This window comes from Amblyraja radiata, chromosome 3, assembly GCF_010909765.2.
Source record: "Amblyraja radiata isolate CabotCenter1 chromosome 3, sAmbRad1.1.pri, whole genome shotgun sequence".
Taxonomy (NCBI): domain Eukaryota; kingdom Metazoa; phylum Chordata; class Chondrichthyes; order Rajiformes; family Rajidae; genus Amblyraja; species Amblyraja radiata.
This window is the reverse complement of record NC_045958.1, coordinates 84032275-84104363: the sequence shown is the minus strand read 5'-3', so window position 1 is coordinate 84104363 and position 72089 is coordinate 84032275.

Sequence of the window (72089 nt, the reverse complement as noted above, 5' to 3'; positions counted from 1 at the left end):
ATACCATGTTTAATCAGAAGCAATACATGCATGCAGACAGCTCCAGAGGTCAGGATGAAACCTCTGATGGAACTGAAACAGCAGTTGTGTGAGTTCTACCTCTGTGCAGAATCCTAAGGATAATATTTTCTAATAAACCGCAATGACTCTTCCAAAGTGTAGTTATGCAACCAATCTTAACAGCTACTCCTCATAAAATATGTCCGACATAGTGGTGACAAGTTGTGCCAGTTTTAATGATGTTGCTTGTGGATCAAGTGTTGAAAGGTGACTGGGAACCTTCCTTGTTCTCTGCTGCTAAGTGTCAAGAGATCGTTGATATCTGCCGAAGAAACAGGGTTTCTCCACCTCTCCCATGGGGAGGATGGTCCCTGCTGTGCCTTCCTTGCACTTTCTGTTTTCATATCCTTACAGATGATTTTTTTTTCTAACTGGATGATTGCTCAAATATGACAGAATTAACAGTAGAAAAACAAGTCATTATTTCAAACTAACGAGTCCATCGACGGTTACCACTTTCAACAGGAAATTGGAGCACAAGGTTATCTGCTACTTGAACACTCACTCCTCTTGCATGATTTTAATTTATCAATTAACATCCACACCATAAGGCTTAATAGCAACAAGGAAAGTAAATTTGATTGCAGGAGGATGAAATGTTGCCACAGTAGACACAAGGACTTGCAGATGCTGGAATCTTGAGCAAAAACAGAATGTGCTGGAGTAACTGAGTGGGTCAGGCAGCATCTCAGTTGGATATGGATAGGTGATGTTTTGGATCAGGACCCTTCTTCAGACTGAGTGTAATGGGAGGGGGGGGGGAGAAAGCTGGAAGAAAAGTAGGGTGGGATAAAGCTAGGCAAGAGCTGGATGCATAGAGGTGAAGGGGGTTAATTGGCTGATGGGTTGACAAAGGCCAGATGTGTAAAGGAAACAAAAGACTGTGAGATAAGGAGAGAAGGTGCGTAAATTATGAGGCCAGAGAAAACGATGTAGGAGGAAGGAGATGGGGAGAAAGGGGGAGAACTAGAACGTGGGAGAAATTGGAGTCAATGCAGATAAGAGGCTGTGTATTTTGATGCGATACTCATTTGGCTGTCAGGATCCAAATCAGAAATAAAATAAAATAACTTGGACATGTTGAAGGTACATTAAGAGTCAAGGATCTCAACACCATCTAGTACAAACCTATTTGCTTTGCTAATAGCTCATGCACCACTTCAAACATCATTTCCCTCCAACATGGCTGTCTTGTGGTCACAGTGTGTCCCATTCACAAGATGCAACTTGATCTCAGATTTTGTTAGCTTTCATATCTGCAGTCTCTATCACCCTCAGGGAAAGGGTCAACCGTTATGTGCAAACACCATCCTCTATAGATTCCCTTGTCACCTTTCAAAATTATCCCACCTATTACATCAGTGAAATAGGATAAAATAACAATGTTTATTCAACGTAATGACATGCAACATGACATGCTCCAAGGTCTAACTCAACTGTATATTTTCAATAAATCTCCAATGTACTTAGTTCAGGTCTCCTTTAGTTGAGTACATTCATCGTTAAAGCAACAAGTAAATAAGCTTCCCACTGGTCTGGAACAATTCTTTATTTTATTTAAATTCTTTAAAGGTATCGAGCTGCTACCCATTACCCATTGGCCAATTGCTGCTAATTTCCAAATCACCATGTATCACATTTCCTTAAGGTATGGATCATGTTTGGAACTAATGCTTCACATTGTGTGCTGGTAAAATGCTGCATACTTGGGCTCTGCACCATTTTTACACCCATCGCTTTCTTTGCCATGAAGATCATCAGGAGAAAGAAGGCACAAGCAACTGCATATGCTGGAATCTTGAGCAAAAACACAAAGAGCTGGAGTAACTCAGCAGGTCGTGCAGCATCTTTGGAGGGCATAGAGGGTGATTATTTGGATTGTGACCCTTCTTCAGACTAATTGCAGTAGAGGGGAGATAGCTGAAAGAGAGGTTGGGATGAGAGTGTGCCTGGCAAACAATAGATGGATAACAGGTGAAGGGAAGTTGATCGGCAGATGTGTGAACAAAGGCAAAAGATGAAAATGAGACAAAAAGCTGTGAGACAAGAGGCTGGAAATATGAGGTCAGAGGAAGGAATGTAGATGGAAGGGGACAGGTGGAAGGGAAAAGGGGATAAGGGAGGGAGGACAGGATAGTGGGAGAAATTGATCTGCATCCATGTGAGGTACAGGGAAGAGAGGGGATCAGGGAAAAAGATCAAGGGGATGGTTGTAGGTTACAGTAAAATTGGAGAATTCAATGTCCATACCATTGGGTTGCAAGCTATACAAGCAGAATATGAGATGCTATTCTTCCAGTTTGCATATCACTTCACTGCTGGCAATGGAGAATGCCCTGGACAGTGTTCTCGCCCACATCGAGAACAGCGGATACAGTAGATGAGGTTGGAGGAGCTGCAAGTGAACCTCAGCCTTACTTGAAAGGACTGTCAGGGTCCCTGCATCAAGGGAGAAGGTATATGGTCAGGTGTTGCATCTCCTGCGGTTGCAGGGTACAGTTCCTGGGGAGGGGGTGGTTTGGGTGGGAAGGGATGAGTCTCGGGAATAAAACTTGGTATGGAATCTGGGATGGGAGTGAAATCTGCTGCTAAGATGAGGGATGAATTTGAGAGGAGTGGGTTGGCATCTTTGCAAGAGCCAGGGTGGGAGCGGATGTGGTCCAGATAACAAAAGAAAGGAAAGTATAGGCCAGTTAGTCTGACTTCAGTGGTTGTAAGATTTTAGAGTCCAATATTAAGCCATTGTCTTAAGTGGGGAGAAGATTCAGAAATCGGAGCTGCAAAGGAATTTGGGAGTACTGGTGCAGGATTACCAAAAGGTTAATCTGTAGGTTGAGTCAGTAGTAAGGAAAGCAAATGCAATGTTATTATTTATTTAGTATTCATATTCAGGATACTTGAAACCACATGATAAAGCTGTCCGAAGCCAGCAGTTTTGTTAAGGGGAGATCTTGCCTGAAAAATCTGTTGCAATTTTTTGAAGAAGTAATAACCAGGATGGACAAAGGAGAGTCAGTGGATGTTATTTATATACTGTAGATTTTATGTTTATCTAGATTTTCAGAAGGCCTTTGATATGGTGCCGCACTACTAAACAAGATAGGAGTCCATGGTATTAGAGGCAATGTACAAGCATGGATAGAGCATTGGCTGCCTGGCACAAGGCAAAGCATGAGAATAAAGAAGACCGTTTTTGTGTTGGTGATTAATGGTGTTCAGCAGGGTTTGGTGTTATGTCTGCTACTTTTCACATTATATGTTCATGATTTGGATGATGGAATTGATGGCTTTGTGGCCAGATTTGTGGCTGATACAAAGATAGGTGGAGGGGCAGGTAGCGTTGAGGAAGCAGGGTGTCTGCGGAAGGACTTGGGCAAAAATGTGGTAAATAGAATATAGCATAGCAAAGATAGGCACAAATTGCTGGATAAACTCAACAGGCCAGGCAGTATCTCAGGAGAAAAATGTGATGTTACGGGTTGGGACCTTTCTTCAGACCCAAAATGTTACCCATCCCTTTTCTCTAGAGATGCTGCCTGTTACTCCAGCATTTTATGTCTATCTTCGGTATATACTATCATCTGTAATTTGTTTATCCACAGCAGAGCAAAGTGTATAGTCATGCACTTTGGTAGTTTAGTAATAAAAGCGCAGATTATATTTTAAGTGGAGAGAGGTTTCAGAAATCGGAGCTGCAAAGGAACTTGGAAGTGCTGGTGCAGGATTCCCAAAAGGTTACATTATAGGTTGAGTTAGTAATAAGGAAGGCAAATGCAATGTTAGTATGCATTTTGAGAGGACTAGAATATAAAATCAAGGATATAATGCTGAGGCTTTATAAGGTGGTGGTCAGACCACATTTGGAGTATTGTGAGCAGCTTTTGACCCCATCCTGAGTAAGGATGTATTGGTGTTGTAGAAGTATCAAGGAGAATTATGAGAATGATCCCGAGGATCATCGGGTTGACGTAGGAGGAGTGTTTGATGACTCTGCCCTGTACTCGCTGGAGTTTAGAAAGATGAGGGGAGAATCTCATTGCAATCTATCGAATAATAAAATACCTTTACAATGGAGATAAAGGTAAATTTCTCTAGCCAGAGGATGGTGAATCTGTGGAATTTATTGTCACAGATGGCTGTGAAGGCCAACTCATTGGGTATTTATAAAGCGGAGATTGACATATTCTTGATCAGTAAGGGCATCCAAGGTTGCAGGGAGAAGGCAGAAGAATAGGGTTCAGAGGGAAAAATCAAACAGTCGAGTAACAGAGCAAACTCGTTGTGCCAAATGGCCTAATTCTGCTCCTGCCTTATGATTTGCATTAGAATGGTCTGGTTACCTGGTTTAAGAGATCTTTTTTTTTGCATTCGTGTTTATTGGATATTTATTTGTACATTATTGCATTAATGTGCCTATAAAACTGCAGCCCATCAAAATGTTGTTGTTTCCTTCCCAATGCACATGACAATTATGCACTCTTAACTCTTGAGCACCTTGACTCAAGCAGACAGAGATATGGAGTTGGGAGATGGGATGTGGTAGGTGGTGGGTAGCGAGAAATAAGGAGAGAAAAGAGGATAAAGGATGATAGGACGTGGACACAAAGGATAGAGGAAGGTAAATGGAACCAGATAAGGGAGGAATAATGGGCAGGTGGAACCAGATGAGTGAGGTGATAGGAAGGGTGGGCTCCGACTCTACCTTCTCCCTCCCACCTTAGATTAGATTAGATTAGATTCCTTTGTTGTCATTCAGACCTTTCGGTCTGAACGAAATTATGTTGCCTGCAGTCATACACAGAATCAATAATAACAAAACATACAATAAACACAAATTAAACATCCACCACAGTGAGTTCACCAAGCACATCCTCACTGTGATGGAGGCAAAGTCTTAGTCTCCGTCTCTTCCCTCCTTGTTCTCCCTCTGCGCCGAGGCGACCGATCCAGGCCAAAGTTGCCGCCCTCCAGTCCAGCGGACCTCCGTGGTGATGTCGCCGCCGCCGAAAGCCGGAACGCTTTCAATCTGCTGGTTCAATCTGCTCATTTTATTTTCTTTGTCTGCTTCCACCTATCATCTACTAACCATGGTCTCTGAACTCTGAACTATGGAGGGGAGGAACTATGTTCCTCTCTGACCTTCCTGGCTCCATTTGTCCCTCATCCACACCTTGTCGTAACACCAATTCTTCACCCATTAGGTAGCAGAAGTCTGTTGAGAATTAGTGATTGAGTATATTTGAGGTCGATAGATTTTTGGACTGAAGGGAATCGAGAGATTTGGGTATAGCAAGATAGTGACACTGAGATAATAGGTCAGCCACAATCTATTTGAATGATGGACTGAGTTTGAGGAGCCTAATAATCAATTCCTGCTACTAAACCTTAATCAACTCCTACCTGGATGGTGTTCAAGCTTCGTTACTTCAGAGGTTGTAAATGATAAATTGTTCAGTCAGTGCTAAATTCACGTATCTGTCCATTTTCAGTGAGTTTCACAGCCAATGGGAGTCGCCAAGTGAATATGTTAAGTGGATTATGTCTTCTGTTGTAGAAATATGTCCAATTGTTCATTCGCCTCTCAACTTTCAAAGTGAGATTAGAACATCGCTATCACAGCTAGTGCAGGTGAAGTAAATGTTTCTCCATGGTGATTGTAGCATGTGAGTTTAATAGTAAGATTAAACGAGAACTTACCAGTTTGAAGTTTGATCGTTATTTTATGAGGAGTAACGTTGAGGGATTACGTGAAGAACCCCGCTAGGACGCATGCGCGTCATTCTTCAAAGCAGCGGTGTGAAATCACAGATAACTGTAATGACTAAACATAGTAAGATTAGAGAAGAGATACCAGTTGAGTATCTGATCAAGGGTGGGAGCGGATGGCACGTAATCCCTCAACGTTACTCCTCATAAAATAACGATCAAACTTCAAACTGGTAAGTTCTCGTTTAATCTTACTATTTTACTTCGGAGTCACGTGAGTGACTACGTGAAGATTTTAAAGCTCTGTGATTTCATGCCGTGGAAACGAGTCCATGCATCACATCTGCCTTGATTATGGGGAGAATAGAGTTAACATCATTAGGCATCAATACGATATTGAAACCCAACGATAAATATATTAACACCAAATTATTGCCCCTATTTATGGGGTAAATTATATTACAGAACTTAAATCTGTTTCTGCAAATGTTCCAGGTTCAATGACTGGTTTGTTATAAAATCGTTGGAAAGTTTTCTCCGTTGGCCATCCTGCTGTCTTAAGGATTTGGTCCATAGGAACATCCAACTTCATAGCTGCCGATGTAGCTGCAGCCCTGGTGGAGTGAGATTTTAAAATGCTAGTGTCTACTCCAGCCTTTATTAGGACCTGTTTTAGCCATCTAGAGATGGACTGTCACTGTTTTGAGTGGCTGTTTGTAGCTGATTAACAGTGACATTTCTTTCCCTCTGATGATCTAGTATGCTCCATATATAATAGTAAGTGTGTTACAATACAGAGACGATCATCTGTCGGGTAGGCCCTGAATTCTGTTTTTTAGGCCTGCTGACCCCTGTCTGTTGTGTTTGACTAATTCATTGATGTGAAAAGTTAAGTTTCCAGATGAAATAATCATGTTGTCCAGCCTTAGTTTCTGTAGTGACTGGACCCTTTGTGCCGTGACCAAGGCCATCAGCATGACTGTTTTCATAGTCAGTTTCTGTAGGGACAGAGCTGTAGCTGGAGACCAGTTTCTTAACATGGTCAGTACAATGCTCACATCCCATATTTGGGAGTACCTGGTTCTTGGGGGATTAACATTAAAAATGCCCCTCATGTGTTTGGTTACCAGGGTGTGTCCCAACAGAATGCCGCTCTGTTCCTTGCCACAGGTATGTTGACAGAGCACTTCTGGCGCAGTTGATGGCACTATAACTGAGCCTCTCATCGTAATGGAGGCTTGCCAGGAATTCAAGAACAGACGGGATGTTCATAGATCTGTGGGTGATGTTTAATGTTGTGACAGTACTTCCCATTTCTTGATGACTCCAAGTACTGTTTTTTGGTGGACTGTCTGTGGGCCGCTGAAATAATATCCACTGTTCGGTCCATCAGTCCCAGGTGTAGTAGAGGTGCTTTCAACTCTACAAATTAATAGGTTTATATAATTATGACATGGGTAACTACCCCTTGTTGCGGGAAGAACCAGTAAATTAGGTCTATGATGGATGGTGATGCATGGTTCTAATACCATGTCGGTATCACCGGGACCCATGGTTGAGTAGGCCAATCAGGTATTATCAAAATACCAGACGCGGAGTCTTGCTGTATATTCCTAAATACCCGACTGATGAGGCAGAAAAGGAGGGAATGCATAAATAAACAATCCCCCAATGCAGCGAAAATGCATCTGTTGCCACTGCCCCAGGTTCTGGTTCCCATGAACATAATTCGATAACTGGTGTGAGCCTGGATGCGAATAGGTCGATATCTGGTATTCCATACCGTGCTGTAATTTCAGCAAATACATTTTTATCCAACATCCATTCAGTGTTTTCATTGAATTTGTGTGACCTGTTGTCTGCCCCTAAATTTAGTTTATCTGGTAAGTAGGTAGCTGATATCCAAATATCTCTCTGGATACACTATTGCCAAATTGTGTTGGCCAGATTGTCACATGATGTCGATTTGTTCCGACCCATATGGTTGATATATGCTACCACGGTGGTGTTGTCAATTTGTAGTCTAACATGCTGGTGATATAACCCAGAACAATATGACTTAAGGCCATGGAATGCACTTAACATTCCCAGGTAGTTTATGCCCAGTGTTTGTAATAATGATGCCTCCTGTGTATTCCATCTCCCCCACAGCTGGAGATGGAATTGGTAGCACCCCATCCAAGTGCACTGGCATCAGATTGTAGTTCCATAGACGGGTAGCTGATAATGTTTGGATCGGAACAATGCCTAATGTTATCTTTCCACCATTTTGTTCCATTGTGGCCTCTGTTGGTAGTTTCATTGGTCTGTCAAAATGACCACCATAATTTTTGAGTGCTCGAATTTTTGCCCTCTGTAATTTTTGATAATGTAAAGGTCCGATTTGTGTGGCTGGAAACGCAGCCACTATAATGCCAATTATTCTTGCTACCAGTCTGATGGATGGTTTTGTTTTGCTGCAAACCTCCATTAAGGCTGTAACCTTTTCTTTCAGCAAAGTCACTGACATGTGACTGTGTTAAGGGTGAACCCCAGATGATCCATTGTGTTAAATAACATCTGTGGTCACTTCTAATGGATACTGTATAGCAAGCATCTTTTAAATCGATGCTTGCCATGTAGTAACCTAGGAATCAATTTGTTAGCAGTAACAAGGTTCCCATCTAGTAATGTATATATTGTACGAAGTATTCAAATTAGTCAAATCTATGATGATGCGGCAACCACCATCTAGTTTATGATAAAGATTTTGGACACGAATTCCTGTGATTTGTGTTGGGTTTCTTCCATTACTCCTTTTTTATATGGCCACTGTAGTTCAGCATGCGCTTTTGATTATTCTTTGCCTGTAAGCATGAACATTCGGTTCGGTACATGCTGAACTGGAGGATTATGTTGTGTATAAATTCTATGGTATAACCCTATACTTCTGAAAATATAAGTGTCGGTAGTTAATTTATTCCAAGCATCCAGATAGAATTGTAATCTCCCACCAACCTCATTAGGAACCAGACCCACCTACCTCCATGGTTACTATTGGTAGGTTTGTTACTTTTTCGGCATCCTCCGTGGACGTTGAGGCGCCGGTGTCTGGATCTGTTGTTGGGTCGGTGTTGAGGGTTAGCGCATTCCCCAGGAAGTAGTTTTTAGTCGTTGCTTTAATAAGCCCCAGGGTTACCCACTTCGTCAAGTTCTTTTACCTGTTTTGATAAGTTGCCTCCAAGTAGTATTTTTAGTTGCAGAATAAAGCCAGTGCATCTTGGTGATCTTGTTGCGGGCGAAACCGTAATTCCTGCTGTTAGGACTTTCAGAACTTTCTGTAGTTTCAAGTCCCTTGCTCTGATTGAGGCTCCGACATGTTTTCAAATACTCTGGTTGACACTGGGAACATTCAGTGTTTTGCAGTTCCCTGGTGGTAAGTGTCTTGCTGTGGTGTCCAATTAATGCCTGTTCTTATAGCTGGTTAAATGTCAAGTAGTGAATACTTGCAGCTATTTTAGGTTCCAGGTTTTGGCCAGTTTGGTCGGGTTGAATAAACTGGGACACCATATCGAATAGGTTTTCTTGCACCCCATGTGCACTGGGGGTATGTTCTGCACCCCTCTTTAGGGTCAGCCCATAATTGACCCCCTGTACTCCCCTCGGATGAGGGAGAAACATTGTGCAGCCCTACAAGAGGTACTGCTGAAGGACTTACTAGCTGCCCACTGTGACTAGTCTCCATCTCCCGGAGTCTGTCACTTTAGAGTACCTGCTCCAACAGCCGCTCCAGCTGGCTCCAATGCTCTCGGGCACTGGCCACTCGCTGCTGCTCCAGTTCCTGCAGCCGCTCCAACCGGCACCATGCTCACGGGCACTGGCCGTCGCGGCTGCTCCTGAAGCTGCTTGCTCCTGAAGCTGCTCCTGCTCCAGTTCCTGCAGCCGCTCCAACCGGCTCCAATGCTCACGGGCACTGGACGTCGCGGCTGCTCCTGAAGCCGCTCCTGCAGCCGCTCCAACCGGCTCCAATGCTCACGGGCACTGGCCGTCGCGGCTGCTCCTGAAGCTGCTCCTGCTCCCGTTCCTGCAGCCGCTCCAACCGGCTCCAATGCTCACGGGCACTGGCCGTCGCGGCTGCTTTAGTTCCCCGCTCCCAGCCGCTCCAACCGGCTCCAATGTGCACGGGCACTGGCCGCTCGCGGCTGCTCCTGAAGCCGCTCCAACCAGCCCCAATGCGCACGGGCACTGGCCGCTCGCGGCTTATTCAGAGTCGGACTCATCGGAGTCAACGACTCTGTTAGTTTTTTACTTCGCTCTACCGCCCGGCCGTGGCCGGTGCGGGAGCGAAGTCGGGCACAGCTGCTCCCATTACGGGAGACTGGCGTGCCGTTGGCTGCTGCTGCCGGCTGCCCGCAACTCCGCGGTTCTCCCCCGCCAGTTTTCCCGCAGCCTTCGTGGATCTGGTCCCTGTCTCCACCTGTAAGGTAAGTGGAAGGAACGCAGTCTCCTTACCTGCTGTTCCCGGCTTTCAAATTCTGGAACGCAGATCTGGTCCATGTCTCCACCTGTAAGGTAAGTGGAAGGAACGCAGAGTCTCCTTACCTGCTGTTCCCGGCTTTCAAATTTTGCCGCTAAGCGGAACGTCGTTCCCCCTGCTGTGACTCGTTGCAATGCGTGTAGCGATATGACACGCATGCGTCCTAGCGGGGTTCTTCACGTAGTCACTCACGTGACTCCGAAGTAAAATGCATTTCAATTGCAGCCAGTGCCAATTCTTTCCAAGTCAGCTCCGAAGCTAACAGAACTGAAGTAGTTCAGCTAGCAATTTGCCTCTTCAGTGGATGTTGCTAATATCAATCCAAGAGCGTTGGCCTTCCATATAGTAAACCCTTGGAAAAATATTGGCCCAAATTAAGTCACTGTAGGTGCACTCAAAACCTATGCAGACCAGCTGGCTGGAGAATTTGCAGACATCTTTAACCTCTCCCTACTCCAATCATATTCAAGAACCCATGTTCAATGGTCCATATTTAAGGATTCTGCGACCAATCTAAATGAAAATGCCAATGCTGTTACAGACTTCATTGGAAAGTGCATAGAGGACTGTATGCTAAGGAAGACAATCCAAGTGTTACCCAGCCTGAAAACATAAATGAACCATGATTCCATTCCCAGGTGAAGACCAAGTCTGAGGTGTTCAAGTCAGGTGATCCTAGCCTGTACTCAAAATCCATACAAGCTTATGCAACGCCATCAAAGATGCCAAGAGAAGATTTTGGACCAAGCTTGAGTCTGAGATAACTTCATGGACACGCGTCATTGGTGACAAGGCATGCAAGTCCCAACGGACTATGAAGTGACATCGGACAGTATCACTGGTAAAAATGCATCCCTCTCTGACAAGCTCAATGCATTTTACCCCCATTTTGATCAGAAGGTCAGTGGAATGATGTCACCCACCCCGACAGCCTTGGTTACACCTGAACCCTTGGTCGCCATCTGAGACATTAGACCGGCCTTTCTGAGAGTAAATCACAGTAGTCCAGATGGACTTCCCAGCTGTGTCCTCAGAACCTGTGCAGACCCACTAGCAGGAGCATTTGCAGACATCTTTAACATAGAAACATAAAAACATAGAAAATAGGCACAGGAGTCGGCCATTCAGCCCTTCAAGCCAGCACTGCCATTCAATATGATCATGGTTGATCATCCTAAATCAGTACCCCGTTCCTGCTTTCTCCCCATATCCCTTGATTCAGTTAGTCCTAAGAGCTATATCTAACCCTCTCTAGAAAACCTCCACTGAATTGGCCTCCACTGCAGAGAATTCCACAGATTCACAACTCTCTGGGTGAAAAAAGGTTTTTCCTCATCTCAGTCCTAAATGGCCTACCCCTTATTCTTAATCTCTACCTATTTCATCCTGAGGTTCCCATCAGCTATTAAAAGTCAACTATTAACAGTGTTCATAATTCTCGACAAGGGTGTATTATCAGTCCTTAATAAATTTCCTAAACACTCATGATTGTGGGGCCAAATTCTGCTCTAACTCCATTTACAGGCTTGTAGGTCTACATTACCATTGTGGACTAGATCTCGAACAATCAGAGATGGAGTACAGGAAGCAGCTTGAGATCTTAGTAGTGTGGTGTCAAATCAACAACCTCTCCCTCAATGTCAGCAAAATGAAAAAGCTGGTCATCGAGGTCAGGACACAGGGTGGAGAACATTCCCCACAATGTATCAATGGTATTGAAGTGGAGATGGTCATGAGCCTCCTCAGAGTAAATATCATCAATAAATTGTCTTATTCCAACCACATTGCTTCACATCTAAGTAAACACCCCAATGTCTCTAATTCCTCAGAAGATTCAAAACTGGATGTGCTACTACTCCCTGCAACGACAGCTTCGTCCGCTGGACTGGAGGGTGGCAGCTTCGGCAGCTTCTACCGCCCCGGGCCGCGGAGTTTGAACCAGCCCGTCTGCGGAGCTCGGATGCGGCAGCAAGACTTACCATCACCCGGCGGGGTCCCTACATCGAAAGCTGGATCGCCTAAACGCAGAGGGAGCCTTCCATCTCAGTGAGGAGGTGCCTGGTAGACTCACTGTGGTGGATGTTAAACTGTGTTAAGGGTGTGTTTTGTTATTTTATTCTATGTTATGACTGTAAGGTATACAATTTTGTTCAGACTGAAATGTCTGAATGACAATAAAAGATACTTTACTTACAAGAAGAAACTGAAGCGGGAGGATGCAGTACAGGAAGCCATGCAGTACTGGTCTGAGAAAACAGATGAGATCCTTAGAAACATAGAAACATAGAAATTAGGTGCAGGAGTAGGCCATTCGGCCCTTCGAGCCTGCACCGCCATTCAATATGATCATGGCTGATTATCCAACTCAGTATCCCGTACCTGCCTTCTCTCCTTACCCTCTGATCCCCTTAGCCACAAGGGCCACATCTAACTCCCTCTTAAATATAGCCAATGAACTGGCCTCGACAACCCTCTGTGGCAGAGAGTTCCAGAGATTCACCACTCTCTGTGTGAAAAAAGTTCTTCTCATCTCGGTTTTAAAGGATTTCCCCCTTATCCTTAAGCTGTGACCCCTTGTCCTGGACTTCCCCAACATCGGGAGCAATCTTCCTGCATCTAGCCTGTCCAACCCCTTAAGAATTGTATAAGTTTTTATAAGATCCCCTCTCAATCTCCTAAATTCTAGAGAGTATAAACCAAGTCTATCCAGTCTTTCTTCATAAGACAGTCCTGACATCCCAGGAATCAGTCTGGTGAACCTTCTCTGCACTCCCTCTAGGGCAATAATGTCCTCCCTCAGATTTGGAGACCAAAACTGTACGCAATACTCCAGGTGTGGTCTCACCAAGACCCTGTACAACTGCAGTAGAACCTCCCTGCTCCTATACTCAAATCCTTTTGCTATGAAAGCTAACATACCATTCGCTTTCTTCACTGCCTGCTGCACCTGCATGCCTACTTTCAATGACTGGTGTACCATGACACCCAGGTCTCGCTGCATCTCCCCTTTTCCTAGTCGGCCACCATTTAGATAATAGTCTGCTTTCCTGTTTTTGCCACCAAAATGGATAACCTCACATTTATCCACATTATACTGCATCTGCCAAACATTTGCCCACTCACCCAGCCTATCCAAGTCACCTTGCAGTCTCCTAGCATCCTCCTCACAGCTAACACTGCCCCCCAGCTTAGTGTCATCCGCAAACTTGGAGATATTGCCTTCAATTCCCTCATCCAGATCATTAATATATATTGTAAATAGCTGGGGTCCCAGCACTGAGCCTTGCGGTACCCCACTAGTCACTGCCTGCCATTGTGAAAATGACCCGTTTACTCCTACTCTTTGCTTCCTGTTTGCCAGCCAGTTCTCTATCCACATCAATGCTGAACCCCGAATGCCGTGTGCTTTGCACATGCTTTGATTTGGTGCATATTCAAGAACTCTGCGGCTAACTTAAATGAATATTGCACTTCTGTCAGAGACTTCATCAACAAGTATATAGAGGATTGTGTACCAAAAAATGATACATGTGCTCCCCACATGCATGGGTGAACCGCAATGTCCATTCCCAGGTGAAGTCCAAGTCTGCAGTATTCAAGTCAAATGATCTCAAGCAGTACAAGTAATCTATTTAGGACTTTCACAGAGCCTTAAATATATCAAGACAGTATTCTGGGCCAAGTTCCACCTTCAGAACCATAATCCCATGCAAATTCATCTCCAAACCCCAGACCTAGCAATAAGCACCGTCTTCAGCCTTTGGATCCGGGATCCTTGGCTTTCTGGCCCACAGATAATAATCTGTGAGGATAGGTCCACAATAATTCTCAACACTGGTGCCCCGGAAGGATGTGTTCCTAATCACGTGTTATACGCTGTAAGCACTCATGACTCTGCAGAAAAAATCAGCTCTAACTCAATCTATGTTTGCAGTATCATTACTATGGTGGGCCTGATCACAAACAATGATGAGACAGAGTGCAAGATGGAGATAAAAAATGTATTAACATGGTTAGGACAACAACCTCTCCCTCAATGTCATGCAAGATGAAAGAGCTAGTCATCAACTTGCTTCAAGTATAGTGGAGTACATGCCCCAATAAGCATCAATGGTGCTGAAGTGGAAATGGTTAAGAGCTTCAACATCCTTTATGTTGATAATACGAACAATCTATCTTGGACTAAGAATTGTAAATACAGACCCATTCATCATGCAAACCACCCTCCCTCCTATGCACTCCACACTTCATGCTGCCTCAGGAAAGGAGCCAGCATAATCAAGGACCACTCACACATGGGCATTATCTCTTCTTTCCTTTCTTGTCGGGCTGAAAATACAAAATTTGAAAGCACATACCATCAGATTCAAGAAGTGCTTCTGCCCCACTGTTTTCAGACTCTTGAAAAGACCTCTCATATGCTAACAGTGAATGCCCAAACATTCAATTTACCTAATTTCAGCAGTGGCACTTCTATTTAACTGCACTTTCTTTGCAGCTGTATCACTATATTCTGAACGATGTTTATTTTCTTATTTGCACTACCTAATGCAGTGATCTATGTTACGATTTGCCAGGTTAGCACACAAAACAAAGTTTTCACTGTATCTTAGTGCAGTTGAGAATAATAAACTAATAATAAACTTTCCCTCAGTGTGACCATATTCCCCGCTTCATATAGACTGTACGTTCACGATGTAATTCATCTCCATCTCCAAAGTCAGTGAAAAAAACTACAAGGTGAATCAACCTTTCATAATGATGACAATGCGAAATACTGAGGAGACACAAGAGACTGCAAACTGGAATCTTGAGCAAAAAAACTGAATTCAATGGGTCAGGCAGCATCTGTAGAGGCAAAGGAATTGCTGGCCATTTTGGTTAAAACCCTGTGTTAAAATTCAGAAATTATGCTGCCTGACCTGCTGCGTTTCTCCAGCCACTATGTGTCTTTTTGTTTTGTAACCTATCCATGTACTCAAGAGATGCTGCTTGACCCATTGAGTTACTCCATCACTTTGTGTCTTTTTTTGTACACCAGCATCTGTGGTTCCTTGTGTGTCCTCAGAATTGTTATCAGTGGTTGTGCTGAAATGATTGCTGTTCATGAAAGACTTGGCATAATGCCACATCAAACCTTTAATGCAGCTAATGGAGTTATTTGCATACATAAATTGTCCAGAATCTAAAAATTAGTTCACGCATTGCATGACTTTTTAGCATAATTAGCTAAGCATTAACAAGGTTTTGAGGGCTGTCCTTTTGAGAGTGTGAGCAAAGAAAATGATGGGATACACATCCAGGAAAAAGTTGGGAAGAAAGAACAGCTCTGCTCATGCAAGAATAATATGTATTTGCACAGTATCTTTAATGCAGTAAATCTTCCCCGGACATTTCACAGGTGCATTTTGGAAGAACGCTGAAAAAGGCAGTTCAAGCTGGATACCTTGGTGAAAAAGGTCACTTTTGCAGAGTATTTAAAAACAGTCGAGAGAATAGGACAGATTTATTATTCCAGAGTACAGTGCTAAGGCAAATAAAAGTTGCTGATGCAAAATGAAAAAGATGAAAAAGGACGGATGAAAAATTGAAAATAAAATTGGAGGATCTCAAATATCCTGCAATATTATAAGACTGGAGGGAAATACTGATTTAACTTGGGTTGAGGATGGAGTTGAAAACATGTAGGACATCTTTAAACTTGAGGCATTGTTGGGAAGGGAATCGATGTAGTTCAATGGGCTGTTGTGATTATTGGTGGCAATGCCTCCCTTATTGGAAATGTGCCATCGCAGTGGCACATTTAAAAATGAAAAACTATCTTGGATGCAATGGCACAAAATTGCTAGCAATAAGTAAGATACAGAAATGAAAAAGGGTGTGGTTAAAAAAATATATTTGGCATTCAATAATAAACAGATTCATTTATCATAGCAAGCATTGTCTCAACAACATAAAAAGACAAACTACAAACCTCTTCTAACTCATTGTCTAATTTCATCAGCATATTCTTGGTTTCTTATCTTTATCATTTGTATGCCACTCTTCTTTTTAAATGTTCCTTGGATTATGGGTAAAAAATAAATAAATTAATTAAACATTATGAAATTAAAAGTAAATAATAATCAATTATTGATTGTTAATAGATAGTGACAATTCATCCCAGGATAAACTGTTATTTTTGGCAGTGACCTCCACTATTTAATCATTTTGTGTTTAAGGCTCCCTTTGGATTTATTGGCATTACATTATGCATTGGCTTGAGGTCATTCTTTCTCATAAGGGTGGAGCAAAAAATCATCTTTGAATCTTAACACCAAACATGTGCAAGAGTCTTGGATGGCAGCTGAAATTATTTGGGTCTGAAGAAGGGTTTCAACCCGAATCATCACTAACATTCCTTCCATCCAGAGATGCCGCCTGTCCCAGTGAGTTCCTCCAGCATTTTGTGGAGATCTCCCCTCTCCTTAATTGTGAAATAGCCAATAGCCAATAGGTGCAGTAGTAGGCCATTCGGCCCTTCGAGCCAACACCGCTATTCAATGTGATCATGGCTGATCAACTCCAATCAGTACCGCGTTCCTGCCTTCTCCCCATATCCCCTGACTCCGCTATCTTTAAGAGCCCTATCTAGCTCTCTCTTGAAAATATTCAGAGAACCGACCTCCACCGCCCTCTAAGGCAGAGAATTCCACAGACTCACAACTCTCTGTGAGAAAAAGTGTTTCCTCGCCTCCGTTCTAAATGGCTTACCTCTTATTCTTAAACTGTGGCCCCTGGTTCTGGAATCCCCCAACATCGGGAACATGTTTCCTGCCTCTAGCGTGTCCAAATGCTTAATGATCTCATATGTTTCAATAAGATACCCTCTCATCCTTCTAAACTCCAGAGTATGCAAGCCCAGTCGCTCCATTCTCTCAGCATATGACAGCCCACCATCCCGGGAATTAACCTTGTAAACCTACGCTGTACTCCCTCAATAGCAAGAATGTCCTTCCTCAAATTAGGGGACCAAAACTGCACACAATTCTCCAGGTGTGGTCTCACTAGGGGCCTGTACAACTGCACAGGGACCTTTTTGCTCCTATACTCAACTCCTCTTGTTATGAAGACCAACATGCCATTTGCTTTCTTCACTGCCTGCTGTACCTGCATGCTTACTTTCATTGGCTGATGAACAAGGACTCCCAGATCCTGTTGCACTTCCCCTTTTCCCAACTTGACACCATTTAGATAATAATCTGCTTTCCTGTTTTTGCTACCAAAGTGGATAACCTCACATTTATCCACATTAAACTGCATCTGCCATGCATCTGCCCACTCACCCAACCTGTCCAAGTCACCCTGCATTCTCATAGCATCCTCCTCACAGTTCACACTGCCACCCAGCTTTGTGTCATCTGTAAATTTGCTAATGTTACTTTTTGAATCCCTTCATCTAAATCATTGATGACTCACTCCACTATTTCTGACTTGGGCATCTACATCTTTCTTATAACATGGAGATGGGTTTTTTTTTACCAATGTTTAACATGAGCTCTCTGCTTTTCAGTATCTTTCCCTCTGTAAATAAGCAAGATGTTGTTTTGTTTTTATTGCCTCAAGTAATCTCAGGAATTTGCCATACCTACATGCTTTAACCATCACTTTTCTTATGTTTACCAAAAATTAATTCTGGTAAATAACTACAAGAACCATTACAGGAATATTTCCATGTAACGATTCGGCAGAATGTAAATTGTGCTTTTGAAAGTGAAAATTTCAGGCAAGGCAATTGAAACATTGGTAAATAAAACAAGAGGAAGTACGAAACCAGAACAGAAAAGGCATGTCATTGAAATAAGCAGACGTGACATGTTCTTGGTACATGTACGATGCACTGAGGACGTCTTTCATTAAAACTGAAGTTTCTATGTTGTTGTGACAACAATAATGAGTGATGGTTGTTTTAGATAGAAAATGAATAATATTGCAATTTGTTGTGTAAAACAGGGATGAATACATTTATGAGCAGTCAAAGCCCTTTCTTTATAATTCTGTCCAGTTCTGTGAAATAGATGGGGTTTGTAGGGTAACTGTGCTAATTGCTAAATTCATAACTTCATTTTGTCTTGCAGTAGTGGCCAGAGGTCATCAGTGTAATGTAAGAGACTAAGAGACTAACATTAAGGTTAGAGGGGCAAATTTTAAAGGAGGGGTGAGGGCAAGTTTTATTTTACACAGAGGATGGTGTGTCTGAAGCACACTACCTGGGGCAGTGGTGGGCAGATATGATTGTGCTGTGTTATGAGGCTTTTAGATAAGCACATAGATATGCAAGGAATGGAGGGATATGGATTTTGTGCGGGCAGATGGGATTAGTTTAATTAAGCATCATTTTGGGAACTGGCATTATGAGTTTGTTCCTGTGCTGTAGTGCTCTGTGTTCTATGTTCTAACCACCAGTCAGTTTCCCTCTCTTTGTCCCAGAGTCATTGAGCCAAAATGTAGCAGGCTCAGTCAACAGGCCACTCATTCCAGGATGAGCATTGTTAAATGGGACAGTGAGAATTATAAAGTTTTGAATTGTCACTTCAAATGTTGGAGATAAAAATATTGGGGAAAAAGGAAACGCACCTACCAATTTTTACATCAGTACTAATTCAGGTTTCCTATCTGAACAAAATGTGTTTTATTGTCTTTATAGTTTTCTTTTTATTCGTTATTTCAGGATGTGAATAACTCTACAAAGACCAATATTTGTTTCCCATCATTATTTTGCAAGCATGAGTCTATCATGGTGGGTTTGGTACAATTGAATGATCGGCTGGGCTGCTTCATAGGGTAGCTAAGATTCAAGTGTTCGTTTCGGTAGGTACATTAGATAGTCTGGGTAGAGGTAGCAGACATCTTTCCTTAAGTACCTTAGTGATCCAGACGAGTTGTTACACCAATCTATGGTCAGCATTTGTTCCACAAATAGAAGAACATCAGAGCAGGGGGAAGTCAACAGAACCCTCAAGTCAGCCTTGTCATTCAATGTGATCCTGGCTAATCTATGATGGCCTCATCTTCTTTTCTGTACCAGATCCCCATAAACACCAATTCCTCAGACTTGCAAACATTTATCTACACCCACTGTATCTAATGACCTAGCCATCTAGCCATCTTACACCCAATGTATCTAATGATCTAGCCATCTTCCTCGGTGACATAAATCCTCCAAGATGCTCATTTTATTCCAGACCACTAGATTACAAGGCCAATGACATATACACTGCGTTGTCATCATCTGGACATTGCTTGAGTCAAGAGTGAAAGCGTTCGCTATTTGATGGTGCCAATTAAAGCTAGTTAATGCCAATTTGCTAGGCATTTTCCACTGAATTTATTAGGTTGCTGAGATTCATTATTTCTAAATCGTGACCAGCGATCGCCCATTCACTGGTTCTGTCATACCACTAGATCTGATTTACAGAAGCCAATTAACTTACAATAATGCACATCTTTATAATGTGGGAGGAAACTGGAGCACCCAGAGAAAACCCATGCAGTCACAGGGAGAATGTATGTACTCCGTACAGGCAGCAACCATAGTCAGGATTGGATGCAGGTCTCTGGCACTGTAAATGATTGGACACTCATTGTTACATACACCACTATTTCCCTGATTTATGTCATCTAGTACTACAATAGTGTTTGATTACTCATAACTAACAGCAAACAATGTTTTCTACCCTTTGCTATTTATTCCCTCAAGACAAATTGATTGCAATTCTATATTATGTTGAGCTGAGCCAATACTTACTACTCCAATGAAATCCCTTACACCTCTGTCTGTCCTTTCTACATGCAAGATATCCTTGAACAGTCTGTTCACAGGTTCATTTAACCTGCAAAGATACTTCTTTAATGACACTAATTCATCCAACTTGTTGTCACATCTTGAAGCATTTAGGTAATGTATTTAATTTTGTCATCATCACGAATTACCCACTTTGAACCCTTATGTTGTGTGGATTTCTTTCTGCTGTACATTTATAATGCTCACAACCATGTGTTTCATAAAAGTCTTGACACCATAACTTGCCTACAAAACCTAAGCCAAGATTCAATGCCATAAAATGTGGGGTATGGTGCTGCCAAGGAATTTGCATTCCAATGAGGCTAACTCTCAAATTGATGTAAAGAAAATGCCATCATATTAATTTAGAGAGGAACCAAGTTTTTTATCTTGTGCTATGGCCACTGTTTATTTCTCAAACCATGTCACAAAAACAAATTATCCATTCATTATCACATTGGTGTTTATGGAGCATTTAGAGTGCAGCTTTAGTTGCTTTTCCTGTTACAATAGATTTTATAGCTCCAAAGTGCTTCATCAGGTGTAGAGTTCTTTAGAATATCCTGAGTTTGTGAAATCTATACTATAACAAAAAGTTTCATCTTCAACACTTCCTATCTACATTGTAAATACATTTTAGAAAAAATGCTACCCTATATCGCTATGATTTTTTTCACCATCTTACTCACCGTCCTCCTCTCCTCCAACCGCCCCAAGGTTTTTTCCAATCGGTGAAGTAATAAAAAAGGTATGAATGTTTAAAAAATCATGAGATCAGCAGATTGGTCTTCTCGCCTGTCAGTCACCATGATGAAGGTAACGCTCCTTCGGGGGGCCAGGAGAATAAAGCACCGGAGGCCGGATGTGAGTCAGTCACCCTGGAAGACCGTGAGTGAGAGTTGAGTCCAGAACTGTGAGTCTATGCCGTGAGTAAACAGAACTGTGAGTCTGCACTGTGCTGCTTGAACTGAATTGAATGGTTGATCTGCACTTTGCCGACTGAACTGAATTGAAGGGTTGGTCTGCACTGTGCTGCTTGAACTGAATTGAAGGGTTGGACTGCACTGTGCCGTTTGAACTGAATTGAAGGGTTGATCTGCACTGTGCTGCTTGAACTGAATGTCGCACTCATTCCGGAAGTCCCGCTCAGGGGAGAGGCTGCGCACAACTGCGAGAGTAGATTCAAGACAGTTTTACAGTCATATATATGTTGTGTGTGAGTGTGTGAGTGTGTGAGAGTGTGTGATGGATGGTGTGAGTGTGTGTGTGAGAGATGGTGTGTGTGTGAGTGAGTGACTGAGCTGCCAGCCCACCAGGCCCGAGTGACTGAGCTGCCAGCTCACCAGGCCCGAGTGGAGCTGCCAGCCCACCAGGCCCGAGTGACTGAGCTGCCAGCCCACCAGGCCCGAGTGACTGAGCTGCCAGCCCAACACGCCAGAGTGACTGAGCTGCCAGCCCAACAGGCCAGAGTGACGGAGCTGCCAGCCCGTGTGTGTTTGATGGTGCGTGTGTGTGTTTGAGATGGAGGGTGTGTGTGTGTGAGATGGAGGGTGTGTGTGTGTGTGTGTGTGTGTGTGTGTGTGTGTGTGTGTGTGTGTGTGTGTGTGTGTGTGTGTGTGTGTGTGTGTGTGTGTGTGTGTGTGTGTGTGTGTGTGTGTGTGTGCGCGTGTGTGTGTGTGTGTGTGTGTGATGGAGTGTGTGTGTGCGTGTGTGATGAGGGGTGTGTGTGAGCTCACGAGCTGTGAGTGAGTCAACTGCCAGCCCACCAACCATGAGTGAGTCAACTGCCAGCCTACCAGCCATGAGTGAGTCAACTGCCAGCCCACCAGCCGTGAGTGAGTCAACTGCCAGCCCACCAGCCATGAGTGAGTCAACTGCCAGCCTACCAGCTGTGAGTGAGTAGGCTGCCAGCCCACCAGCCATGAGTGACTGAGCTGCCAGCCCACCAGCCGTGCGTGACTGAGCTGCCTGTCCACCAGGCCCGAGTGACTGAGCTGCCAGCCCACCAGGCCCGAGTGACTGAGCTGCCAGCCCACCAGGACGGAGTGACTGGTGGGTGCCAGCCCAGCTGGCCCGAGTGACTGTGCTGCCAGCCCAAGAATCCATTTGCCCCAAAAATGTCCATTCTAGCCCTCTGGAAATCAGTCCCTTCTGCCCACAACACCCACACTAACGCTCCTGAAAGCCACCACCCCCCCCCCCCCCCCACCCAATGGCCACCAATATTGGAATTAGTGGAGAGGTGAAATATTGCATTGGGGGACCAGCCCTCCCTCCCTTTCCATACCTTTTCTTTCCCTGTTTAATTCTTTATTTCCTTTGTTCCTTTCTTTTACTTTCTATCTTTCTTTCTTTCTTTCCTTTGTTCCTCCATTCATTTTTATTTATCTTTTCCTTTTCTTTGCTTCTATCCTTTCCTAACTTTTCTTTTTTCTTTTTCCTCCTTTCCGTTACAATGACATTCTGTACTTCATTAGCTGCTAAGCTGGTGTTGAGCAGGTCTGCTTCCCCAGTTTTCATTTGACATCTGAATTGAGAAGATTTGGCAAAACACTATTTCCTAAATGGGCATTCTTAATAAAACTCAATAGGGCCCGAGGTATTGAATGATTTCCCAGCAGTAAATTTGTATTAATCTTCCAAGCATACTTTAAATGCATGTAATTGACTGACAGCTCAGGAGAAATGAAATATAGCATCAAAATGTGCACAAGATACTTCAAATGGCCCGAAAATCTGCTGGGACTTTTATTGTTATACTCTTTTGTTTTAAAATTTTGACAACCTGCCAGACACACCTCCCATTCTAAAGTTGAAAGCATTGAAAGCAATATTGCAGCATACAATAAAATATTCATGGCACTTTAAACATAAATTTATGCATCCAGACAGGAAATCGCACAACCAAAGACATCAGCAGAGACACAGTAGTTTCCAATTATAATTAAAGTGAGAGTAAGGAATTACTTGTTTATGGATTGCATTATTAGTCAGCACTTTATTTGTGCTGTGGAACATATTTAATTTTGGCAGTATATTCCAAATAACATTTCAAAATGATCACATCTACTGAACACAGAAAATATAAAGAAGCAGGTTCTAACATAGAAACATAGAAACATAGAAAGTAGGTGCGAGAGTAGACCACCAGGTCCGTCGAGCCCGCACCGCCATTCGCTCATGGCTGAACACTAAACAGACACACTTACCCACAAACAGTAGACACAAGACACAGAACACAAAACACTACCCTCCCCTTTATACCGCTATCACCCCTCTCCACCCCAAGAACCGCGTGATCTCCTGGGGGAGGCAAAAAACCGGATAAAAACCCAGGTCCAATTCGGGGAAAAAATCCGGGAAATTCCTCTCCGACCCCAATCCAGGCGATCGACACTTGTCCAGGAGATCACTCAGGTCTACTATACTAACCATACCTAGGTCCATATCCCTGCCCTCTCCCCGTAGCCCCTTATCCCCTTGGCAGCTAAAAAACCATCTATTTTAGACTTAAATATATTTAACGTTTCTGCTTCCACTGCTCCCTGGGGCAGTGAATTCCATAAATTAACCACCCTCTGGGTGAAGAAGTTCTTCCTCATCTCAGTTTTAAAAGAGCCCCCCCTTATTCTGCAACTATGTCCCCTAGTTCTAGTTTCCCCGATCATTGGGAACATCCTCGGTGCATCCACCCGATCAAGGCCCCTCACGATCTTATATGTTTCAATGAGATCGCCTCTCATTCTTCTAAACTCCAAAGAGTAGAGTTCCAGCCTACTTAACCTTTCCTCATATGTCAATCCCCTCATTGCAGGAATTAATCTTGTAAACCTTCGCTGCACTGCCTCCAGGGCTAGTACATCCTTTCTTAAGTATGGACCCCAGAACTGTACACAGTATTCCAAATGTGGTCTCACTAATACTGTGTACAGCTGCAGCAAGACCTCCGTGTTTTTATACTCAATCCCCCTAGCAATAAAGGCCAAAACTCCATTGGCCTTCCTGATTGCTTGCTGCACCTGCATACTAACTTTTAGTGATTCATGTACTAATGCCCCTAGATCCCTTTGCGTTGCATTACAACGCAGCTCCTCCTCATTTAGAAAATAACTTGCCCTATCATTTTTTTTCCCAAAGTGAATGACTTCACATTTATTAGTATTAAATTTCATCTGCCAAGTTGTTGCCCACTCACCTAGCTTATCTATATCCTTTTGCAGACTCTTCCTATCCTCCTCATCCCCTACTTTTCCTCCCATTTTTGTATCGTCCGCAAATTTTGATATATTACACTTGGTTCCCTCCTCCAAATCATTTATATAAATTGTGAACAACTGGGGTCCCAGCACCGACCCTTGCGGAACCCCGCTAGTTACCGGTTGCCATCCCGAGTATGAACCATTTATCCCCACTCTCTGCTTCCTATTTGTTAGCCAATCCTCTACCCATGCTAATATATTACCCCCAATCCCATAATTTTTTATTTTTAGCAATAGTCTCTTATGTGGCACCTTGTCAAAAGCCTTTTGGAAGTCCAAGTATACCACATCCACCGGTTCCCCTTTATCCACCCGGGTTGTTACTTCCTCAAAGAATTCAAGCAGATTCGTTAAACAGGACTTCCCCTTCACAAAGCCATGCTGGTTCTGTCCGATTAAGTCATGTTTATCCAAGTGCCCCGTTAGTGTTTCTTTAATAATTGTCTCTAACATTTTACCCACCACCGATGTTAAACTAACCGGTCTATAGTTACCCGCCTTCTGTTTACTTCCTTTTTTAAATATAGGTGTTACATTGGCCATTTTCCAATCCACTGGGACCATTCCTGCCTCCAGGGAGTTTTGGAAAATTATCACCAATGCATCCACAATCCCCACCGCTATCTCCCTCAAGACCCTTGGATGTAATCCATCAGGTCCAGGGGATTTATCCTCCTTTAGTCTCATTAATTTCCCTAATACCACCTCCTTGGTGATTTTAATAGTATTTAGCTCCTCCATTCCTACCGCCCCCTGTTTATCCAGCGTTGGAATATTTTTTTACGAATGTAGAGGAATGAAGGGATCAGCGTGCAGATTCACACAATCCAAAAGGTAGCAGTGTTGTGGTTAAGGTAATGGTAAAAAGGACACACAGGGTCCTCAGCTTTTATAATTGGGTATGAAATACAAGAACAGGAAGCTCTGCTAAAACTATACACAGCACCATTAAGGCCACCACTGCGGTATTTGCTAAATTTTTGGTCAACATGCCATGAGATAAATGCAATAGCATCAGATGGATGTGGAAGAGATTTACAATGATTTTGGCAGGGCTGAAGAATTATGGATATGAAGAGAGATTGGCAAGGCTGGGTTTCTTTCTGAACAGGAAGAAGGGCGGAAGAAGTGTGGAATGCAATATTTTGAAAATCTTCAACAGTTCAGAAACAGAAAGGAGCTGAAGAAAAATAATTTCACTCATGAATGTTTGGGCTCTGAATCACACGGCTGGTAGAGTCGGAAACCCTCATTATATTTTGATACATCTGATACCTGGATGAATGCCATACATGTTACAATCTACAAAGTTACTCACCAACCGCTGGGATGTGGTGAAAGAGCTAATAGTTAAATCTAATAGTCAAATCTAAAATTGAGTCGTTCTTCTACAAAACCATGGACTAGTAGAACAAAAGAATGGCTCGGTGCCAAGTCTGAATGACATTGCAAATTATATGGAACACAATAGGTTGTCTTTTCAATAAAGACATTAAGATGACAGCCTGCATAATAACATGTGCTTCTTTTCAAGGCCATAAAGAAGCCACGATTGAACAAAATAGCTGACGCTCCAGAGATAAGTAATAACTTGTTATTGAATTAGCTTGATTATGTTCTTGTGCTCAGATCCTGAATATACAGAGTGCTCTTGGGAAAAGGTTCAGGTACAAGATGCAACTCAACCATTAAATGTGAAATAAACAGTTAACTGCAATGAAGCATCTTGTTCTATAAGAAATTATGTTGTGGATGGATTAGAGTCGAGTGACCTTTCTGAAAGGTATTTATCAAGTGAAGATGACAGAGAAATAAAAGTTAAGAATGGCTCTTCAGATGAGTCTTTTCAACCATATTGGAAGAAGAAGAGTAAGTTACCAGTTAAGAAGTGCAATATTAGGGATGTGAAGAAACAATCTGGACAAAAACGTGGCCGGAAACCAAAGTCAAACATGGAAAGGGAAGATTTCTCCCATCATGTATCAATGTCAGTAGATACAAGGGTTGTTGTGTTGTTTACAGAGGATTTGATGGACTTAAGAAATGCATAAAAGAGCAGCATGAAGAGGTGCGTGAAAGACCTTGCTCCACCCAGGATGTAATAAAGTGTTTCTGATTGATCACTACCTGCAGCGCCATGTAAAGCTGACCCGTACAGAAGAAAGAACATATTTACAGATCAGGAGGAAGCGGTCACAACTTCGGAAAGAAAAAACACATTTGATCAATAATGTTGAAGCATTTTGATCTCTATCGTATGACCAAGCGTCTAGAGAGAGAGAAGCTGAACATTTTGAAACAGATGGACCTCTTGAAAGAGATTATGCATAACCCTATCCAGGAAGACAATGACTCATACCTGGTGGGTAATCAGTGTGATGACAATCAGGATATTGATGAAACATAGAAACATAGAAACATAGAAATTAGGTGCAGGAGTAGGCCATTCGGCCCTTCGAGCCTGCACCGCCATTCAATATGATCATGGCTGATCATCCACTCAGTATCCCGTACCTGCCTTCTCTCCATACCCTCTGATCCCCTTAGCCACAAGGGCCACATCTAACTCCCTCTTAAATATAGCCAATGAACTGGCCTCGACTACCCTCTGTGGCAGGGAGTTCCAGAGATTCACCACTCTCTGTGTGAAAAAAGTTCTTCTCATCTCGGTTTTAAAGGATTTCCCCCTTATCCTTAAGCTGTGACCCCTTGTCCTGGACTTCCCCAACATCGGGAGCAATCTTCCTGCATCTAGCCTGTCCAGCCCCTTAAGAATTTTGTAAGTTTCTATAAGATCCCCTCTCAATCTCCTAAATTCTAGAGAGTATAAACCAAGTCTATCCAGTCTTTCTTCATAAGACAGTCCTGACATCCCAGGAATCAGTCTGGTGAACCTTCTCTGCACCCCCTCTATGGCAATAATGTCCTTCCTCAGATTTGGAGACCAAAACTGTACGCAATACTCCAGGTGTGGTCTCACCAAGACCCTGTACAACTGCAGTAGAACCTCCCTGCTCCTATACTCAAATCCTTTTGCTATGAAAGCTAACATACCATTCGCTTTCTTCACTGCCTGCTGCACCTGCATGCCCACTTTCAATGACTGGTGTACCATGACACCCAGGTCTCGCTGCATCTCCCCTTTTCCTAGTCTGCCACCATTTAGATAATAGTCTGCTTTCCTGTTTTTGCCACCAAAATGGATAACCTCACATTTATGAGGATGGCAATGATGGCGTTTCAGATGAGAAGGACAATTGCCGTTTTGTTCCCAACCCTGACCAGATCGATGCCGATGGTAACAGCAGCGGAGACAAATGCAAGAGTGACTTTGACAACAACATCCCAGATATCTATGACATATGCCCCGAGAACAGCACCATCAGTGAGACTGACCTGAGGAAGTTCCAAACAGGATGATGCAGATCGTTCCTAACTGGGTAGTGCGCAACAAGGGCAGGGAGTTACTGCAGACCGCCAACTCTGACCCTAGCCTTGCTGTCGGATTTGCGTTCAATGCCATCAACTTCAGTGGCACCTTCTACGCCACTACAGACCACAATCTACGGTGGCTTTGTCTTTGGCTTCCAGTACAGCAGCCACTTCTACATGGTGATGTGGAAGAAGGCCACCCAAACCTACTGGGTGGAGAAGCTATTCAAACCCATGGATACGCTAGCATCTAGATCAAGGTGGCGAACACCACCTCGGGCTGAGAGGTGGGAGCACCTGTGCAACAATCTAAGAAGGATCTGGCAACACCCTCGGACAGGTGAGAACTTTAAGGCACAACCCCAATATCGGCTGAAAGGATTACACCGCCTACAGGTGGCACCTGATCCATCGACCCTACACAAGCTTCTTCAGGATGGTTGTCAATGAAGAGAGTGAGAACTGGTTGCCATACCATTGGTTTGATGGACTTTGGGGTACTATTGAACTGGTAGCCATACATTTGGTTTGGTGGACTTTGCGATACTGTGATGCATTATGGCTCTATCATCCTGCTAATGATTGCTCTAATGCTTGCAACCATTGTGTGCACCTACCGAGGACTGTGAATGTTATCATGTTTGATAAAAAGGAGGGGATAAAAGAGCTAATAGTCAAATCTAATAGTCAAATCTAAAATGGAGTCATTCTTCTACAAAAGCATGGACTAGTAGAGCAAAAGAATGGCTCGGTGCCAAGTCTGAATGACATTGCAAATTATATGGAACACAATATGGAGGCCGGGTTGTCTTTTCAATAAAGACATTAAGATGGCAGCCTGCATAACAACATGTTCTTCTTTAAGACCATAAAGAAGCCAAGATTGAAAAAAAAGCTGACGCTCCAGAGATAAGTAATAACTTGTTATTGGATGAGCTTGATTTGGACCCAGCTTTTCATATATTCTGAAAGGCTATAGAATCTTTCAGATGCCATATTCAGACTTGGTAGGACTGTTTTATTGATAAGAACAATGTATAATTGTGCTAACTTTCCTTTGTTCTGTGAGTGGAGCCCGAGAAGCACTGAGCAACATTTGTGCTCATTGTAGATCTTTGCCACTCCTTTCTGACGAATCAATGAAAGATTGACATGGTTTACCTTTAACGTTTGTTTCTATCTGCTTTTTAAGAAACAAACTTTGGCAGTGGGGTTAGTCTAAAGAGCTCTTTTTCCACCAGCAAGTGGATGATGGGCCTAATGATCCCCTTATATTCCTTACATTTAACAATTCTGTGCTCTGAGTTCAAAGAATCAAAACTCTTGGCAATAAAAACAGGACCGACAGTCCACTGGCCTGGCACATTTACTCCAGATGTCATATATGTTAAGGGGAATGGACCTTTGACCCATAACCGGGCAAATATTTTCCTTTTCACTGCCAAGGGATTTATTTATTCTCATGAGGGGAAGAATTATGCGAGGGCACAAACCTATGACAATAGAGAAGATAAATATAGGAACTCAAAATGTAAGGCCCTGGCTTTCGTACGTTTTCATGTTGCTTTCACATCTTATTCATTCCCTTCAAGTGCCATGGTGTCCCTATCATGATCACTATTGTTGAGGTACATGGAAAGAGTTGGAAAACCAATTGTTTCACCAGTGAAGATTTCAAACAAGTGTGTCTCAAGGGTCTACGTACTGAATTGGCAGAAATCTTCAGAAATGAGACTGTGACTTAGGATGAGGATATGGACTGAAGGGATGGGCTGAACTAAAAGATAAGCCATGACAGACCTGAAAGAGAGAACATATTTGTTTGGTTAAATCATCCATTCCTGGCCTTATGCCACAAAAGCAATGATTACCACTCTAAAACTGCAAAACATATGATTACATTCACTGCATGTATTAGATATTCAATGAAAAATGACAGTTTCAAGAATAGAGTCTGAATATTGCACGCAAGCTAAACCATATATAATATCACATACATCATATTTATTTAAAAATAATAAACAAGTGTCATTCTTCATTATATCAAGCCGATTGTGCTGTTGCTCCCTTGGTCTCTTAGAGAAGACTGAAAAAAAACCCCAGAGGATTATCCCAAAGATCAATTGAATCATCGAAGTTAATTGCAGAATCTCAGGACTGGGAGAAAGCCTCCATACAAGAGGAAAGATTTCAGTGCCGTGCATGAAACTCCACCACAAGGGCAGAAATCTCAATCTTCAGTCAATTCTATTCTTTCCATCTGATATCTAGAAACAGCTGAGAGCTAACTGAACACTAGCACTTCTGAACTAGCCATGCCTCCAGCCAAGCTGTTCAAGCATGGCTAGTATACTGGCATCTACCTGATAATAGAGAAAATTCTATTCACAAAAACAGGAATAAATCCAATGTAGCTAATTAAAAATGAACCAATCAGCTCGCTAACCACTGCAAGGTGTCAGCAATGGTGTAATCAAGTATAATGTCCAGTTTGCAGTTCTCCAGGGCTATTTTTGTCACAGAAACACAGAACAGAGCCTTGCCCAAACATGGACTAAAAAGTTGAACTCCAAAGCTAAGGCGAGAATGATTGTGCTCAACCTCACGCCAACACTTCACCAAGTGTAGCATCAAGCAGTCATAGCATAAGTAAAGACATTATACAGCAGGGGGAAAATAATCCAATGGTTGTAGCCACGTGTAGGTAGAAGGAAGATTGTTGATGAAGCAGAACTGAATGGAAAGGATATTATTGATGTAGCAGCTAGACTCGCCTGTTACTGATCAATCATCACAGCCCCAAGATATCAGGCTCAGTCATCTTTAGGTGCTACATCAATCATCTCCTTTCCATTCAATTCTGCGTCATCACCATTCCAACATCATCATTCGCTAGAACAATAATAACTGTGACTTTAAGACCAGGTTGGAGACTTAGGGCGCATGACAATCGATTCACTTCAAAGCTTGAGCAGCTCTGTAATAGTGTACTTTCCACATGTCTGAATGACCAAGAGACCCTGGGACTGTAAGATAATAATGTTTAGGCTACTTGTTCCCTCAAACCAGCCCCGCCATTTAATGAGAGCATAGCGGATCCAAACTTCCTCAAGTTCATTTTCTCACCCTGTCTTCTTAGCTCATGACTCCATAAGCGATTCAAATATATCTCAGGTTTAAATTTATTCAAGAGTACAACCCACAGCTTTTTGAGCAAGGATCTACAAAGACTCACATTCCTCCCTCTTCCGGATGTTAACTGTAAATTAGTATCTTATTTTAGATCATGTCCTCTGTTTCGGGAGTCCCGACAAGAGCAAATACCCTCCCATCATTTACCCTTACTTGCCCCTGAAGTATCATGTGTTTTAATATTACCTCTCATTCTCTAAACTCCAGTGAATACAGGAAAGTCTCTTCATAAGTCAATTCCTCCATTCCCAAGATCATCTCATTGATCCTTCTCTGAACTACCCCCAAATAAATACATCTTTCCTTCAATGAAGGGACCTAAACTGAGTCGGCAAAATGTTGGCAAGTGGAGTCCTGTGGGGAAGTATTTACCCTGCTCTGGCTGTGACCTCACTAGTGCTTTGCATAATTGTAATAAGCCTCCCCTACTTTATAATCTAAATCCGTTGAAATAAAAGGCAGCATTCCTCTGGCATTCCTGATTACCTCTACAGCTGAATGTGACCGTCCTTTTTTTCAAGAGGGACAACTGAATCCCTTTGTCCTGCACTTCTCTGTAATTGTTCTCTGTTTAAATTGTAATGTTTTACCATTCTTCCATACAAAGTGAACACCTTCTAATTTTCCCACAGGACTCCACTTGCCAACATTTTGCCGACTCAGTTAACCTATCAATAATTGAAAAACTGGTCGGGGCCAGCCTGCAACACATACCTTCAAGGTCGGCAGATGAGCGGCAGGTGAAGGAGCGAGTGCGGGGGATTGGCTGCAGAAGTTAGTTAATTAAACAGCAATTAAAAGTAAGGGTTGCTCTAGGGGGAGCGGCCTTGTTGAGATGAAGTGCCTAGGTGGGTAAAGTGTGAGTCTTTGGCTCAAGAGTCGTTGGCGAGGAGGCTGAGGCAAGGAGGCTACACTTGATCGAAATTTGTGATTTATGTCCACTGAAGAAATGGCAGACAAGTTGGTACAGTGTGTTTCCTGCAGGATGTGGGAAGCCAGGGACCACTGGTCCTTCAGGAAACTACACCTGCAGAAATTGTGTCCAGGAGCAGCTCCTGAATGAACGTGTTGGGGAACTGGAGAAGCAGCTGGATGGCCTCAGGGCCATCCGGGAAAATTAGAGTTTCCTGGACAAGACCTACAGTGAGATTGTCACACCAAGGTTACCGGAAGAGCGAAGCTGGGTGACTGTGAGAAAGAGGAATAAATGTGGAGTACAGGAGACTGTACCTAATGAAAACAGGTAACCCTCTTGGGAGCTGTCAGGGCAGATGACGCTTCCAGTCTGAGCTGCGGACAGGTCGATGGCTCCAATCCTGGCGATGATACTCGACCGGCGAGACTGACGTCGGGCAGAGCCGTAATGATGGGTAACTCCATTGTCCGAGCTGCGGAGAGGAGATTCTGTGGCAGCAGGTGAGAATTGAGGATGGTCTGTTGCCTCCCTGGTGCCAGGGTTCAAGATATCTTGGACCGACTTCAGAGCACCCTCGAGAAGGAACGTAAGCAGCAGGAAGTAGTTGTGCATGTGGGCTCAAAAGACATTGGGAAGAAGAGGAAGGAGATTCTGCAACGTGAGCTTAGAGAGTTATGGGCCTGTCCCACTTAGGTGATTTCCCAGGCGACTGCCGGCAATTGTCAAGAGTGGAACACATATACTCACACACAAACACATTGCAGGTGGGGACAAGGCAAGCAGGGGGAGCTCTGTCTGAAATTCACACAGTGCAAAGCCAAGGTGATACAGACACACACTGCAATGAACAGGAAGGTTGGCGCTGTAACTAAGATGGCTAAAGCACAGTGTACAGTAAGTCCTTTAAAAGAGGTGGGGAGAGGGAGGGAGCTGGGGGGGGGGGGGGAAGTGGAGAGAAAAGGGGGGAGAGGAGGGAGCAGGAGTGGAGACACCTTTTAAGAAGCCAGACACCTTTTCAGAAGCAAGACAACTGTTAAGAAGCCAGAGATACACGGCTGTGAAGTTCGGCAGACATTTAACATTACCAGTCGGTTATCCTTGGTTCTGAAAACTACTGCTTACATTTTATTTCCACCAATGTGCCAATAAAATTCACCGGTCAGCACAGGCTACAACCTGCAAGAAACTACGAGAACCTTCGACCTCCTGGCAACCCAACCACGGCACGAGAATTCTCGTTATTCTTCTTGCAGCTTCATTTTATATAATGCGGCCGTGACCAGTTCCCAGAATGCGGGAACTCCTCACGACCATGCAGGCTACTCCACGGGAACCACCCGCGAATATGTGGCGACCATGTGGCGACTGCATAGTCTCCTGCAGTCGCCTAAATATTCGCCTAAGTGGGACAGGTCCATTAGGAAGAAGGCTGAAAAGAAGGACTTCTATGGTGGTTATCTCCTGATTGCTTCCAGTACCTCGTGCTGGTGAGCGGAGGAACAGGGAGATAGGGGATCTGAATGTGTGCCTGAGGGGCTGGTGCAGGGAGCAGGAAGCAGGGATTTAGTCTTATAAACCACTGGGACCTCTTCTCGGGTAGGGGTGACCTGTACAAAAGGGACGGGTTACACTAAATAGTGGGGAGGAGGGATTGACAAATTGGGAGTATAAGTATGTAGTTAAAGGGGAAGAAAATCCAGGAAAAGTTATGAAAGACACCAGAATTAATGGGATGGAAAGTTCAAGAAGGGATAAGAGAGTGTCAGCTGAAAGAGGAACCAATGTGAGAGGAGAGGTGAATACCGGATTAAAAGTGTTATATATGAATGTGCAAAGTATAAGAAATAAAGTAGAAATTAGTGAGTATGATGTTGTGGGAATTACAGAGACATGGCTGCAAGAGGATCAGAGCTGGGAACTGAAGATTCAGCGGTATATCTCCTATCGAAAAGACAGACAGGTGGGTAGAGGGGGTGGGGTGGCCCTGTTGGTAAGGAATGAAATTCAGTCCCTTGTGAGGGGTGACATTGAGTCGGAAGATGTAGAGTCATTGTGGATAGAACTGAGAAATTGTAAGGGTAAAAAGACCCTAATGGAAGTTATCTACAGGCCCCCACACAGTAGCCTGGAGATAGGGTGCAAGTTGCATTAGGAGTTAAAATTAACATGTAACGAAGGTAATGCTATGGTGGTTATGGGAGATTTCAACTTGCACGTGGACTGGAAAAATCAGGTTGGTACTGGACCCCAAGAAAGGGAGTTTGTAGAGTGTTTCCAAGATGGATTCTTAGAGCAGCTTGTACTGGAGCCTACCAGTGAGCTGGCAATTCTGGATTTAGTGTTATGTAATGAACCGGATTTGATAAGGGAACGCAAGGTGAAGGAATACCTTTAAAGGTAAAGGAATACCACAAGGTAAAGGAATCCCACAATATTATGGTAGTGACCATAATATGATGTTTTAATATGCAATTTGAGAGGGAGAAGGTAATATCGGAAGTGTCATATTATAGTAGAACAAAGGAGATTATGGAGGCATGAGGGAGGAGCTGACCAAAGGGACCCAAACAGGGATGATAGTGGAACAGCAATGGCAGGTATTTCCGGAATATGCAGGATCATTTCATTCCAAAGAGGAAGAAAGATTCTAAGGGGAGTAAGAGGCGACTGTGGCTGACAAGGGAAGTCAAACACAGTATAAAAATGAAATAGAAGATATATAACATAGCAAAGATGAGCGGGAAGCCAGAGGATTGGGAAACTTTTAAAGAACAACAGAAAGTAACCAAAAAGGCAATACGGGGAGAAAAGATGAAGTACGAAGGTAAGCTAGCTAAGAATATAAAGGAGGATAGTAAAAGCTTCTTTAGGTATGAGAAGAGGAAACATATAGTTAAGACAAATGTGGTTCCCTTGAAGACAGAAACAGGTGAATTTATTATGGGGAACAAGGAAGTGGCAGGAGAGTTGAACAGGTACTTTGGTTTACAAAGGTAGACAAAAATGTTGGAGAAACTCAGCGGGCGCAGCAGCATCTATGGAGTGAAGGAAATAGGCAACACTTCGGGCCAAAACCCTTCTTCAGACTCAGGTCTTTCATTTGCTCCATAGATGCTGCTGCACCCACTGAGTTTCTCCAGCACTTTTGTCTAACTTCAATTTTCCAGCATCTGCAGTTCCTTCTTAAAGAGGTACTTTGGTTTTGTCTTCATTAAGGAAGACACAAGCAATCTCCCAGATGTACTAGGGGACAGTGAAGGAAATTCACATTAGTCAGGAAATGTGTTGGATAGATTGATGGGACTGAAGGCTGATAAATCCCCAGGGCCTGATGGTCTGCATCCCAGGGTACTCAAGGAGGTGACTAAAAATTGTGGATGCATTGGTGAATATTTTCCAATATTCTATGGATTCTGGATCAGTTCCTGTGGATTGGCAGGTAGCTAATGTTATCCCACTTTTCAAGAAAGGAGGGAGAGAGAAAGCAGGGACTTACAGACCAATCAGCTGGCCATCAGTGGTGGGGAAGGTGCTGGAGTCAATTATCAAAGATGTAATAGCAGCACATTTGGATAGCAGTAACAGGATCAATCCAAGTCAGGATGGATTTACAAAAGGGAAATCATGCCTGCCAAATCTTCTGGAATTTTTTGAGGATGTAACAAGTAAAATGGACAAGGGAGAGCTAGTGGATGTAGTGTACCTGGACTTTCAGAAAGCCTTTGATAAGGTCCCACACAGGAGATTAGTGGGAAAAATTAGAGCACATGGTATTGGGGGTAGGGTATTGACATGGAAACAAAGAATAGGGATTAACGGGTCCCTTTCAGAGTGGCAGGCGGTGACTAGAGGGGTATCGCAAGGCTCGGTGCTGGGAACGCAGCGATTTAGAATACACATTCATGATTTAGATAAAGGAGTTAAAAGTAACATTAGCAAATTTGCAGATGACACAAAGCTGGGTGGCAGTGTGAACTGTGAAGAGGATGCTATGAGGATGCAAGGTTATTTGGACAGGTTGGGTGAGTGGGCAAATGCTTGACAGATGCAGTATAATGTGGATAAATGTGATGTTATCCACTTTGGTGGCAAGAACTGGAAGGCAGATTATTATCTGAATGGTGTCAGGTTTGGAAAATGGGAAGTACAATGAAACCTGGGTCACTGAAAGTAAGCATGTAGGTACAACAAGCAGTGAAGAAAGTTAATGGCATGTTGGCCTTCATAACGAGAGGAGTTGAGTATAGGAGCACAGATGTCCTTCAGCAGTTGTACCACACCTGGAGTATTGTGTGCAGTTTTATTCTCCTAATTTGAGGAAGGACATTCTTGCTATTGACGGAGTGCAGCATAGGTTCATAAGGTTAACTCCCGGGATGGTGGGACTGTCATATGATGAATGAATGGAACGACCTGGCTTGTATTCACTGCGATTTAGAAGGATGAGAGGGATTCTTATAGAAACATATAAAATAATTAAGGGATTGGACACGCTAGATGCAGGAAACTTGTTCCCGATGTTGGGGGAGTCCAGAAACAGGGGGCATCAGTTTAAGAATAAGGGGTAGTCCACTTAGAACTGAGGTGAGGAAAAACTTATTCACACAGAGAGTTGTGAATTTGTGGAAATCTGTGGCCCAGGCAGCAGTGGAGGCCGATTCACTGGATGCATTCAAAAGAAATTTAGATAGAGGACTTAGGGCTAGCGGAATGAAGGGATATGGGGAGAAGGCAGTAACAGGGTACTGATTGTGGATGATCAGCCATGATCACATTGAATGGCAGTTCTGGCTGGTAGGGCCGAATGGCTTACTCCTGCACCTATTGTCTATGTACAGTGGCTTGCAAAAGTATTCATACTCCTTGAACTTTTCCACATTTTGTCACGTTACAACCACAAACGTAAATATATTTTATTGGGATTTTATGTGATAGACCAACACAAAGTGGCGCATAATTGTGAAGTGGAAGGAAAATGATACATGGTTTTCAAATTTTTTTACAAATAAAAAACTGAAAAGTGGGGTGTGCAAAAGTATTCAGCCCCCTTTACTCTGATACCCCTAAATAAAATCCAGTGCAACCAATTGCCTTCAGAAGTCACCTAATTAGTAAATAGAGTCCACTTGTGTGTAATCTAATCTCAGTATAAATACAGCTGTTCTGTGAAGGCCTCAGAGGTTTGTTAGAGAACATTAGTGAACAAACAGCATCATGAAGCCCAAGGAACACACCAGACAGGTCAGGGATAAAGTTGTGGAGAAGTTTAAAGCAGGGTTAGGTTATACAAAAATATCCCAAGCTTTGAACATCTCACGGAGCACTGTTCAATCCATCATCCGAAAATGGAAAGAGTATGGCACAACTGCAAACCTACCAAAACATGGCCGTCCACCTAAACTGACAGGCCGGCAAGGAGAGCATTGATCCGAGAAGCAGCTCTGCAGGAGCTGCAGAGATCCACAGCTCAGGTGGGAGAATCTGTCCACAGGACAACTATTAGTCGTGCACTACACAAATGGGGCCATTATGGAAGAGAGGCAAGAAGAAAGCCATTGTTGAAAAAAAGCCATAAGAAGTCCCGTTTGCAGTTTGCCACAAGCCATGTGGGGGACCCAGCAAACATGTGGAGGAAGGTGCTCTGGTCAGATGAGACCAAAATTGAATTGTGTGGCCTAAATGCAAAACGCTATGTGTGGCGGAAAACTAACACTGCACATCACCCTGAACACACCATCCCCACTGTGAAACATGGTGGTGGCAGCATCATGCTGTGGGGAAGCTTTTCTTCAGCAGGGACAGGGAAGCTGGTCAGAGTTGATGGGAAGATGGATGGAGCCAAATACAGGGCAATCTTGGAAGAAAACCTGTTAGAGTCTGCAAAAGACTTGAGACTGGGGCGGAGGTTCACCTTCCAGCAGGACAACGACCCTAAACATACAGCCAGAGCTACAATGGAATGGTTTAGATCAAAGCATATTCATGTGTTAGAATGGCCCAGTCAAATTCCAGACCTAAATCCAATTGAGAATCTCTGGCAAGACTTGAAAATTGCTGTTCACAGACGCTCTCCATCCAATCTGACTGACCTTGAGCCATGTTGCAAAGAAGAATGGGCAAAAATTTCAGTATCTAGATGTGCAAAGCTGGTAGCTGTAATTGCAACGAAAGGTGGTTCTACAAAGTATTGACTCAGGGGGGCTGAATACTTTTGCACGCCACACTTTTCAGTTTTTTATTTGTAAATTTTTTGAAAACCATGTATCATTTTCCTATCACTTCACAATTATGCACCACTTTATGTTGGTCTATCACATAAAATCCCAATAAAATACATTTCCGTTTGTGGTTGTAACGTGACAAAATGTGGAAAAGTTCAAGTGGTATAAAAACTTTTGCAAGCCACTGTATCTATGTACTATGAACAATTTGTATCCTCCTCACATCTTGCCACCCCCTGAGATTTGTATAATTTGAAGATTTGTCCCAGGTACATTTGCTTCCTTCCTCTGAATTCCCATATATATAGTAAACAGCATGGGTCCCAGTGTTGATTCCTATGGCATCCCACTGGTTATAAGTTGTCAACTTGAAAATGAAACCCTTTTCTTTTAGTTACCTCCTGTCAACCCATTCATGCTAATATATTATTATTCCCAACATCATGAACTTTTATCTTGAGAAATAACCTATTTTGCGAGGTGCCTTGAAGAATGCCTTTTGAAGATCTAATCATATTACACTCACTGTTTCCCTCTCTGATTCTGGCCAAGACTTCCTCAAAGAACTCCAGTGAATTCATCAGGTTTGATTTACCCTTCATGGTGCCATGCTGACTCTGCTTGACTCGATTATCATTTTCCAAATGTTCTGCCATCAACTCTTGAATAATGTATTCTAACATTTTTTTCAATACCAGTCATCAGGTCAACTAGCCTTTAAACTGCTTTGAATAGGGATATTGAATTGACAGTTTTCCAATATTTTGGTGCTTCTCCAGAATTTAAAAGATTTTCGGAAAATAGCATTGATTGCATAAATTCCTTTGCAGCTCCTTCTCCTGGGATTCTAGGATGCTGCCATCAGTTCCAGAGGACATTTTAATCTTCAGTGTCATTTGTTTGTCTAATGCTAATTCTCTACTGATGGAGCACTGTAATTAAACCTTCCCCATTTTTTACTTTGAAGACTAAAGCAAAATATTAGTGTAATTCATCTGCCATTTCCTTATTCCTCAGGCTCATTCTCAAAGGGATTTATGCTCACTCTGACACCTTTTATCATGTTTTATGTAAAAGAAGGTCTCATTGGCACTTGTAATATTTTTGCTTGATTATTTCTACTTGAATAATGTTTAACCTTCCTATTTTGAATTCTGATTTGTTTTGAATTTTCAGGCCAATCACTAACTTTTGGCACCTTGTCTGTTTCCTCTTTCAATGTAATATCTCATACCTTCCTTAACTTCCTGGGTTAGGCAGATCATTACTGCTCCCAACTTTTCCCCTTTCCTCACTTTGAGCTGATAAAACCTCTCCTACGACAGTTACTTCTTATGGGGATATACATCTTGTCAAGTATAATGTATAATTTTCTTTAATGACTGTCACTGTTTCCATGTGTCTCCATGTTGCCTATGCTTACCTATTTTCTTACCTGCTAATTTATTTGCAAAACTACTTTCACCATCTTATTTGCAATGCTTTATAATTCCCACTGATAAAGTTTAATACTAATGTTGCTTCATTTCAATGATTCAAATGGAATGCTAAATTCTGTCATTGTATCAATGATAATTCCTGGTGCATCTTTTACCCAGAAATCTTTATTAAACTTGCCTTGTTTTACATAATTTGATCCAAAACAGCCGGCTCCATGGTTGCTCCATCTTGTATTGCTGCAAGAATCTATCCTGAATGTACATGATCAATTCATGCAAGGTGACTACAACTTTTGTGGAGCTTGACACCATCCAGGCCAAAACATCCGCTTAAATAGTTGCCTTTCCATCACATAATTTTCATTCCTTCCACCATTACTTCACAAAGGTGCATTATCTATGAAATACACTGGGATTACTCCCCTTGGTTTATCCAACTACACTTCCCAACTCACAACTTTTCCCACCAAGAAGGACAAGAGCAACATACATCAGGAAACATCATCATCTTTTGGTTACCCACCAAGTCACTGTTGAGCTTCTGCTGTAGGAATAACTTAAGTCACGCACAGTGATTAAGATCCAAAGACTTTATTAACGTTACAGCATAGGTAACTTCATCTTAGCTTGTAACTCCAAAAGTGAGGGAGAAATGGCAGGGAAGCTTTCTGTTAAACTAGCGGGCGTATACAAAGTATGACATAACATGAGTGGCACTAATCTACATCCTCCCTCTTAAAGAATTAAATGTCAGTACAAAACCATTGACTAAATAAGGCATGCATAGCAGTTGATAATAAGCTGGAGGAAAGTCAAACATAGCCCAGGTACTTCACGGTGGGCTTGCAAACACAACCAGCACGTGTGCGATAAAGACCATCTCTGTTTTTCCCCACCGGGGATAGAACCGGTGGCTTCACAGGTGACGGAGATAGAACCAGCATTCCCGGTAATGAAACAGGGGACTGTGGCACAAACAGAGGGGGTGTCGCCACTGGAAAAGCAGCTGTTCCAGAAGTGAATTGTTGTGCTGGTGTAAGCGGATCAATGCAGCTGGACATGAACAGAAGGACACTTATACGGTCTGGATAATACAGAGGTGGAGCTGGCTCATTCACAGGCAGGATATGGTGTCTGTTGCGCCTGTAGGTGCCGCCATCGTCACTTACCAGATATGAGCGTGGCTCAGAAACAGTTCCAGAAATAACACCAATACGGTTATGGCCTTTGTCAATTTGCAAACGAACCACCTGGCCCTTGGTTAATGGTGGCAGTGGCCTACTTGTTTTGTCATACCACTGTTTATGAATGTCACGCTTTTGTTGTAACCTGCACTGGACTTCCAATGGTGGAACCACCTGTGGGATCAATGCCTGATCCGCCACAGGCACCGTGGCTCGGGTCTGCCTCAACAATAAACGTTGAGCAGGTGAACCCAAAATGGGGTCGCGAGAGATGTTGCGTTAGTTGAGTAGATCCAGGAACACATTGGAATTAGCTCTATATGAGCATTCCATGAGCTGTTTGGCACTCTTGACAGCCCGCTCAGCTAGCCCATTCGACTGTGGATATTCAAGGCTGCTGGTGATGTGGCGATCAACGCATAATTTGCAGCTAATAGTCAGTAAGCTTCCGACCAACAACCAGAGAAAGTTCACTTACCTACTTTGGTAGCACTGCAATTCCTCATAGTCAAGTCAAGTCAAGTCAAGAAGCACTGGAGGATTCTCAGAGACACTCTGAATTTCCTCAATTGCCTGAGGTGGAAAAGACGCTGCCTTGCCTTACTCACGAGTGCTGCAGCGTGTGATGTCCATGTCATATCCTCAGAGATGTGGACTCCCAGGTATTTAAAACAGCTCACCCTATCCACAGTATCCCCATTTATCCTCAATGGTGTGTATGTCCTCGGATGATGTGCCCTCCTAAAGTCCACGATCAGCTCCTTAGTTTTTTTGATGTTCAAGAGGAGGCTGTGGTCCTGACACCAGAGTGCCAGATCAGCCACCTCCTCCCGGGAGGCCTTCTCATCATTGTCTGAGATCAGGCCCGCCACCACAGTGTTATCAGCAAACTTGATTATTGAGTTGGAGCTGAACCTAGCCACACAGTCATGTGTGTACAGGGAGTACAGTAGGGGGCTGAGGACGCAACCCTGGGGGGATCCTGTGCTCAGGGTGAGGGACTTCGATGTTTTCCCGCCGATCTTGACTACCTGGGACCTGGCGGTGAGAAAGTCTGATAATTTATCAGTACTAACCCCACTATTGAACAACCCTGCATTCAAACCTTCTCTCATCGACAACACATATCAACAATGGGATAGACTGGGGATTAGGAAAGTAGGGGATATGTATGAATTGGGTAAACTGTTATCATTTCAACAATTAAAATTAAAATTTAAATTGAAGGATAATCAATATTTTAAATATATACAGGTATGTGACTTTATGAAGAAATATATACATAGATTTCAAACTATATTTTTAGACCCTTTAGAAGAAGCAATGAATATTAAGGCTGATTCACAAAAATTAATTTCATACTTTTATAATAATATATTAGACAGAGAATCACCCTCAACAGAAGCACTAAGGGAAGATTGGGAACATGAGCTAATGATAAAGTTCTCGAAGGATAGATGGGAAAAGTATTTGATGAATACACATAACTGTTCTATTAATACAAGACATAATTTAATTCAATTCAAATTATTACATAGACTATATTATTCAAAAACGAGGTTGAATAAATTTTATCCAAACGTCTCTCCCAGATGCGATAAATGTTTGTTTCAAAACGCTAATATAACACATTCATTTGTAGGATGTACAAAGTTGAATACATTTTGGAGTGATATATTTGATATATTTACAAAGCTCTTCAAGTCAAGAATAGAACCCAAAATGGAATGGATTATATTTGGAATAATAGGAGAAGATACCAATTTAAATAAAGACCAAAATGTTTTTTTTAATTATGGGTTAATAATTGGAAAGAAATTGATACTTAAATTTTGGAAAAATACAACCATACCAACTGTTAAAATGTGGATTAGGAATATGATGGACATAGCACGCCTTGAAGAAATGAGACTCCGACTAATAGATAAATATGACCAATTCTTAAGGAGTTGGTCTCCTTTCATCGACTTTTTGGAATCATGTGATGCAGCGGTACCATAAGGATTGCTGATTTCAGTTCATGCCGTGGATAGATCTACATCTCCGAATATAGATTTGAAAAATTCTCTTTTAAGGGGCCTTTTCTTCTATGTCTACTTTCCTCCTTTTCTTTTTTATTTTATTTTTTTATTTTTATTTTTTATATCCACACTTCACATTTTTCTACTCTCTACCATCTATTTTTCCACTCTTTCCCCTTTCTATTGTTTTCTTTTTCTTGTCTTGCCTACTCATAACATAAAACTAGAGGTTGTACATAGAATGGATTATGGTATGACATAGTTGGCACCTAAAATTAGGTGCCACTGTATTGTTTTGTATTGTATTAACTTCTAATAAAATAAACAAAAACAAAAAAAAAAAAAAAAAAAAAAAAAAAAAATCTATAGGATTCATTAACTTGGTTTTATTTTCAGCACAGCAGATGGAATTAAAATCCAATACATTATGTCTTGGTTGATGCTAATTCTCTGCTTTTAGTTTTTCACAAAAGCTCAAGTTTATGAATTGTTTTGAGACACATCCATAAAGATCAACAATTTAAATTAAAACATGGTGCCTAAATTGTTTACCTGTTTAATTGTTTAATTTATTTTCATAGAACAGAATGTTCAAATGGTGGCAGATTAAAAAAAATGATTGAACAGTCTCACCATGGCTTTTCAGAAATTTACATTTTACAATTTTGTTTTATAAATATTTTCACGAGATACTGCTGTCATTAGCAAGCCAACAGCTAATACCAATTTGAAATTGCCCTGAGGAAGGTGGTGGTGAGAAGCTCTGTCAAATGCTGCAGTCTTTCTGGTGAAGGTGCTCCCACAGTGTAGTCAACGGATCCAGAGTTATCATCGACTAACTATAAAAGGTCATGTGTAGATACGAAGAGGGTGTTCTACTCCAGTGTGGAGAAAATGTCCATGTATCAGGTGCAGGTGCATTTCTAGGTAATAAAGGGTGTGAGATGATTATGAAGATTTTGCGTCAGTATTGTGTGACATTTTGTTCACTTGCAGTGTTAAATTTGACATTTTAAGCAATGTACAATATGCCATGAAATTAAAGCTTTTACTTCTAGAAGCAAATGGGTCACATTAACACATTAATCTATACGCACTCATCTACCCACTGAAACATAAATACACAAACAGAATTCACGCACACCTACACATACATGCAAACACCCACTTACACCCACATAAAAACACATACAAGTGTACAAAAACATGCAAACACATATACACAAGCACACACAAAGACTTACACCCTAAGCTACTGTTATTCTACCATCAAAGATGCCTATCTCTCCATCTCTCGTCCTGACTTTGGGAAATTAGACCACTTGACCAGTGGTCCTTCTTCCTGCATATAGACAGCTGATCTTCCGAGAACCATTCATATCATGGCATAAGAAGTCCAAATATGACCTAGATAAAGCTATTAAAAATGCTAAAAGGGACATGTTCTAAACTGGAGGACAAGACTGATGTGCGGCAGCTGTGGCAAGGCTTGCACGCCATAATTTCCTGCAAGGCACAGTCAAGGAGCAGCTCAAATGGAAATACAGGATCATCCCAGATGAGTTCTCTGCAAGTTTTGATAGGGAGAACAATTAGGTGCCTTCCTGGGCCCTTATAGCCCCTATTGTATATAAATCTCAGTCACTAAGGCTGACATCAGAAGATCATCGAGGTGGGTGAACATTTGAACAGCCACTGGCCCTGATGGTATACTGGTTACATTGTCAAAACCTGCGTGGACCAACTGGCTGGAGTTTTTGCGGACATCTTCAATACTGAATACTGAAGTTCCCACATGCTTTAAATGGACATCAATAACACAGGTGCCCAAGAAGAGTAAGGTGATATAAAGGGCCTGTCCCACTGTACGAGGTAATTCAAGAACTCTCCCGAGTTTAAAAAAAATCAAACTCAAGGTAAATACGTAGAATGTATGTAGCGGCTACGTCAGAGCTCGTGGATGTCCCGTAGCGGCTCGTAATGCTAATGGCAGGTACTCGGGAAACGCGGTAACTCGTGAAGTTTTGTGAAGAAGGTGTGGTGAGGCGGCAACTAACGGCAGCGGCTCGACTGCAGTCCGTCTGCCTTTTTAAATTTTTTGTCTTGTTAAATATATGTTTGATTCTAGTTTCATTATTTTTTAGCTGTGTATATGTGGGGGGTGGGGGGAAACTGTTAATCTCATCCCCCGTTCGGGAACCCGACTTTTTCCCTGTTGGGTATCCGTTGTCGTTGGGCCTAACATCAGGGAGCCGGCGGCAGCCTCGAACCGGAACTAACCTGAGGGCTCCAGTCGCGGAGCCTGTGGGCCTACCATCGTGGAGCTGACTGACTTCGGAGCGGGATGCTCTGTGGTGGCGCGCGACTGTGACCCAACTTCGGAGCTTCGGAGGCTCCGGCTGAAGGAACTGTGGACGGTAACATCGGGAGCTCGCAGGTCCCTGGTGGGAGACTGCTTTTCGGAGAACCCACCACGGCAACTTTTCCCGCTGGAATCGCGGGGTGAAATGACTTGGAGAGGGGTCTAACATCGCCCGGCGTGGCTTAAATGGCCGCGGGATTTACCATCGTCAACCGGGGGCTTTAACATCGGGAGCCCCAGTTCGCCTTGATGTTGCAGTTGGACTGCTGGACCGTGGGAGAAGAACAAAGGAAGAGATAAGACTTTTGCCTTCCATCACAGTGAGGAGGTGTTGGAGATTCACTGTGATGGATGTTTGTGTAAACTGTGTTATGTGTGGGTCTTGTTTTTTTTTGTAATTGTTAAGACTGTAGAAAATGCAATTTCGTTAAAACCAAGCTGTTTGAATGACAATAAAAGGCATTCTATTCTAAGTTTTTTCAGCACTATAAAAAATGTCCACGAGAGCCCCGAGTATCTACGAATGGCTATTACTGTAATTCTCCGAGTTCGAATCAGGGGAAACTCGGGGGAACTCTTGAATTACCTCGTACTGTGGGACCGGCCATTAACTCGATGACTACTGACCCCCTGGCACTATGTTTGTGGTGAAGATGCGCTTTGAGAAGTTGGTTATAGCACACAGGCAAAATTGCTGGAGAAACTCAACGGGTTCGGCAGCATCTATGGAGCGAAGGAAATAGGCAATGTTTTGGGCCGAAACCCTTCTTCAGACCTTCTATAACCTTCTGGTTATAGCACATATCAACTCCTACCTCACTGAGAACCTGGACCTGCTACAATTTGCATATTGCCGTAATAGGCCAATGGGGGATGTGATCTCACTGGCTGTCCACAATGCAATGGACGACTTGGACAATAAAAGCACATACATCAGGCTGTTGTTTATCAGCTACTGCTTGGCGTTCAACACCATCTTCTCCTCCAAACCTGTTAACAAGCTCAGGGAATTGGCTCTCTGCCCATCCTTGCAACTAAATCCTTGACTTTCTCGTCAACAGTACACAATCAGTAAGAATTGGCAGCAACACTTCCTGCTTGATAACCATCGGGACAGGAGCACCCCCTGTCTACTCACTCTATGCTCATGATGACTGTGTAGCTGAACATGGTTCCATCTTTAAATTTGCTGACAACGCCATCAGCGTTGGACAAATTACAGATAACAATGCGTCAAGTATAGGAGGTGGATCGGTTATCTGATTGAATGGTGCCAGAGCAACAGCCTTGTTCTCAACGTCAATAAAACCAGGAATTGATTATTCACTTTAGAAGAGGAAATCAGAGAAGCCACACATCTGTCTTCAACAATGAGTCGGTGGTAGAAAGAGTCAACAACTTCAAGTTCCTGGGCGCATATCTCTGAAAATCTTCCTGGACCCAGCACATTGACGCAATCACAAAGAAATCCCTTCAATGCCTCTACTTCCTTAGAAAATTGAGGAGATTTGGTATGTCAACAAATACTCTCTTGAACTTCTACATGTCTAGAATAGAGAGCATATTGATTGGTTGTATCTCAGCCTGGTTCAGTAACTCAAGAATCAAGAAATCAAGAAAGGAGGACAAAGGTTTAAGATGTGAGGAAAGATTTAAAAGGAATCTGAGGGCCGACCTTGAGAGCATGGTAGGCCAGACCGCTCCTTACCGACTGTGACCACCATCATCACCAGCTCCATCCACCCAGTCTCTGGTCTTCATGGAATGAGCAGGGGCTGGACTTGTTGTCTCCCTTTTCCAGGCTGAGATCCACCGGATCTTACGAGTAGGAGCTGGCTCGGCGGCTTCCCCCTGCAGGCCATGATCCGCCAGGTCATGTGTTCAGCCGTGCGGGATCGGCTCGCCGGGTCTTGCATTTGTCATCATACTTTCTTTGATATTTATTCAATCATAGCTGATCTTTTACCTCAAAACCACTTTCCTGTAGTAGCAGTAGTAGTAGTAGTACACTAAACCACAATTCAAAGGTTCAAAGGTTATTTATTGGTCACATTCACCTAGGTGTAGTGAAATAACATTAATAAGAGATTTAAACATAAAGAACATCCCCCCACAATGGCTCCCACCATGAGGGAAGGCACAAAGTCCAGTCCCCAACCCCAATTCACCCATAGTCGAGCCAATTGAGGCCTCCACAGTTGCCTCTATGGAGGCCCGATGTTCCTGGCCGTTCTCGCCGGGTGATGGTGCTCCGGCGTCGAGAGAATCCTCACAGCGGCTTGGGACACCTGGAATGGCCGCTTCCGTACTGGAGGCCGCGGCTTCCAAAGCCAACAAGGCCGCGCCGGTTGGAGCTCCACAACTGGCGATCTCGTCGCGAGATCCCAGGCTCCCGGTGTACAGTTCGGCGCCGCCGCCCGCAGCTGGCCGCTCCTCAGACCCGCAGCTCCGCGATGTTGTTCCCGGCGGTCTTCAGCTCACCGGAGCTCCAACGCGGCGACCCGGGCAAGGCATCGCCCGCTCCACGATAGCGCTCCAGCGCTGTGCCGCTGCCGAAGCCGTGGTTCTGGGCGGTCCCCGACAGGAAACGCCGCTCCAGGCCCGCTGGTAGGCCGCGAGGACGGGTCGAAACTGCAGCCCGGAGAAAAGCTGCCTCTCCGAGCAGGTAGGGACCCTGAAAGGTAGTTTCCCCCTCCCCCCCCCACCCCCCCCCCCCCCCCCCCCACCCCCCACATAGAAAAGTCTAGAACTCCAGAAACAAAAACACTTTAACTAACTAAAAATTAAAAAAAAGATGAAAAGACGGACAGCTGCTGGCTGGGCATCCGCGCACAGGTCAGCGCCCCCTAATTGCGCCATTGTAATCTATAAATGCCCAAGCGACTGAGAGCCTGGTCCTATTCAAATGAGAATTCCAAAGATTTGCGTTGAAAAATGTTCTCCTCATGTCTGTGCTGAATGGACAAATCCTTACCATGGGACTGTGATACCTACTTCTGTACATCTCATCCCGGGATCTTACCACCTTTACGTCAAAGCTATCAAATCTTACATTCTTCTAAATTGGAGAGACTATAGATCCAGATTTGTTAATGATTCTAACAGGGCACATCCTTGACTTCTGGAATCTTTCTGATGAATCTTCTACCACTTATATCTCAAAAATATCCTTCCTTAAGTGAAAAGGTCAGATCTATATACAATGTTCCAAATGCAGACTTACCATGCCCGACGATGCCTTTACTCTTTTACTAAAATGACCTTGTCAACTTTTCAGGGTTGCTTACAGTCTTCACAAAAGCTATGAAGGATGAGCACAATTAGGACAAACATTTAAATTGCTTTGCAAAATGGAGTCTTTCAAATACTTAAAAGTTAAGTACAGTCCAAGGCACATTTCACACCATCTTCTTTCTCGAATGCAGCAGTATTGATGATGGACAATTCCTGGATCCTCTTTCAGTTCTCCACTCTCAATTGCTATGCCGTCAGAGCAATACTATTGTTTCATGTTGACTGCAAGCTCTAAATTCAGCTATGCACAGAGCATTGGTTGCAGACAGTCAAACCCATCCTAGGGAAAATGAGCTATCAGACAGAAATCTAACTGCATGGGATTAAATCAAAGATTCAAGTGGATGAGACACAGTCCGCTGTAGGAGAGCAAAAGAACGAGCTTCCTGTCATGCTAATCTCCACATTTAGATGTTCCTGAAGCTGCTGTATGAGATCAGTGCAATTTCAAATAAATATATATACTAGAATTTAGAAAACAATAATATTACTTCTGGCTTGGTCTTGCATGGTGATGGTTTCCTTCTAAGTACCAATTAATTCTAAATAGCTGCTAAGTGGTTTAGTACAAGAACTTAATTAATTAACATGTAAATCACAGCATCTTGTTTTATAACCAAATCAGTTTGGATCAAACATTTTTTTGTTCACTATTTGATTAAATATATTGGCTTTGCTGGCAAGGCCAGGCTTTATTATCCAGCTCTAATTACCCAGCTTCAATCCTGACCTCGGATGATGTCAGTGTGGAGTTTACCCATTCTCCTAGTGAACACGTAGATTTCTTCCAGGTACTCCGGTATTCTCACATTTCCCAAAGATGTGCAGACTTGGAGGTTAATTGACCTCTGTAAATTACCATTTGTGTCTCGGCAGTTGATGCGAAGTGGGATCACATAAAACTAGTGTAAATGGATGCTCAATGGTCATTAGGGACTCGGTGAGCCAAAGGATCTGTTTTCATGTTGTATCTCTAAATACTTAAAAAAATAAGAAAATAAGGTCGAACTACTGCTATCCTTCTGGTAATGGATCACCTAGATATATTTGTGTTAATAAGGGATTACTGAAAATTACAACTAGTGACAATGAAGGAACAGCAATATATTTCAAAATCTGGATGGTGTGCATCCAGGGAACCAGTAGGTGGTGGTGTTCGCATGCACCTACTACCCTTGTAATCCTTGGTGTTAGAGGTCACAGGTTTGGTAGGTTCTCTCATAACAGTGCAAATAAATTACCGCTGGGTGTTTTGTACATGGTGCATACTGCAACTACTGTGTGCAAATGGTGGAGGATATCAATATGAAGGGTAGTTGATGGGAAACCAATTGTATGGAGTGGATGATATAAAACATGAAAATTGCTCAAGCTACTCTCTTCCACGCAATTGCAAAGTATTCCATGATAATGATATGCCCAGATAGTGGAATATAATCAGAATGTGAATAATGCTGCAGATTTTGATTTGTTCTTTTACTGAAAATTATTGATAATCGCTCAATTTTTACCACTTGGAGCCAATTCTTAAAGAAATAAAACTGCTCAGTTTCAAAGAAAGTTTTTTTTTCATCTTTCACAGTCTTATAATACAGAAACACTATTCAGCTTGAAATGTCTGCTGGGTCTTTAAAGACTTTCTCAAGTAATTTCCAAACCGCTATTTTTTTAATCCCACATCTTTACACATTTTAATGTACGTCCAATTATTCAATTCTTCATTGACAGGTCCGATCTAACTCAGTTCTACCATTCTTTAATGGCCCCATAGCAGAAGCATCCACATCGCGGGGCTGGAAACTGGAAGTATCATGAGCTAATTCTGCTACCACCATCATCTATTGCGACAAGTGATGGCTTCCACTGATTGTCGCCAGAAGCTTGCGTCCTTTTCAGGTCGGACGATGACAGCAAGGTCAACATTTGTAACAAGATGGACATGAAAAGAAGAAGACCATTCTTTAATTAATGAACCCTATCTTAAACAAGGATATGTGCAAAAAATAAATCTTAGATCCCTTCAAACGTGTTTGCCTGATGTTTTAGTTCACTGGCATCTAGTCACAAAAAAATTACCAAATGAAATGTTTTTTTATTTATATTTTCTAATTGTTTAGTCATTCATGGGTTGCTGGAGGTCATCATTTATTGATGGGTTTGGTGTCGCTTATGAAGCAGACCCAATACGGGGAGAGAGTTTCCTACCCAAGTGGATACCGATGAACTAGATGGGATTCTATGACCATTCTTTTGTTACCATTATTGACATTTATATTTATTCCAGATATTGTTAGTACATGGAACATAGACCAGCATAGCACAGGAACACGCCCTTTGGCCCACGGTACTTGTGCCAAACATGATGTAGTTGAACTACTCCTTTCTGCCTGAACATGAACCATATGCCTCCATTCCCGCATATTCATGTGCCCATCCGAATGTTTCTAAACCACCACATTGCAATGGTTCCATCACTATCCCTGTCAGTGCATTCTGGACACCAACCACTCTGTGTAGAAAGAAAATTGCCCCCTCATATCCTTTAAACTTTCCCCCTCTCACATCAAAGCTATGCCGTTGAGTATTTAACATGTCTACCTGCTAATTTTTTTTTTAACAATACCCTATGTATGCCTCCTATAATTGTAGAATAAGTATTGTAGAATAAAGTATTATTGTGATTGTGACATTGGAGCACTGACTGTGAGCATCAGGTTTACCTTGGTGTAACCCTTGACCGATGTTTTACCTTCAAGACCAATATTGAGAAGACAAATTCAAAAGTGAGCGCACGCAATAATGTAGTTACTAAGCTCACCAACACAAGATGGGGTGCTAGCCCACAGTTCCTACTTTCCATTGCGTTAGCCCTCTGCTATTCCACTACTGAGTATGCATGCCCTGTATGGGAAAGATCCACCCATGCCAAGAAGCTGGACCCAGCCCTCAATGCTTCCTGCAGACTTGTCACAGGTTATCTCAAGTCAATAAGCACTGACAGCCTCTACCTCCTGACAAGCATAGCCCCCCACCCCCCACCCCCCCCCCCGCAGACATCAGAAGAGCAGGAGCCCGCATGAAGGAGCGCCAATGGCAGATAACAGATGAACAACATCCAATGTTTGGTCAGACACAATTTCTGAGCCGCCTAAATCTGAGGAAGAGTTTTCTTGGCTGTGTGACTACTCTTGAGGCTGGCATTACAACAAGTGAAGCACGAGTCTCCATATGGGGTGATAGAATATCCACTACACCTCCTTCAGCTACCATGGGACTAACGGCAAGTGAGCAGCTCCCTCCTGGTGCAGACGCAAGTTGGACCAGATGGAAATGCCTCAATCGATTGAGAACTGGTGTTGGCAGAGTGAACTCCAACGATATAAAACCAATGCACAGCTGTCGATCTCGGTGCCTACAATGAAGTTGCCAAGAAATGTGTTCAGCTCCGGCTGAACAATCTCTTATCTTGTGCTGTGGCCTCGATATGAAGACTGAGGAGATTCCTGCACTCCTTGCTCACATCTCATGGTGGTCACCCATCTATCTGGTGGAACCTTTGATGTGCCACCTCACTGAAGCTACTGTCTAAAACCCTCCCTGCTTCTTTATGCTCCTAAGGTTGTCCAGCTGCTTCTCCATCCGATCCATGTTGTTTGAGATGAGCTACAGCTGGACACATCCCCTGCAGACATAATTGTCAGAGACAATTGATTGCTCCCTGCTTGCCCACATCTGACAGTAGGACCATATCACTACACTGAATACCACAGCTGTTCTCTTAATAGACACTTAAAAAATGAAACTAGGAGAACCAAACCTTAAGCAGACCTCAAAAGTGTTCCTACCATTAGTCACATCTTCCCATCTCCACCCCTTTCAACCTTCCGCAGGAGATCGCAACTTCTTGGTTTACTCATTTTTTCCCCACGCGAACCATTACCTTCCCAGATACTTTCCTCTGCAACCGCAGGATATGTAACACCTATCTCTATACTTCCTAACCTCCATCCAGGGACCCCAGTAATCCTTCCAGGCCTGAGAGAGGTTCATGTGCACCTCTTCTAAGCTCATCTACTGCATCCGGTGTTCCCGATGTGGCCTTCTGTGCATCTGCGAGTCTAATCTGAGACTCGGGCACTGTTTTGCTGAACACGTGCTGGTTCTGCCCAGGCTTAATGGATCTCTCAGTTGTTAGCCATTTTAACTCTTCTTACCATTGCCACACTGACCTTTCTGTGCAGGGACTCCACCATTGCTAGGGTGGGGGTCACACACAAATTGGAAGTGCTGCATATCATATTCCATTTGGATAGTATATAGCCAAACAGTATGAACATTGAATTCTCCAATTATAGATAACCTCTAACTAACTCTTCCACCTCCCAAACACTCCTCTTTGTCCCCCACACACCATCTCTCTCCCACCCCCCTCCCTCCCCTGTCCCCACCTGGACTGTCATCTATTTCTCCCCTAATTTTCTCACTCTGCCGGCACAATCAGCACGCTTTGTCCTGCCTCTCCCCTTTTCCAACTTTTTTCTCCGCTCCACCCCCCTACAACAACGTCTGAAGAAGGGTTGGACCCGAAACGTTCCCTATCCTTGTTTTCCAGAGATGCTGACTGACCTGCAGAGTTTCTCAAGCAGTTTGTCCTTTTGTCTATTAACCAAAGTCAACTGTTTTTTGTTTCCACACTTAAACATTTTCTGTTGTTCTCACCTTTATAATTAAATTAATTTCTATAGTTTGGCCATCATATTGCGATTTGAACTTCTGCTGTTTGTTAAATAAGTGCTTCCTGTGATCAACCATTTCATTAATACTAATAAAATTTGCAATATTTGATTTATGTAAAAAGAAGATAGAAATAAAGTATAGGAGTAACTCAGCGGGTCAGGCAGCATCTCTAGAGAAAAAGGATGGGTGATGTTTCGGGGCGGGACCCTTAAATTATGCTGTATTACTCCAGCCCTTTGAATCTATCTTTGGTATGTACCAACATCCGCAGATTCATTCTACACATTTAATATGTGTAATTTTGTTTGGTTATTGCATATTTAATCAGAGCTTCTATAAAACTGCTCATGATTTTGAATAATTCTTTACGTCTCTCCTTAACTTTCACTGCTCTAAGGGCAATTCCCTTTCCACTATGTTCTACTGATTTCATTCCAGTAAATAATCTCTGCACCTCTCTGGGGCAATTACACAATTACTTTTGCATTGCTTTCACAGTTTCGGGAAACAAAGACCAGAAATGCAGTATGATGCAGAATTTAAACGCCTGGGGTTTGTCCCGGTAAGTGTGTGACCTTATTGCTCCTCTGTTGCTGTTGATTTGTCTGACTTCATTTCCTACCTATGCACCAGTGACATTGCTTTCTGCAGTTTTGCACCTCCGGAGATTCGCTAAATTTAATCATTTCATCATTGACTGCAACTGACAAAGCTCCTAAGCTCTGGAATTATAGACAATAGACAATAGGTGCAGGAGTAGGCCATTTGGCCCTTCGAGCCAGCACCGCCATTCAATGTGATCATGGCTGATCATCCCAAGTCAGTACCCCGTTCCTGCCTTCTCCCCATATCCCCTGATTTTTCAGAGCCCTATCTAGCTCTTTCTTGAAAGCATCCAGAGAACCTGCCTCCACCGCCCTCTGAGGCAGAGAATTCCAGACATTGTCTCTGTCAATTCTCTCTGTCCCCTATCTCTCCTTCCACTTTCAGCCATCTCTTAATCTCACTTAATGTATGTAGCTCAGAGACAGAACTTGTTCAGATAAGCAGACTGTAATCTGAAGGAAGGTAAATGAATCACTAGCCCTCTCGCCCGTAAAACCACCTTCGACCACCTCACCCCTCCAGATTTGAACTACTGAGCACTGTATTTTACTTTGGCCATACAACAGCGAACACGCAATTGCTGCTCTGTTAAGACTCTGCACACATGTGATAGAATAGTAAGATTAAACAAGAACTTACCAGTTTGAAGTTTGATCTGTATTTTATGAGGAGGAACGTTGAGGGAATACGTGAAGAACCCCGCTTACGACGCATGCGTGTCATTCTTCAAAGCAGCGGTGTGAGGTCACAGATATCCTATAATGACCTAACATAGTAAGATTATGAAAGAGATACCAGTTTATGATATGATCATAGGAGGGTGGGAGCGGAGGGCACGTATTCCCTCAACGTTCCTCCTCATAAAATACAGATCAAACTTCAAACTGGTAAGTTCTCGTTTAATCTTACTATTTTACTTCGGAGTCATGTGAGTGACTATGTGCAGATTTTAAAGCTCTGTGACCTCATGCCGTGGAACGAGTCCATGCTTCACGTCTGCCTTGATTATTGGGAGAAGTATTGTTAACAATTTTTAAAACACCTCCATACAAAACTGTATGATGTTACGAAAAATAAATTTATTAAATTGAAATCATAGCCCATTGGTTTTTTGGGCAAATTACATTATTGAACGTAAGAGTCTTTCTGAAAACGATGATAGATCCAAAACTGGTTTGTTATAAAACCTCTGAAATGTCTTCTCAGATGACCATCCTGCCATCCTGAGGATTTGGTCTGTTGGCACCTCCAGATTTTTTTTTGCTGCGGATGTTGCTGCAGCCCTGGTGGAGTGAGATTTAAAAACATTAGTGTCTATCCCCGCCATCTTTAAGACATTTTTCAGCCACCTTGAGATAGTCTGGGTCGTCACCCTTTTGTGTGGTTTCTTGTATGAAATCAGCAGAGCCATTTCCTGCCCTCGAATAATTTTTGTGTATTCCATGTATAGTAGGATATGTGTGACTATACACAGGCGTTCGTCATTCGGGTACGCCATAAATTCTATTACTTGCCCCGATGACCCCGGTCTATTTTGTTTTATGAGATCATTAATGACAAACACCAGTTTTTCAGGGCAGATCATCAAGCAGTCCAGCCTCAGTTTGTGTAATGACTGGACTCGTTGTGCAGTAACCAACACCATCAGCATAACCATCTTCATAGTGAGTTTTTCAAGTGATAATGCTGTAGTAGGCGACCAGCTTCTCAGCATGGTCAAAACGACACCCACATCCCAGATTCGGGAGTACCTGGTTTTAGGCGGTTTCGCATTAAATATTCCCCTCATGAGTTTAGTTACCAGGGGTGCGTTCCCACTGAGTGCCGCTCCGTTCCTAGCGATAAATAATTGGAAAGAGCACTTCTGGCACTATTGATGGTACTGTAGCCTAATCCTTCATCACAATGCAGGCTTGTCAAAAATTCCAATAGAGCCGGAATGTCCTTGGCTCTTTGATCAAGGTTGTTATCAAAGCAGTACTTCCCCCATTTTTTGATGTGTCCTAAGTACTGCTTTTTTGTAGACAGTCTTTGAGCTGATATGATCATATTCATAGTTCTGTCTGACAGTCCCATGCCAAGTAGTGGGTCTTTCAGACTCTACAAATCAACAAATTCATACTATTATGGCATGGGTGACTACCCTGTTACTGGATGAATTAGTAAATTAGGGCTATGCCTCATAATGGTACATGGTTCTAATACCATTCCCTGTATAACCGAGAACCATGGTTGAGTAGGCCAATCGGGTACTATGAGAATCCCAGATGCCGAATCTTAATGAATTTTCCTTAGTACCCGATTGATGAGGCAGAAAAGGAGGAAATGCATAAAAACCCATTTCCCCCAATGCAGAGAGAATGCATCTGTTGCTTCTGCCCCATGGTCTGGTTCCCATGACACATACCTTGGTAGTTGGTGATTCAACCTGGACGCAAAAAGATCAATATCTGGTGTACCATATTTTGCTGTAATTTCAGCAAATACCTTTTTATTCAACATCCATTCCGTGTTTTCCTTAAATTTACGTGACCTGGTGTCTGCCACTGAATTTAGTTTCCCTGGTAGGTATGTAGCCGATATCCAAATATATCTTTGGATACACCATAGCCAAATTGAATTTGCCAATTCATCACAAGATGTCGATATATTTCCACCCATATAATTTATATATGCCACCACAGTGGTATTATCAATTTGTAACCGAACATGCTGGTGCTCAATGCCTGAGCAATATGACTTAAGGCCATAAAAAGCCCCTAACATCTCTAGGTAATTTATACCACGTGTGTTAAGTAAAACTGCCTCCTGTGTCTTCCATCTCCCTCCACAGCTAGAAACGGAATTAGTGGCTCCCCAACCAATCCGTAAGTTTTGCCAATAATGAACATGTCGTTTAGATATGCCATATCCTATGGTTATGTTGACCCCATCCAGTTAAATTTCAAATACCGTCTGTGTTTACCTCTAATGGGTACTGTATAGTAAGCATCTTTTAAGTGAATGCTTGCCATATAGCACCCTGTTGACACTAATTCTTAGCAGTGATAAAGGTATCCATCTTAAATGAACATATTGAACAAATGTGTTTAGGGTTGACAGATCAATGATTATCCGGCAACCCCCATCTTTTTTATTTTTAATAAATATGTTAGGTACAAATTCTAATGGCTCATGTATTGTAGGCTCAACTACGCCTATTGTATGCAATCTTTGCAGCTCGATGTGAGCTATAGATTGTTCGGCTTCCGTGAGTACGAAGTGCCTTCTGGTGTATGTTGCACTGGAAGGTTATTTTAATGAATAAATTCTATCAGATAACCCTGAATACTTTAGAATATATGAGTCTCTTGTGATCTTATTCCATTCTTTCGCATAATATTGCAGCCTCCCTCCAACTCTCGTGCTCCCCTTTATTATAAGAGAACCAGACCCACCTACCTCCATGGTTACTGGTGGTTTTTGAATTATTTCCTTGGTTTCTTTGTAAAGGGGGGCTCTGTTTTTAGAGGTTGTGTTGGAGGTTGAGGCTCCCGCATCTTCCAGGGTGGTCGTCCCTGGCCATTCGCTAAAAAAGGCTGCTGCGGGTTGTATCTGGGTTTAGCACTGCCACCGCTAAACGCCCCTCTTCTAGGTGGTCCATATGGTTGGTATCTTTGCCCACAGTAAGACTTTGCACTAGTCTTAATGAGCCCCAATGTCTTTGATTCCTCATCAAGCTCTTTAACCTGTTTAAATAAATCTTTTCCATACAATAGGGTTGGAGGTTTGAGGGCTCTCTGTTTGCAAATCACCGCAAACTTCGGGTCTAATGCTGGCTGAATAGCACTCTTCCTCATGCTATTCAGCTCAAATTGGACATTACAGAACAAACCTAAAGCGTCCTGGTGATCCTTTGTTAATTCTGTTTTCTCCAGGGTGCGGGCAAAGGCTGTGATCCCCGCTGTAAGCCCTTTTAAGGCTTTCTGGATTTTCAAGTCGTGTGTTCGGGTGGCCTTCCCCATATGCTTCCATACACATTGGTTCACGCTGGGTACTTGTAGAGAATTACAATTCCCTGGGGGCAGATGTCTAGCCAGAGTCTCTGTAAAGGTTTGTGTTTGTAACTGATGGTCAGACATATAATTTATACTGGCTGCCACCCTAGAATCCAAATCTGCCCCAGTTTGATTTGGTTGAAAAAAAACTCGGCCACCATATCAAGCAGTTTTCCTTTCTCCCCTCCTTCAGGGTTATGTAAACCTGTGCCTTGGTCAGGGTCTGACCAAATTTGGTCCTGCCCACTCTCCTCCGAGGAGTAAGAGATATCTTGCGGCCCCACACGGGGTACCGCTGTGGGACTTACCTCTTGCCCACTGTGGCTAGCCTCCATATTTCTGGGACTGCCACCATGGAGTAGCTCCTCCAGCAACTGCACCAAACGGTCTTTGTGCTCACTGGCACTAGACGTTCTCGGCTGCACCCATTCCTGCAGCCGGTCCGCAGTCTGCTGCTCTCTCCCATATGCCCGCTCTTCCCGTCCCCGGTACTCACGGGCACTGGTTTGCGGACTGTCCTCATCACGCAGCCGGCTGCACCGGCCCTTATGCGAACGTTTCCTGGCTGCTTCCGGCTGCTCCATGTAGGTCCACCGCTGTTCCCCCCGGTATCTCGGCACTGGCCGCTAGCGACTGCTCCAAGCCAGACTCACTTGAGACTGGCATATGGGACGTCTTTTGCTTCGCTTCCCACCCGGCCGAGAAGTTAATTTTGCCGGTGCGGGAGCGAAGTCGGGCACAGCTGTTTCCTCTCCGGAAGTTTCGCGTGCCGCTGCTGCTGCTGCCGGCTGCCCACACTCGCGGTTCTCCCCCGCCAGTTTTCCGCAGCCTTCATGGATCCGGTCCATGTCTCCACCTAAAAGGTAAGTGGAAGGAACGCAGAGTCTCTTACCTGCTGCTCCCGACTTTCAAATTCTCCACTAGGGGAACGTTGTTCCCCCTGCTGTGACTCGTTGCAATGCGTGTAGCGATATGTCACGCATGCGTCATAAGCGGGGTTCTTCACGTAGTCACTCACGTGACTCCAAAGTAAAATCAGTTATTAAAGCAATGCTCATATACCATGCACAACCCCTTTTTAACAATGTATATCAGTTTCCAGGCAACAATCTGCTGCTGGCTAGCAGAGTATAGTGGTTTGAGAAGGGCGTTTCAGCCTACAGCTATGACAATTCAGAGATCAGCAAGCAATAGCAGTGGATGGAAGTAGAGGCCAGGAGTGATCAGTAAGTGGATCAAGCCCAGGAGGTTGAAATAACTTGGGTGGATGGAGTGGATGATTTGAACCACAAGAAGGAGATAGGCGGACGGAAAGATAATAATGAGGTGGATCCCAATGCAGGATTCTGAAGTGAAAGTATGGTAGTTTGGGATTGAACACTGATGGTTGCTCCTCATCATGTTTTCTCCAAAAGAAACATTATCCAAGAATGGCATTACTTAAAGAGAAGTCCTTTCAAACACACAAGCACAGTTCCCAATGGAAAGTGCCCAGTCAAGATTATAGATTATAGAGCGGCACAAAATGACTGTTATCAAAATTAGACTGGGAATAAACTCTCCTTTCAATTGTAGAATGTTGCAATACACATTATAATCAAATTCATTTTAATATAGTCAGCTGAGGGATAAATCAATAGCGACCAGGACACCAGGAATTACATCCAATTTGTTTTTAAATAGAGCCAGGAGATATTATTTATGTCTGTTTGAGAAGATGAGAAGATCTTTATCTAAAGACACATCTCCAAAAGTACAGCAATGCACTGGAATCTTGACGAGGTATTTTCTGCTTATGACTTCGAAATAGGACAAATTCAGTGCCTGTGCATTCTGAGGCAGAAATATGACTAACTTCATCGCAAGTAACGCTGAAGGAATGAAAAGCAAAACCAGGAACAGGGCAGGGTGTCAGAGAAGTGTTTTGCTCTTCATTTTTCTGTCTGCCTGCTTCACTTGTGGTCAAAACACTAGTGTTAGAACAGGAAGATAAATTTGAATGAACTTTCCAGATTTCACGGCTCTGTGAGATCATTTGTTGAATGATCATAATCTGTGAAAACCATAAGAGAAAACATCGATAATGATGGTTATCACAAACAAAGTCATCCAACGACAGCATCTTACCGCTGATGAGAGGTGTATCCATGAGTTTTCTAATAAGCTGATTATTAGGCAATCAATCTGTATCTCCATCAGCCAGATTTCTGTACTTGATAGTGAGGTGAAGATGTAGTTTTTGGATCTGCTGTGGATTTACCAGAAGTGGACTGGGAATACTGAAACAATTAGTTTCTCATTTTAATTAACTAACAGACACAACCAATCAAATGCAGCTGGGACATTGTTGACGGTGTGGACAAGTTGCACTGAAGGGCCTATTTCCACACTGTATCACTGTATGACGCTATACAGCTTTGGTATTATCTCTTCAGTGCTTTGAGCTGCCTGCTATGGTCATCAATGTCTCAGGAACATAAAGGAGAGCTGCGATCATTAATGCCTGACAAACCATGGGAGTGAAGATCAAGATTTACGTGCTTGATCTTCATTCTCTTCCTCAGACGGCTGAAGGCTGTGCTGATGTATCGAAGGTGATGCTGAATTTCATCACTGATGTCTGCCTTCACCTAGGGGTGGCTCTGAACTGTAGTAATTCCACATTTTATAAGATCTTGTTGAGGTCGCTATTGTTTGAGAGTGGTTTTATTTACTGGGGCAGTTTAGTGGAGGACCTTTAATTTATGGATGTGTAGGAAAGAACTGCAGATGCTGGTTTAAACCGAAGATAAACACAAAAAGCTAGAGTAACTCAGCGGGTCAGACAGCATCTCTGGAGAAAAGGAATAGGTGATGGTTTTCTCCAGAGATGCTGTCCGACCTGCTGAGTTACTCCAGTTTATTGTTTGGATGTTGCATGTAAAATACCCATTTCCTGTACATCTCAATAGACAAGCCAATGATAACTTAGGGCTCAGCTGCTGAATGTGTGCATGTGTAACCATTGCCTGCAGTTTGAAGCTTGAGCACGAGGTAACCTTGATCTGGGGTCCAGGTGACACAGGTTGAACAATTTTCATCTGTCCTAGAAGGCAACAATTTGGCACAGCAATCGGCAATGCTCTCTCAGAGCACCAGAGACCTGGGTTTGATCTTGGCCTCAGATGTCATCAAATTTGCACATTCACATCATGGAAAATATTGTTTCTGTAGTCACGTACTCTTTTCTCTGCAATTCCTCTGACCTCTCTATCTATCCTTCCACCGTCCATATTTCCTCCCAATTTCCCATGCTATTGCCAGGCATGCTTCGTGAGGTCAGATCCTAAGTACTGGAACTCTCTTCCTAATCCACTTTACTCCTCTGCACTATGAAGACACATTAAAGTCATTGGTAAACTCGCTATCCAAATGCAAATTGCTGTTGTTTATTTTGCTGCTACTAAGTTCACATTTTCCCATCCCATTATCACTGGCTGTGCAGAACCCCAGATAGGAAATATTCAGTAAATGACAAAGGGCCTGAACTTTTTCTGTGGTGAAACACTTTTACTTGATGTTGAGGGATACAACTATAGTATATAGGCACTTATTGTGACAGCGAACACTCGGATATCATTCTCCTTAGCTCTACTTCTCCATATTGCACATAAAGTAAACAGACTCTTTATGACCTATCCATTCACAATTTAACAAAATCTGTTCTTCTCATGACTGACTAGGTTACCATTCCCCTCCCTCTCCATTTTCTTTAGGGCGTGAGCAAACACTGTCTAATTATTACACCTCTTCCCAACAAGCATCTGTGTCAATTTTTAAGATATTACTAAGTCGATTATAAATAACATTTCAGGTTTAGTTTGGTTTAGTTTGGAGATGCTGCGCGGAAACAGGCCCCTTGGCCCACTGAGTCCGCGTCGACTAACGATCCCTGCACATTAACACTATCCTACATGCACCAGAGACAATTTTTGCATTTACCAAGCCAATTCTCCTACATACCTGCACATCTTTGGAGTGTGGGAGGAAACCGAAGATCTCGGGGAAACCCCACACAGATTACGGGGATAATGTACAAACTCCGTACAGACAGCACCCATAGTCGGGATCGAACCCGGGTCTCTGGCGCTGCATTTGCTGTCAGACAGCAACTCCACCGCCGCGCCACCGTGCCGCCCTTCAGGTGGTTCCAACTGAATACCAATGAAAACAGCAGTTACTTCACCAGGTAGGAGAAATGAATTGGCCAATGAGAGATGGATAAAATATATTTTTTAAATTATCTAGCTCTTGGTTCAATCTATGTATACTACAATTTGGCATGAAATACTGTTGTACTCAACTGATTTTATTATAAGAACTCCTGAATCGGTAACATTTTGATTATTAACATTTCTAAGTGTTCTGAGGCTGGTTCAGACTGGGGGGGGGGGGGGGGGGGGGGGGGGCTCTGTTTTATGATAATATTGTGATGTTAGTAGCTTTATGGGAAGTCAAAAATCAGAAGGTCAATGAGAAAAAGTCAAGGTTAAACTAACAAATCTCAATTCTCTTTGTCTTTCTCTTTCTCTCTCTCCCCCCTCTCTCTGTCCCTTTCCCTCTCTCCCCCTCCCCTCAACCTCTCCCCCCATCTCCCCTCCCCCTCCCCCTCTCCCCCTTCCCCTCCCCCACTCCCCTCCCCCTCTCACCTCCCCCTCCCTCTCCCAGTCCAGTGCCTTTAGAGCAATCGGAAAACTGAGAAACGTAGTATAAAAGAGCAGGTCCTTCAGCTCACAATGTCTGTGTGATCCTGATGCTCAGATAAACTAACCTTATCTGCCTGCAAAGGATTCATATCCCTCCATTCCCTACATATCCCTGTGCCAATTTAAATGTGACTATTGTATCTGCCTCCACCATCGCTCTTGGAGAACATTGTAGGCACTCACTACCCTCCGTGTAAACAACTTTGTCTCTTTCACCTTGAAGCTTTCCCCTCTAGTCTTTGACATTTCCGCCCTGCAAAAAAAAAGTTTCTGATAGACTCCCTCATCCATGCCTTGCATAATTTTATAAACTTCTTTCTGGTCTCCCTTCAATCTTGTTATTGAGTGACAAGCAGAACTGCACATAAAACTCCAAATGCAGCCTAACCAAAGTTTTATCAAGCTGCGTCATGACTTTCTGACTTATACTCAATGCCCAGACCAATGAAGGCAAGCATACCATATACTGTACCTCCTTAACCACACTATCTACTTGAGTTGCCACATTCAGAGAGCTGTGGACGTCGACCCCAAGATCCCCCTGTACATTAATATTGTTAAGTGTAAATCCTGCGCATATTAATCTTCTGTATCAGCCTTCCATGGGGAACTTAATCAAATGTCTTACCAATTTCATTTAGAAAACATCCACCACTGCACCCCCATTGATCACCTTTGTCACCTCCTCAAAAACTTGATCAAGTTAGTAAAACATGACCTATTACATACAAAGCCATTCCGAATGTCCCTAATGGAAGTTAATCAGATCCTAAAGAATCCTCTCTAATAGGCTCCCTACCACTGACATGCTCACGAGCCTACAATTCCCTGAATTCTTTCCACTTCCCTTCTTAATCAAACAAACTACACCGGCTACTCTCCAGTCCTCTGGGATCTTGCCTCACCTGACAGAATTAGCCACCCTACTGATAATGGCAGTGCAGCACGTGAGCTGCAAGTGGTATCACAGAACCCATCATTTTACAAACGTTGCTGGCACAGATTTTTTTCAAATTATAAATTATAGGTGTTTTTAACATATAAAAATGGTGTCACCTTAATTCATAAATAATTTATCACTTTTCAAGGAATGTACTCAGTTTTTTGTGAGCTATTCACAAAGATTATATGTGCATTCATTTTTGATTTAACTCATGTTATTGAGTGAATTAAATGGGTCACAAACAGTATCTTGGCAATGTTTGCAGATTACACTTTGTCCTCCATTATCTCTGTAATAAGGGTCTTTGCATCTCATTTGTTAAACAATGTGACTTCACAATATACCTCTGCTGCCTTTGATCTTGCATTTCTTTTAATTTTAACGGAAAGACTTCCATTCTTTATTGATCACTCTGAAATCAGAGGCTGTTGCATATTCTCAACCTACCTCAGCAGGTCAACTTCATAGCAGTCTGGCTCATCATACCATATCTTCATTTAAAACAAGGTGATGGGATCTGTCTTTCCATTTTTTGATTATTTATTGATTGAATAATGCTCTGCTAACAATTTTCCATTCTGCAAATGGTAAATTGTCTTCATTGGGATCAATTCATCTGCTGTGGTATATTCCCTGCATCTTACCTTTTGAACCTCTGCACTAGAAATTGTTACGAATAGGTAATGTGTTTCCAATACCCTTGATTGCATGTTTTTTTCTTGTTGTAAACAAATTAGCAAGACATATTTTATAATCCTGCCATATATATTTTTTTATTATCAGACTAAAACCATTAATATACTGTTATTGGTCTTGAAATATAATTATTAGGCTGAGTGAACTGATGGTGAACTGAACACATTCCAGTCACTACTCATTCTATGATTCAAGGCAGGTTATATTTCTAAATTACTTTTTGTTATGCAGTTCAGAGAATACACCTATTTACAATCAAAATAAATCTAAACAGAAGAATGAAGTTGGAATTTTTTGAAGTGTTTGGTTTGTTTGGATGTAAACTATCAAAGGCAACTGGGCATCTTTCACAGTTGAAGAACGTAGACTGGTCATATCCAAGGCACTGATTCTACTTACATTCTTGTGAACTTACCAACATCCCCAGTGGTTACTCTGAGAGCTGGGTCAGAACCATTATGCCTCAGGCAAAACTCATTCCCACAAAGTTTCTATTTAAAAAAAATTAAATATAGAAATGTAATGGCAATATATTTCTGAGACTCAATGATTCGTCATTTTCTGGTTATTTGATACATCAAACGTAATACAAGGGCATCTTGACGTTATTCTATCTCAACTTTTAGGCAGGCCGCGCCACCATCCTCTCTCCGAGCCAATCATAAACGCCCCATTTACTGCCACAAGTCTATGCTACTAGCGGAAGTGGGCATGGTGGTCTACTGTAACTTCCTACAGAGGAAAACAAGCTTCCTTATCTGAGTGAGATGATTAGGATGTTGGGTTTGTGCCCATATCCCTACGCATGCTGGTGGAGGTATCCCTTTGTGAGCTCATGGACGGGTTCCAACCAAATTATAATCGGACACGTATGACTCCATTTTTGCAACTGATCAATGAGAAAAAATATTAAAATCCTTTCTTACTATAATATGTGTTGATCATAAAGATGGACAAGGATGGAACTGTGGAAAAAAAAATTGATATCCTTTCTTACTTAATTTTGCTTGGAATTGAACAAGGTAACAAAAGGGTGTGCGGATGTGGCAATTGGGATTTCTCATTGACTAAGTGCAGAAGAGGATCATGAGAATGGGCAAAATAAGCTTTAGACTCATTACTTCTTGTCTGGGAATGCTGAATGTAAACATAACAAAGATAGGACAAAGATAGTTTCTTGAAGCAAACCTGCAAAGTCTCCACATTTCATTTTCCTTTAATTTCCCTTTAAATTAATTTCTTCCACAAAAATACAATGTAGTTCCTATGTGAAAAATAGTGCAACGTTGACTCAACTCCAATCATGAGACAATGAGATGCAGCAGTGGATTAAGAGCAGGTGATATGAGAAGGCCAGCGGTGTCTCTGCAAGCTAACATATGTCTTACAAAACCTGCTCATTTCATGTTCTTTCCTTTGCTCCGGCAGCAGATTAGGAAATGTATACTCAGCATTTTGTCCTTATGGTCCATTTAACATTAAATGAAAAATGTATTCCCAATTCAGTTTATAGTATAGTTTAGTTTAGAGATACAGCACAGGTCCTTCGGCCCACCGAGCCTCTACCGACCAGCGATCCTACACACACTAGGGACACATTTACACATACACCAACCCAATTGACCTAAATACCTGTATGCCTTTGGAATGTGGGAGGAAACCGAAGATCTCGGAGCAAACCCATGCGGTCACGGGGAGAAACTCGGTGCAGACAGCACCCGTAGTTGGGGTCGAACCCGGGTCTCCAGCACTACAAGCACTGTAAGGCAGCAACTTTATTGCTGCGCCACCGTGCCACCATTTCATTTGATCTAGTTTCCTTAAACCAAAGTATTACTTTCTTCAGAGTTTGGTGAAGTATTATTGGTTCTTGTTTCTCAGGGGCGTGTAACTCAACAAAATGACTGGTGGAGTGTGGCCTTAAGCTCAAGGGGTTAGGGAATGCAAAAGGATGGACATTATATCGCAAATTAGACAGTTTTAGAGAGGTGTTCTGGAAATAACTGGCAGAGAGTGCCTGTCCTCACATATTATACAATTTAACCATTGCAACACTTCATACTGTAATGTAGATATAACTTAGTCAGGCATGAATCAATTATGTGCTATTTTTTACATATAAAGTGCATTATGTTTCACAAATTTTACGAATGGACCAGAAAAATGGCACAGTGCAGAAAATATGTAATGTTTAATTTACATTACATTTCCTTACAATCTATACAATTAGAAATTACATATTTTATTGCAATGTTTTGAGTGATTTGGAGAAATATTTCCCATTTGATGAAAAATCTTGGAGAACTACCAAAGGGTATAATGATAAAGGCCCAGTTCCAAGAACCAGGACTTAGATTACAAGTGAGATCACTGTAACATAAACAGGTTTGGATATGGCAAAGGGTTCCTCCCAGTGGCAACATACAACAGCTATTGTCCAACACTAAGAAGGATTAGGTTTTGGATTATCATTGTCACATGTACCGAGGTGCGGTAGAAAGTTTTCTTTTGCAAGCTATTCAGATATACGGAATATAAATACAATCAGTTCAAACTGAAGAACAATAGATTGAGCAAAGGAAAAAGTGAAGTGCAGAATATAGTTCTCGGCATTGTAGTTCATCATAGCGCATTAGTTCCTTAGATAATGTCCAAAATCCTTATAGGGTAGAGGTGAATGCAATGGTACTCCAGCTGATGGAAGAACCTTTCAGAAGCCTTATAATGAAATGTTCCTAACTCTGGCAGTGCATACTTTCAAGTTCTGTACCTTCTGCTAGATGGGAGCTGGGAGCAGAAGGAATGACCTGGGCAGCACAAGTCTTAGAGAAGGGGTCTGAAGGGTCTCGACCCGAAACGTCACCCATTCCTTCTATCCAGCGATCCAGCGAAACGTCACCCATTCCTACTGTCCCGCTGATTTACTCCAGCATTTTGAGTCTATCACATGTCTTAGAGAGTTGGAGTTCAGATGTAACAGACAGAAAACCAGAATCAAAATCGTTACGAGGTCACATCATGTTAATTAAATTTGTATTTAACTATCTTGAAGAGAGATATTCAAAGTGATCAAAAGAGTTGAGAAGATAAATTTGTTCCTCTGGAGGGAAAATTAAACAAGGGAAATTTTAATTAAAAGCAGGTTAACTCAAGGATGTCAGAAATCACTCTTCACATAGGATGTTTAAATTTGGAACTTTTTCTTCTAAAAGATCCCAGAGGGTTGAACCAAACTGAAGCTTTGCTGAAATAAAAAGAGAGAATTTTGGAAATTCTCAACATCAATAGGTCAAGCACCTTCTCTGGAGACACCAACAGAAAATGAATGAATGGAATAAAATGGAAAATTAACTATCATTCTCTCCCTATTTGCTGATTATGTTCAGCACTTTTTGTTTTTATAAGATTTGGATCGGTGAACTTTCATCAAATGTGTTGCCGTTAAAGGGCCTGTCCCACTTTCACGACCTAATTCACGACCTTTTTTACTCGTGGACATTTTTCATCAGGATAGAAAAAACGCCCCAACCGTCTTGATGCCACGAGTACCTACAACTAGCATCACGGCCTGCTACGACCTACCTACGACCTCCTACGGTCTCCTACGAACTTGTGACGACCATGCTGCGAGTATGAGTCAAGGGCAAACTCGGCAGAGGTCGTGAATTAGGTCGTGAAAGTGGGACAGGCCATTAAGGATGCTAAGGTCACAGGACAAGGTTAAGCAAGCATGGCTTGATTGAATAGTGGAAGAAGCTTGAATCGCATTCTCACCTGATGTCCTATTCCTGATTTTGATGCCTAGTTGTGATAACAGAGACACAAATTCGTATTATTATTGGTGTAAGTTTATTATTGTACCATGTAACGAGAGAGTGAACAACTTTGTTTTACATGCAATTCATCCCGTACATCTGGGAGAGCAAAAGAGAAAATAAATAGAGTGGAGGATATAATGTTACGGCTATAGAGAAAGTGAGGATAAAATAAATACAGGGGCCACGATGAAGTAGATTGGGGGATCAGGAATGCAGATGAGAGGTCTGTTCGTGAGTCTTATAACAGCAGGTAGGATTTTTTTCTTTCAAAGATTTGGTATCCTTTGTCCAACAGGAGAGGCTTCACATGCACAAGGGGTAGAATGTAAACTTAAGGTAGCCAAAGTGAATTCCCACAGATGGTACTTAAGAACCATGAGCAGATAGTACAAAGGAGTGAATATCAGTGAACTGAGGAATACAGGTGGCTGCACAATGTTTTGATGATAAATGAGGACATTGAAGCAATTAGAATAGAATGGACAACAGATTAGTACTGTATTGTATTGTACTGTACTGCACACGGCCATCGTAGAGTCTGTTCTCACCTTCTCCATCATTGTCTGGTTTGGCTCAGCCACCAAGCACGACACCTGGAGGCTGCAGTGAATCGTCCAATCAGCAGAGAAGGTTATTGGCTGCAACCTTCCCTCCAGTGATGAACTGTACACCTCAAGGGCCAGGATGTGAGCGGGTAAGATCATCTCTGACCCCTCTCACCCTGGCCCCAAACTCTTTGAATCACTTCCCTCTGGAAGGTGACTCCGGATTGTCAAACCTGCCACAGCCAGACATAAAAACATTTTTTATCCACAAGTTGTTGCTCTACTCAATAGCCAAAAATCTGTAGCCTCCCTTTGATCTGGTATTTTGTTGGTTCACATGCTTGATCAATGATGTTTAATCATTAATGTTTTATTATTATTAATGTTTAGTGTTTTCTGAGTCATTTGTAACTGTCATTGTATGTCATGTTGTTAAAATTGTATGTGAGTACTTGGCCAATAAAACTTACTTATTTCTGTAAGGAAGATCACATAGGTGACATGTGATGAGCAGATCATGGCAACAAAAAAGGGATAGGAAAATAGAAGAAGGCAAAAAGTGGGGAGGAAGGGAATATCAAGAGAGACCGCCTGACAAAGTTCCACCAGGTTAAGTGCAGAACATCCAGATCAACAGATTAAAAGGACAGCGGTTTGGGAAGAGCAAGAACAAGGAAACATATCCTCATCTTAGGTCAGCTTGTAAACCTAAAAGACATAAGTAACTGTATGAAAACGCATTCAATGCTTTATTACTACAAAACATAGTTTCCAGTGGTACTAAGTAGATGATAAAACTACTGACAGTCCACACTTGTAATCCCATTATAACTGCAAATATATACAGACATTAAAACGTGAGGCAATGAACGCAGAGTAATTTGCAGCAACCATCATATTAATTTAAGCAGCAAAGGCTGAATAAGTCTTTCATGTTTAAAGTGCTGAATGTGCAAGCTCAAAAGAAATGAAAATGGAGTTTGTCTTTTAATGATTTCTTTTAAGCACTCCAATATGGTGTGCTGAATGTTTTGTGCATTCTTCCATGCAATTAATGCAGTGGATAAGTATAAAGCATGCCCAAATCTCTCCAAATCATAGACTAAAAAGCTTCATTACTTCACATAATTTTCAAAATTATGAATTTATTTTTGCAGTGCCATATATTCCCATACTGTTTTTTTTCTAAACCCATTCACATTAATCTTTCACATTAATTTCTTTCAAGAACGAATGATTCAGCTAAATACACAATCATGATGATTAAGGAAATGACCTTCTGGGTGACTGATAGAATCACAAATGCTGAAGGAAATATTGTGTATCTGTTTTGTTTGATTTGTTTTTTAGATAAACCACAGTTATTGTGGAAAGGTAGAAGGAGCTTCTCTCAAGGTATAAATCGGTGATAAGGGATTCAATTCCCTGTCTTGAGGCCTGAGGCCAAAATCAAGGTTGATGTTGAAATGATGGAGTATTAGAGGAAGAGTGGACACAAAGAACTGCAGATGCTGGTTTACAAAAAAAGATACAATGTGCTGGAGTATCTCAGCAGGTCAGGCAGCATCTCTAGAAGACATCATCATCATTATCATAATTGAAAACATCAATGGTCATGGTGCCTTACAATTCCATGTACGATAGTGATCGCAACTTCTACTGAAGTGTGGATGGCCGTTGGCTCGCGAGAAGCTCATCCGCCCTTTGACAGGTCTTATTTTTGGTCCTGCTGGGGGTCCATAGCCCCCTCCTCACCTGGCAACTAGGTGGGGGAGACCGTTTAGTCGCCGACTATCCGACCATGGAGCAGGTAGCATGGGATTACATGCTAGCCGTAGCAGGGGGAACTCCCCCCGACCTGACATAGATAAGCAAAATTTCAAGAAGGGACCCTTCTTCTGACTAATTGTGGTTGGGATGTTAGGAGAGAGAGGTGGTAAAGTGGTGGAGCAGACCAAGGCCTGAAAAGTAACAGGTGGATACGGGAGAGGGAGTTTATTGGCAGATGTGTGGGCAACGGCCAGAGATGAAAAGAAGACGAAAAGGCTGATAGGAGAGAAGAAGAGTAAATTACACTAGAGGAGGAATATAGGGCAAAGGGAACGGGGGGAAAGGGGAGAACGATAGTGGAAAGAAAGAGTGCGCATGTTGGCGGGAAACAGGGAAGAGAGGGGAAAAAAATTGGCTGGTTTGGGAGGGCTGTTATCTATAATTGGCAAATTTAATGTTCATACAGTTGGGTTGTTAGATGTCCAAGTGGAATATATGATGAGAGGAGGAGTGGTGCAAGCTTTCCAATCTCATCCAGCCAATTACAACGGCATACAACAATCAGGTAACATCTGGTCACACATATCTAACATGATCACAACACAGACCTGGGTCTCCCCATCTAAGTGATAGTCCTTTCTCTTCCCTGTCATCTCTTTGTATGGCTCTCTAATCAGAACCAAATTAGACATGGTGTATCTCCTGGAATAACCCTTTACATTCTTAAAGGGTCTCACCAGAATGCTGTGCTGGCTCTTTATTAATAAATTGATTTTGTGCATTTCACACATTGTCCCAAAATTCTTCATTACCATCTAAGTAGTGCTGGAAAATGCAGAACGGAGTCGATCCCTTGCTTGGGATCTCACCAACCACGGCCTGCGGACTTTACATCGGGAGCTCGCAGTTTCTGGAGAGGCCGTGGATGTCGGGAGCTCCATTGTCATGGAAGGTTCGACCAACTCCGATGCGGGGTTCGACTGTCCGGCGCGGGGGACCTGACACCGCCCCCGATGCAGGAGTTGATCGCCTCGACTACAGCTACGTGAGTCAAGATCATCCCGTCAACGCAGTGCTCAAGGCCCCCGACCGCGGGAGAGCAAAGGGAAGATATTGAACATTTTTTCACCTTCCATCCCAGTGAGGAATGTGGAGGAGTCACTGTGATGGATGTTTATGTTAAAATGTGTTTTGTGTGTTCCATTGCTTTTTATTTGTATGACTGACTTGGCAAATTAAATTCCTCATCTATTGCAAAACATTCTTGGCTAATAAAGTATTATTGTGATTGTGATTGTGATTGTTATTATGATTGGTTGATAGGCTAATTGGCAAATGTTAATCACTCCTATTTTAGACAGGTGGTAGGAGAATCATATCGGGGGAGGGAATTGATGGTTGATGGGCATATGATAGAGAATGGATTGCAGGGAAGTCAATGGGTGCATCTTGTTGATGGGAGTACTCTGGGAGATGGCAAGGATGTGATGGACTAAATGGCCCCTTCTATGTTGTAAGAGAATAAGTATATAGATACATTTTAGTTACCCTGACATAAGTATACATATTGATCAGACATTTGGGATCTTCTGCACTAATATGAGAATGCAGGTTTTAACCTAGTTTGTGGTAACAGGCCCTTCAGCCACCGGGTCTGCACCGACCAGCCAGCAATCACCCATACACTAATTCTATCATACACATTAGGGGCAATTTACAAAAGCCATTAACCTACACACCCGTACGTCTTTAGAATGTAAGAGTAAT